The 72,089-nt window shown below is 34.5% G+C and overlaps 5 protein-coding genes, 1 long non-coding RNA gene and 1 pseudogene across 6 annotated transcripts; 1 reads left to right on the top strand and 6 right to left on the bottom strand.

Annotated features, from left to right (window-relative positions):
- Positions 1–12,278: 12,278 nt before the first annotated feature.
- LOC142615153 (putative glutathione S-transferase parC) lies at positions 12,279–16,601 on the bottom strand. Its single transcript, XM_075787857.1, has 2 exons — positions 16,138–16,601; positions 12,279–12,810 (listed from the first exon to the last, which is right to left on the bottom strand). Exons 1-2 carry the CDS (start codon positions 16,450–16,452, stop codon positions 12,466–12,468), a joined length of 660 nt encoding a protein of 219 aa, XP_075643972.1. The 5' UTR covers positions 16,453–16,601; the 3' UTR covers positions 12,279–12,465.
- A 143-nt stretch (positions 16,602–16,744) lies between these two features.
- LOC142615154 (uncharacterized) lies at positions 16,745–18,912 on the top strand. Its single transcript, XR_012840673.1, has 3 exons — positions 16,745–17,059; positions 17,229–17,286; positions 18,558–18,912. It is a non-coding gene; the product is annotated as an uncharacterized LOC142615154 (long non-coding RNA).
- A 7,928-nt stretch (positions 18,913–26,840) lies between these two features.
- On the bottom strand, positions 26,841–28,879 carry LOC142617086 (glutathione S-transferase U19-like). The gene is made up of 2 exons (XM_075789779.1): positions 28,434–28,879; positions 26,841–27,483 (listed from the first exon to the last, which is right to left on the bottom strand). Exons 1-2 carry the CDS (start codon positions 28,746–28,748, stop codon positions 27,139–27,141), a joined length of 660 nt encoding a protein of 219 aa, XP_075645894.1. The 5' UTR covers positions 28,749–28,879; the 3' UTR covers positions 26,841–27,138.
- A 3,996-nt stretch (positions 28,880–32,875) lies between these two features.
- On the bottom strand, positions 32,876–33,709 carry LOC142616173 (uncharacterized). The gene is made up of 2 exons (XM_075789039.1): positions 33,574–33,709; positions 32,876–33,438 (listed from the first exon to the last, which is right to left on the bottom strand). The coding sequence occupies exons 1-2, from the start codon at positions 33,707–33,709 to the stop codon at positions 32,876–32,878; spliced, it is 699 nt and encodes a 232-aa protein (XP_075645154.1).
- Positions 33,710–48,607: 14,898 nt separating this feature from the next.
- On the bottom strand, positions 48,608–50,805 carry LOC142616172 (putative glutathione S-transferase; annotated as a pseudogene).
- A 1,717-nt stretch (positions 50,806–52,522) lies between these two features.
- Positions 52,523–54,601, bottom strand: LOC142615379 (glutathione S-transferase U19-like). The gene is made up of 2 exons (XM_075788128.1): positions 54,125–54,601; positions 52,523–53,138 (listed from the first exon to the last, which is right to left on the bottom strand). Exons 1-2 carry the CDS (start codon positions 54,437–54,439, stop codon positions 52,788–52,790), a joined length of 666 nt encoding a protein of 221 aa, XP_075644243.1. The 5' UTR covers positions 54,440–54,601; the 3' UTR covers positions 52,523–52,787.
- Positions 54,602–67,126: 12,525 nt separating this feature from the next.
- On the bottom strand, positions 67,127–70,902 carry LOC142616170 (uncharacterized). Its single transcript, XM_075789038.1, has 6 exons — positions 70,831–70,902; positions 69,911–70,126; positions 69,718–69,865; positions 69,155–69,636; positions 68,120–69,046; positions 67,127–68,014 (listed from the first exon to the last, which is right to left on the bottom strand). The coding sequence occupies exons 1-6, from the start codon at positions 70,900–70,902 to the stop codon at positions 67,127–67,129; spliced, it is 2,733 nt and encodes a 910-aa protein (XP_075645153.1).
- Between the last annotated feature and the right edge of the window lie 1,187 nt (positions 70,903–72,089).

The following is a 72,089-nucleotide window of genomic DNA, read 5'->3' as shown; positions in this document are numbered from 1 at the left end:
GTGAGATTTATTATTCTCCTAACGACTGTCAAATGAATAATAAATCTCACGACTTCTATTTACATGAACTCTTAATCCTGAGAGAATAATGGACATAATCATGAGGTGTAGGTTGCTTTGATATATTAGGAGTGAGATCTAAAATCATGATCAAAATCTCAGTATGTTGGGCAGTCACATTTAGTGTTGATGGAACATATATTCTCAAGACGGAATTTATAATTTCTTAACAGAGATATAAAATATTCCCTTGAGATAAGTTTAATGGGTTTGGTTATTTAGAGTGTTAGGCCTAACCACTTTAATTGGATTTTATAAATATATGATGAATAACTTAAGGGATTAATCCGGGTACTCAAGGATTAAGATGTAGTAATCTTCAAAGTGGCAGTCTACATTCATGACTTTGTATTATTACGAATATTTTATGAAGGGATTGCATGTAAAATAAAATCTTGGGATATAATTTATTTATAAGGTTTAGAAAGCAATTATATTTTTATATAGCGGTATTAAATATAATTAATGGTAACTTTGGACTTGTCAAGAATTGACAGAAAAGCCTAAGGCCCATTGGAGTTAGAGTCTTATTTGTTCCCTTTTGATCCCATTCCAAGCCACACATTAAAGCCCAATTGGAAAGACCCAAAACTCCAGTCCAATTAGATAATCAGTTAGATACAAAGGGAGAAACATACATAATTTTGTGTAAGAGACATCATTATGAAATGGTGTGTATGTGAGTGAAAGCCACTCTCTTATTCTCCCTTGGAAACTAATTGACAGACCACACTTATTGGGCGTAAAGTGGAATTTGAGTGAAGATTAAAAGTGTTCCCAAGTAGTTTTGATCTTTGGTTTTGAATTTCACCGTAGCAAGGTACACTCTCTTGTTCTTGAATTCTAAAATTTTCATTGCGTATGTTTTGTATGCGATACAAATATGTATTTTTCCAACATCCACTGCTTTGACTCCCAAAGTTCCCATAATCTCTTCCTTCTTATTCCCCGGGGTATTACTACTGAAATACACTGAAGATTTCTCCAAATTTATACTTTGACCTGAAGCCTTTGCATAAACTTGAAGAACATCAGCAATCTCCTCAGCTTCATTATTAGTTGCCTTTCAAAATGGTAAGGAATCATCTGCAAACAACACATTAGAGATTTTTGGTGCTCTTCTACGAATGGATACACCATGGATTCACCCCTCCAATTCTGCCTTTGCCAACAGGGAAGTAAAACTTTCTGCACACAAAAGAAATAGATACGGTGAAAGAGAATCTCCTTGATGGATTCCTTTAGATGGTTGAATATTACCATATGGTTTGCCATTGTTAAGCACAGAGAATGATGGTGTGGTCACACATCCCATTACTCTTTTTATCCACCCTTTCGGAAATCCCATCCTCTGCATAATGCCCTGCAGAAAAGGCCACTCTACCCTATCATAGGCCTTGTTGATGTCAAGCTTTAGTGCTAGTGAACCCTTTTTGCCCTTTTTTCTGTTATGCATGGCATGTAGAGTCTCGTAAGCCACCAGAACATTATCTGTGATAAGACAACTAGGTACAAATGCACTTTGGGTAGGAGAGATTATATGGGGAAGGACCTGTTTTAGTCTATTAGCCAGAACCTTAGAAATAATTTTATAAATAACATTACAGAGGCTGATAGGTCTAAAATCACTCATTTTCTCCGGGTTTTTCATTTTAGGAACGAAGACAATATTAGTATGATTAATTTTAGGGACCATATATCCAGAATTGAGAAAATCCAAAACAGCAGTAATTACACTATCCCCCCACAATATGCCCAAATTTTTGGTAAAATAAAGCATTCATACCATCAGATCTAGGAGCCTTTGTTGGTCCCATTTGAAACAAAGCTATTCTGATCTCTTCTAAATTGAATTCACTAGACAAAGTATTTTGCATATTAGGAGTTACCTTGCAAGAAACTGCATCAAGGCATTCATCCATCTGGTCACACGGTCCTACACTGAATAGATTATCAAAATAATATGAAGCCACCTTCACTATATCCTCCATGTCCTTGACCCATTGGTTTTGTACATTTCTAATCCCTAAAATATGGTTTTGCCTCCTCCGCTGAGATGCTTTGGAGTGAAAATTTTTTGTGTTCTTATCACCATATTTTAACTAAGGTATGTTCTTATCACCATACCTTGCAAGAAACTGCATCAAGGCATTCATCCATCTGGTCACACGGTCCTGCACTGAATAGATTATCAAAATAATATGAAGCCACCTTTGCTATATCCTCCATGTCCTTGACCCATTGGTTCTGTACATTTCTAATCCCTTAAATATGGTTTCGCCTCCTTCGCTGAGATGCTTTGGAGTGAAATTTTTTTGTGTTCTTATCACCATATTTTAACTAAGGAATTCTGGATCTCTGTGCCCAATAATTCTCCTGCTTTAGTAGAAGCACATCTAGCCACTTACTCCCAAAAATTCTGGTCCATTTTCTGGTGTAACATTTTCTGCAATCAGCTTCTCAACCTGTTTCTGTAAGCTTTTAATCTCTTCAGTATCTGGATTAGTCTTGGCTGAACCCCAAGCTAGCAAATCTTCTCCACAAAGTCTTATTTTTTCCTTTATTGAACCCAATCTAGCATCTTCTACCTCAGCTCGATTCAAAGCCTACTTTATCACGGCTTCACAGTCATCCCACAAAAGCGAAGACTCCTCAAATTTGAATTTTCGTTCCCTCCTAATTCTATTTTGGCCGAAGCTTCTAGTTTGGAGAATAATTGGCAAATGGTTCGACACATGGGATGTGTGACTGAACTTAATTGAAATTTCTCCCTCCATTCCTTTGTTGCCACTGCTCTATCAAGCCTGATCCTTGTATTTGCCTCCCTAGATCGCTTATTATTCCATGTGAAAGGATAGCCTTTAAACCCCAAGTCCTCCAATTGAAATAAATCCAAAGCCTCTTGGAATGCTTCAACCTATCCATTAATTGGTGGACGTTTACTAAGCTTTTCTAATGAACTAAGGAATGCATTAAAATCACCTATGCAAAGCCACGACCCATCAACAAAAGCTTTCAAATGTGACAATAGTTTCCAAGACTTCTCTTTTTGACTTGCTTCTGGCCAGCCATAAAAACATGTCAAGAACTATTCAAAACCATCAATCTCCTTCACTTTAGCTAATATATGATTAGCTGTAAAATTTATTACCTCCATTTGTACATCATTCTTCCAAATCAGTGCCAATCCACCTCCTGAATCTAGGTACTTCACAATAATTTGATTTGGATAAGGCAAGTTGTCATATAGTTTCACAAAACCCTCCTTGTCCAATTGAGTTTCCATGAGAAAGCACACCCTGAATCCGGGTACCCCACTAACAATTGAAAGACATGTTTTAGTGGATATTTATTTTGTATACATGTCTCTATTTTATTGGACTTTGATACGAATGATGTTGTATCATTAAATACAAAATGCTTTTTCCTTGGAAAGCCACACCAGGGTAGGATTTCAGTCCACTTTGGTTCATCCTGTCAATTCGGTCCACCTTGTCAATTCGGTCTACTTCAGTTCGTTCGGTCCATTTCTATTATTTTGGTCCAATTTGGTCTATTCAGACCACTTTGTTCATTTAGTCCATTTCAATGAAAGTTGAAATGTTTTGCATATGGATTTTAGACTCTTGATCGCCCACAATTGGCTAATGTTTCCGCATTAAATCCAACTCATTGATAATTCAACCATTCTCCTATTCTATTTCTTTCTTTCTAGTCTCCTTTAAGAGAAAAGCTAATGCTAGTCAAAATGAATGCATGTTATTTAGAGTAGATAGACTCTACAATATATTTTTTCCTTTAATTATTGATTCAAATGCAACATTAGTACCTCAAAAATTATTTTCTTACCTTTGGTGGTACTCAAAGTTGGTAGAAATTAAGTTGGACAAACACTTTGATAAGGTGTCTTATTTGAAATATTTGGAGGCACCAATTAAATTATAAGACTTTTGAGATCAAGTTAGCCAAAAAATTGCACACTGGATAGATGTAAAATAAAAATTTTTCATAAAAGTACTAAAAAAATATTAACTTTGATCTGGTTTATTTAAACACTAGACCATCTGATCAAAGTAAATATGAATTTACCTTGCAAAGGGTGAAATTTCATTTATTTTGATTATTCATGCATCAAAATTAGCTTTAAATTGAGCAAGATATCTTAAAACAAGTGGATAATTTAGCCAATACTACATTTTAAAGTAGTGTTAGATAAGTTTGACCTTAGTTTGACCATGGTCAAATTAGGGTCAAACATTGTTGGATTTGGGCAAATGAGAAGATGTTGGGAAGAGTATTGTACAAGCTTTCATTTAAGGGGTCGGTTATGAAATTTCACAATATATGCTTGAACTCACAAAGAAGTGGAAAGTGGGATTTTTTTTTCTTGAAAAAGGTTTAAGGTACCACTTCCATGTGCTTGTAACTAATCAAATAGGAAGCCAAAAGAAACAAAATAGATAAGGTCAAAAAAATTGACATTGCAAGATTTCCTTAGACACCTAATTTGAGCAAAACCGGGATTGGGAAGGTCACGATCCAAATGGCTGAAAGTGGGAAGAGTACCTGCTTCTAAAAGTCATCTGCACAGAAGTTTAAATCATGCAAACTTGATTTCATTGGAAAGAAGTCTTCAGTATATTTCCAATAGTACCAACAATGCACAAAACGAAGATCTAAAAGAATGCGAAAAAGTTAATTGGAAGTTAACAGATTGACTGAAGATCAAAATGTACAAAACTAAGAATTGAGTCGCACGGTCGCATGGAGCAGGAAAGCTCTTGGACATTTTTCAAAACTAGGAAATATATCATACAAAACCATGGTCCTGCATCAAAAGAACACAAACCTGCCAACCCAACTTATGAATTCAGACAACTTTAATATGTACATGATACTCAAAATGCTAAAGAGAGAGACAAAGAAAACTAGGATCTTCTCCGTGAACTAGATTATAAGTGCTCTTATATGGCGGTGGTTTGTTGATATTGGAAACTTCAAGGAACTTGCTATTGGAACCACTAGTTTGCATCCTTTTGGATTTAGGAGCTTCTTTATTTTTAAGCATACCACTGTTGATGGAATCCTCCACTTGCATGCCCACTTCTATTATTATTATCATTATTTTTTGATTTTTGGACAATAATGGGAAAATAGATGATTGTGATAACTGGGCAGAAGTTTCTTTATAATCATCTGAATTTGTTCTTTTTCACTAGTTCTTACATTCATTTAGCTAGTCTGCCCTCCATCTATCAATGAAAGCTAAAAATGTCTCGTGTATCTTGTTCGGTAGTCTTTAGGTCCCTTTGAGTAATATTGTAACCATAGTATTGTACCAATATTGCTTAGCAAGCTCTATGTAGATGTATTCCTAATTTCTTGTCCTCATATCTTCCAAAGTTAATGTTAGGTTTTAGTCGTGGAAAATTCCATGATGTGAAAATACTGTTTGCGTTGTCATGTTGAATAACAAGTAGAAGATTAAGTGTTCAAGATTCAACTTAAGAGAAGGCAATTTTTGTAATCTCAACTAACCTTTGATTGAGGCTCGACACACTCTCGATTGATCACTAATAGCATCTCAAAATAACAAGATAGAAGAAGATTCTATAATCTTGATCGACTCTTGATCGATTGGGAAATTAGACTTTTCTTGAGTGTTTTATTTGAAGTTGGTTGTGTTATACTAAGCACTATTTGGGTCACATATAAAGGCTTGTTATGCTAGACTTCATACAAATGAGAGGCAGACTTTTTAGAGTTATCTATATATAACAAGTAAAAGTTGAAATGTGACATCTATTGTTGTTATGCTCTTGTAGAGCCATATCAAGGTAGCATTTCAGTTCATTTAGGTCCAATTTGGTCCATTATAGTCTGCTTTGATCCATTCGGTCCAAATCAACCCAATTATATCTCATTTTGTCCAGTCAATTCAGTCCACATTTTCAAGTCTTAATCCTTAAGTTTCTGAAAGACCTTTCTTTGAGGCATATAAAGCTCATGGAAATCCTCGGTGAACTAGATAAAATGATCTAGAATGGTTGTGGTAATTTGTTGATGTTGAATACTTCAGGAGACTTCTTGTTGGAACCTTTAGAGTTTAAGAGCTTCTTCATTATTTAGTATATCATTGCTAATGACATCCTCCACTTGTGTGCTAACTACGAGTAATGCTTTAGAGTGAGGCAAAGTAAAGGGCAAATATATGCTTGATAATTGGGTAGAAGATTATTTACAATCATCAGAATTTGTTCTTCTTCATTAAGTCTTATAGTCATTTGGCAGCCTTTGCTCTCCATCTACTAATGAAAGTTGAAAAGGTTTCCTTTGTATGTGGTTTAGTAGTCTCTAGGCCCTTCGAGTAATATTAACCTCAGTAGTGTGGTGATATTGCCTAGCAACTCTTCATTGGCCCCTAGTGGCTGAAGAGCTCTCACATACATCTTCAAATGGGTTGTTTGAAAATCCCTTCTGTCAAACTTATACGGAAAATGTATTTTGAACATTGGAGTTTGGAGCACATGAGCATTTGAGAATAGGGATAGACTTTGTTGGTCTAAATCCTTATTAAATCTTTGGGCCTTCTAACCATTTGTTCCATATTCTCCATTCTTTCTATTTGCTTCTTTTCAATGTCATATAGAGATTGGCATGGAATAGGGTTGACTTCCTCCTCATGCTTTTCAGAAATAGTATGGGAGCAATAACCATGATTTGTGGGTCTCTGTTGTTGGGAGGTTGGATTATGAAATGGATGTCTTCCTCAGTTGGATTTGGATGGTAACCATAGTTTCCATAAGGCAGTTCAATCCTGGGTTCATGCTTGGTAGACTTTAAGACTGGATATCTCCTGTATTTGGGTATGGATTATATGGTGGACTAGGAAATGGGTTTGGATCCAAACTGTTACGAGGATTAGGGAATAGGCTATGTGTTAAGTTAAATGGTGGGCTTGATAATGATCTAGCTAGGGATGTCTCTAGGTAAACAAATGGTTAGAATAATATTGGTTTGTTGACTCAATTGTTTGTGGAGGTAATTGAGATCTAACCGGATTGGGCTAAAGATGTTTAAGCTTGAAGTATTTGTGTTGGGGGTAGGGGTTGGAGCCTTGGATTAATCCTTCAACAGTTGGGCTTGACTCAAACTGACCTTAAAACAGTGATGTTGGAGCCCATTGAATTGAATTGAAAATTGTGAACCAATGTTCTTGAATTTGTGTAACAGCTAAAGGCAATTTTATTTTTCTTATATGTGTTTTGTTTTTTTTTAGAAAAATATTTTTATCATTTTATCATATTTTTTAGTTAAAAAGACCAAAAAAAAAAAGTTCACTATTGGCAATTATCCAACAGCAACCGATGGAAGACATAAATTGAATATATTTGAAACTTAGAGGACTTAATTGAATAAAAGTAAAGTTAGAACCCTAAAATGAATTCCAGTGAAACTTAGAGAGTGAATTTTGCATTTCTGCCTTATTATTATTATTAGATGGTTTAAATATTACAAATGCTAATATATATAGTAGACATAATCATAGAATGTTAGACAAATATTTATAGATTAATATTACTTGATATTTGCCATGCCTAAGGACTAAATATAGTGGCTCTAAGGTTTGAATGTGACGTAATAGTAGTTAGATCATTAGTAGTATTTAAATCAAATGCCAAATTTTTGGATTCAGATCCTCTAGAGTTCCTAGGGTACTCTACCAAGTAGAGTTCATTAAATCCTAACCACTTTTTAATGATTTAATGGTCTAGATTTTGCTATGTCAGCATTTCATTAACAATCATCTTAATTGTTTTGTTTACAACATTATTTTATTATTTCAAGAATATTATTAATGAAATGCTGACATGGCAGAATCTAAACCATTAAATCATTAAAGAGTGGTTAAGATTTAATGAACTCTACTGGTAGAGTACCCTAAGAACTCTAGAGGATCTGAATCCCAAATTTTTAGGATTTGACACACAAAACACCAAAAACCATACCTCGTAAAATGTGTCAAATGCCAAATAAATTTGACATTTGCTACAGTACAATTCTAACAATAGCACTGTAAGGCCAAATGTGCAATTTTTATTTCAGCAATTTTTTATTTACACATTTCTCTCTCTTTTGTGTTGCACTATTACATTACTCAAATACTCTCTCTCTCTCTCTCTCTCTCTCTCTCTCTGAACAAAAAAGAAAGAATTAAAAAGAATATTTAAATAAAGTGGTAAAAGAATAGAAGATCTAATGTACGGTGTATTGTAAAATAATGTGTTAAAATAAATAAAATAACTTTTTAATGTATCAAAATAAGTTTTTTTATTTATTTTTATATTTTTTATATAGAAAGTATTGATTGATGCTAGTTCTCTAAATAATGTTAAGTTCTCTTTTTAAAGTAAAATAAAATAAAATAATAAATAAATAAATAGATGAGTTTGAAATGAGTTTGGATTCAATAGATATGTGGAACAAATCTAAGATTAAATTGCTAAAATTTAGTAGAATTTGGAAAGAGTTTGAGATATATATATATATAAATTTTGATTTAAAATATTTAATTTCAAACCAAATATGTGAATTGAAGTGCATTGAAATGGACTGAATAGGACCCAAATGCTTGAAATCACAAAGAGAACTACTTTAAAAGAGAAATTCTGAAAAAAAAAAAAAAATTTAACTGAGGAATAATAGACTTCAATTTAAAAGCTCCATATCTTAATTTGATTAGGAAAACATTTAAAACACCTAAAATCAAGCAAATAATAACCAAAAATCTAAAATTCTGAAAATTGCGGGCAAATATTAAAAAATTAATAATTCTTAAAGTCAAGCCCATACTTTATTAAAAAAAGAGGGGAGTTAACCTAGTTAGAGGTGACAATCAATCTGCCCCTGAGGTGAACTCTGAGAATGAAGGTGCAAATGAGAAACGGACAAATTTGCCAAGCATGATAGAAGATGAATGTGGTGAAAGGCAGGAGGTTCTAATTAGAATTGAGGCTGGCAATGAGATTGAAGGGGAGAAGGTTAAGTAACTTGTGCAAATTACTCTAACAGGATTTCGTTGGGTTCTACTTTGAATTGTTTTGGGGAAATCGTGTTAGTGCAAATCTAAATGTTAAAGAATATGGAAATTAAATGATAAGATGAGCATCTTTGTAATATTATGCTAATATGTGTTATTATGATAGTTTCCATATATATATATAGGGTAATGATAATGAATACCTTTAGGGCAATGGTTAATAATCCATTTAAAGAAAGCTTTTATGGAAAAAGAAAAAAAAAAGCAATTAATATTTTAACAGCTTTTTTCATTTCCAGATTCCTATAAAAGTGGTTTTAGTTTGATTGGTTTTATTTTATATGAAAGATTGTATTTTTCTCTTTGTTTTGATTGTGTCTCCTTGAGTTTGGAAACTTTTTTGAGAGTGAGCAAAAAGAAATGAAGAAGAAAGAGAAAAAAAAAAAACTAATATAATAAGCAGTTCTAGAATTTTTTTAATGAGAAAAATTCTATTGCTAATGAACAATAACCCATTAGGTTTGGAGAGGTATTGATCATTAGCAAAAAACTTTTCAAGGTTTAGAGAGACTATTGGAGCATTGATTTTTGGTTTCACTCTCTATTGTAAAGAGTATTTTGGTTTTGGCTACATCGTTGGAAATGCTCTTAATATAATAAAATGGTCCCTCATATATTGTTTTGATCATTCTTATCCACTACGATAAATCAAAGAATTATACAGAACTAAACACTTTTCTAGATGAATAAATCAATCAAAAACATAATAGCATAAGCATTAAAACCAATAAATAATTGTTAAAGAACATATCAATAAACGGTTGGATTTCACCTCTTATCTTAGCAAGCCATAATACAAATAAAACTTTAATAAACTGCAAAGAAATTTTAAGAAAACCTAAATTACATTCTACGGTAGCTCCCCTCTGAATTTTGCTCTAAAGAGGCTTTAAATAGGTCAAGGAATCCTATTACAAGTTGAATTCTGGATAAAATTCCAAGTTTTCATGCTTCATTTAACTAACGTTTTTGGACTATTTAAAGTCAGAATTCGGAATTTTGGTAAACTATAGGGTTGTAACCCTTTAAGTTAAATTTGCAGCCCAACTTGAATCATTTCGATTGGACATTTGAGCTGAAAGTTATGCCTAAAATACTAATTGGTGCACAGGCTGGAATCCTAATCCGAATTGGACTTGGATTTGATGCAAATTTCATTTGATTCCTTACTCCAATTGGACTAAAATTTCATTGGGTTAGCCTACTTTGACTTTTATTATGGTCTTTATAAAAGTAAAGTCCATTAACCTTCTTTTTTGCACAAATCCAAATTCACGTATTAAAATTCAATTAAGTACAAAATTAATTATTCAACATTATTCCAAAACCAACAAAATAAGTATGATATGCTTTCTAATAATGATATAAATATGCAAAATTAAGCTATTATCAATCCATTCGTAGAAAAATTATTATTTATTCTAGTATAAAAACTCTTATTTTTTTTTACTTAATTACTTTTCAAAATACCCACATCATATTAAGATTATTTATTCTAAACTTTATTTCATTAAAACATCAATTTTTAAAAATATTTCTCTTTTTTCACAAACAACAACCACTATCCACTTGAAAAATACTATAAAAAAAAAAAATTGAAATACACATCAACAACACTAATACATATTTTCCCAAATAAGATTAAAAAAAATGCATTTTACATAATAGTTGCATAGCTTGTGTTTTTCGGAGTTAAGTGGGCAAAATTTGGTCATGTACCCCCTAAAAAATAGGACAAAAGTAAAGTCTTTTTTTTTTGATAAAGTGCAAGCACACCCCTAAAGTATGGGGGTATTTTGAAAAAGAACCTCCTCTTTTAGAATTTGGATGTTTTTACCTAATTAATGTGATATGCTATTGATCATTAGCCCTTTAGTCCAAATTTTGCTGATTGATTGTGAAAAAAAAATCTTAGTATTTTTTGTATTCTTTTTTTTTTTGCAAGAAGACTCGGTATATCATACATTACTCATCAAATAGGAATTTTTTTTAATCTCAACATTTTTATGGTTTTTTTAGAATTCGAAAATTCTATTAAAAGTTGGTCAAATATTTACTAGGGTTTGGGTTGTCTAGCAGATTAGGGACCTGACCAAATTGGTCGAATCTGACCGAATCGAAGCCCAACGGGCAGATCCAATTGGCCTAGTTGGTTGGATACGAATATTCTTTCTTTGAAAACTGAAACTAGGGTTTAGGTGGTGGTTTAAAGGATTAGGGATTAGTATAAATTGACCCGACCGAAGTATGTTGAAATGTGTTTTAAGTTTCTTTATCCCTTCACATGTCTTCCTCTCATTGGTAGAAAATCTACCACCTATCTTCAATATATATATCTCATTAGTTTCTAGGCAAGTTATATACAGTTGTCTTGAAATTAGTATGAGACTTGCACACCAAAAAAAAAAAAAAAAAATCAACTCAAACTAAATATAAAAAATCTGAATCTCTCTCTCTCTCTTTCTCTCTCTCTCTCTCTCTAGTTTTTACTTTTCACTTTTCAAGCTCTCTCCAGTCTCCAGACTCCTCTCCAACAGCCTCTGTCATCACCATATCGCTACCTCACTTTCTTTCCACTGTGGTCAAATTGAGTAGAGTTTTAGTATATTTTTTGCCTTTTTAATATATATTTTTTCTCTATTTTGAGATATGAGTTTATCATTTGTTCAAATCACTTAAAACTCAAAGATTTATAGTTATTGGTTTGATCATAGATTTGATTTATCACTCATCAATCTCGAACTTAAAAAATTAAAACCCAAACTTTAAAAAATGAAACCCTAACACATTTTTATTTTGTTTATCTGATTTGTGTTCTATTGATCATTTGGTTGATTTATTTTGTTGCCTAATCTGTAGCCTAGACTCACCAAACCGATGATTACGACCTGCCCAACCTACGACCTAAAAAGTTGAGTTTGACTCGTATTTTCAGTCGAGTACGGATCCAATTCTCAATCACCCATACTTAATTGGGTGATTGAGTATGGGCCAGCTCTAAACCCAATCTGACCCAATCTCTGATCATCTTGTTTAATTAATCCTATCAAATGTCATTTCTTTGACATGACCTATGACCTAGAAAATTCCAACATTTAGCAGACACATCAAAGTGTCTTGTCTTACTTTATTACCACAAATGTGATACAATCCATGTCATTTTAATCTGAAGTTCAGTAGTCACACCAAAGTGTCTCTAACAAGCTGTTCACGTACATTAATTGATGACACAAGCCCCAATTCAAATACTGGAAACTGTAAACCAACATTATTGCTACCACTATTACACTTTGGCCAAACCTATTCTAGTCCATGCCAAAATATTTCTTCATCCAAACAGTAAACTCATAAATCTTCTTTTGGTCAGGAAGAGAATTCGCAACACTCTCCTTCTGCATGCACCTCTTAGCCCATGCAATAATCTTGGGGCACTCAGCCTCTATGCTGAAATTGCCGAAGGTTTCATAGGTATAAAACCAGCTGTAGAAAGTGATTAGAGCAATGTCAACAAAGCCAAATGTTTCACTCCCAAAGAAAGGCTTTTCACCAAGCTCTCCCTCTAATATCTTGAAAGTTTCAATGAATTCCTTCTTCGCTGCCTCTTGCTCCTCTCCTTTGGTGGCCCATATCTTCTTTGCAGTGTCATACACCTGCATCTTGCACTCACATTGTATTAGAACTTTCGTAAACAGGGATGTAGAATATGAATGGTTTGTATTGTCATTACCTAGAGAGCTCATAGTAGAACAAGAATGCCGAATATGGAAAAAGTTAACCTCCAAATTAAACCAATTTGGAGGAATTTTCCTAAAATTCGCTACATATAAGTTGAAAAGATTGTTGACACGAATTTTTAGTTATCTAATTTTTTAATAAATTATGTGACTTGTTTAAATAATACATGATAATCATATAAATCGCCCCATAGTAAGTTAGATAGGATTCTTCTAAATTGGTTTGTTAGGAAAATATTATCCATAGAATATTAGTTAATCTCGGTTGTTAGAATAGGTTTCAACTTTGAAGTTTTTTTTATCTTCCCTTTATATATATATATATATATATATATATATATATATATATATATATATATATATATATTTTCTTGTTTCTAATGAAAGATGGACTCAAATCATTAAAAAAATTTAATATCAAAACTGTATTATAAAAATTATCTGATATATATTGTGGTTATATCAAGTGGACATCCTCTCCAATTTTTTTTTAAATTTTTTTCTTTTGCTTTTTCGGCTTATGTCATGAGGTGTAACATAAGTATAATAAAATAACAATATTAGTTGCTCTAAATTGAACAATGTTGCTATAGTTTAAAAAATATAACTCCAATTAAAATTGTTTTAAGGAATTCAAAGAAGTTTCACTATTTATTGTATATTGCTTAATAATTTATCCAAATATTTGTTTTTTAATAATAAATTTGGATCATACTCGTATTTTGCACTATATATTTGGCTCAATGTATTACAACTGTACAACATAATGTTGCCATTTGACTCAATAAAAATATATTAAAATCATTAGTATAGTCTATTTCAAGAATTTTTTTTAAAAAAAATTTTGTAGTGGAGGGAAATTGGAATTCAAATTCACATAAAAAGAACTAGCTAAGCAATACTGTATTATTGAGTTACAAGACTTTTACTAAATATAAGAGATTAAGAATTCGTTTGGATACTGCTTATCTTGCTAAAAACTGAAAATAATTAAAAGGTTACTGTTCACGCGCTTGGCGCTGTTCATAAGCCTAAAATCACTGTTCATGGACAATGAATAGTGTCAGAGGCGCTGTCTAGGAAAAAAAAAAACGCAAAAAATGCAAACGCTTAAAATGCAAAACCCAAAAGCCACCTAAGTGTCCGTTTGGCAAAGATTATTTTTGCGAACGTATTTTACTATTTATCTTATTTTTTGTACTATTCATGAATCCCACTGCAATTCTTGGTACTATTCACGGGTCCCATTGTACTATTTCAACTAACTTTTATCTTTATTTACAATACTTTTAGCAAAAAAATTTCAGTTTCAGTAAAATAAGCAGATTCCAAACGGACCCTAAATATCTTGATTAAAACTCAATTATTCAAAGTTTTAAAATAAAAAATTTAAAAAAGTTTTTATTATTTATTTTATAATATAATCTTGGATATTTTTAAATAAAAACTTTGTCTTACACAATGTCAATTAGTTATTGGTTATGTAACTTAAATTACTTTTTATTATTTAGTGTAAATTCTAGTTAATTACCGTAAGGTTTGGACTAATACCAACTAGGTCCAAAACTTCTTAGAACTAACCAACCTAGCCCCTAAAGGACAACTTTGTCCCTAAATAGCTAAACACCATTATCGCTTCTAACTCTCTTCTTTGACGTCCCTTTCTCTCAACAAACCTAGCCACTTGCAAAACCCATAAGTCTTCACCGACATCAGCAACTCCATTGAACAACCATCACTACTAAAGGTTAGTTTAGCATCAACTCTCATTCTCTCTTCCCTATTTTCTACCACCTAAAAACAGTAACATCAGCTACAATCCATGGCTGCCACGACCTCCAACCCATTACAGCAACAAAAGGAAAAAAAAAATTGTGTAGCAACCAACCACGGTTGTCACCACCTTTGACTTAGTGCAATAACAACCCATGACTGCCACCACCTCCGACCTAGTGTAGCAACAACCCACAGTTGCCACCACCTCCAACCTAAGCCACATGGCTACCACAAATCTAAAAGGTCACCCACCAAAATTTAAATCCAAACTACATCCACTAAATTTGAAGACATCCATTCAACCAAAGCCCAAAACCCAAATCAAAATAGCAAACCCATACATCTACAAATAGTATACCCAAAATCCAAGGGGCCATTTGGTATAAGAGTTTAAACACATGTTTTTAATTTTTAAACAACATTACATGCATTTCCACACACTTTTTCATTCAAACATATTTCGAAAAAAATACAAATAACATTATTAAAATAACGTTATCAAACAGCCCCTTAAAACCACACCCAAATCATTTGAACCTAACAACCAAAGGAAAATTAGAGGGAGAAAGGATTATGGGTTTCACTGATGACCAGAGTTCAGTGAGAGAGAAAGGGATGAGAGAGAAGAGATGGGAAACAGCTGGGTGAGAGAGAGAAAGAGGGAAAAGAGATGAGAGTCAAATAGAAGAGAGAGAACAAAAACTAATAGTGTTTAGGTACTTGGGACAAAATTATCTTTTAAGGATTAAATTGGTTAGTTTTGAGAGATTTTAGATCTAATTAGTATTAACTCAAAACTCAGGTAGTTTTCTAAAATTTATCTTATCATTTAACTTTACTGATATTATTAAAATATTTTAGTTTATATACTATCGTTGGCTAAATCTCATCAAAATAATACTTATAAAGATGATAAAGTTTGGTCAAAAAATATGTTGGACTCATCAATTCCAATGGAAACTTTCACGTCTTCTACATCACAAGACCCATAGACTATTCAATTCTAATAAATAAACTTATCACTAGAGCATTAACATGAATATTTTAGGTAAAGTAGGCAATATTCTAATAAATAAACTTATCATTAGAGCATTAACATGAATATTTTAGGTAATAGTAGGTAATATTCTAATAAATAAACTTATCATTAGACTTAACATGAATATTTTAGGTAATAGTAGGTAATAGTACATAATAGCATTAACGTGAATATTTTAAGTAATAGTAGGTAATATTCTAATAAATAAACTTATCATTAGAGCATTAACATGAATATTTTAGGTAATAGTAGGTAATGGTACGTAATTGTTATTATATATATATATATATATAACAATTTCATAAAAAAAAAAAAAACATTTGTGGGAAAATTTTTTCTCATTGAAAAAGAACAGAAATGAACAAAGAACAGAACAAAAAAAAGAAAGAAATTGCATATAGCCTACACTATAGGTAAGGTAAACGGACCTTCTGCTCAATAAAATCAGCCCAGAACCTAGCATGAGCTCTCTGGTCAGGATCAGAGGGCAGCAATGGAGACTTATCATTCCAGACCTCGTCTATGTATTGAACAATGATGAGAGACTCACACACAGGTTTGCCATTGTGGATGAGAACTGGGATCTTCTTGTGAATGGGGTTCATCTTCAGAAGCAGAGGGCTCTTGTTCCTCAAGTCCTCCTCCTTGTACTCATACTTGATACCCTTCTCAGCCAGCGCAACCCTCACCCTCATTCCAAACATGCTTGGCCAGAAATCCAGTAGAACTACCTCGTGCGCCATTGTCAGAAAGACAGAAGCAAAGCTAAGGGGCCGGGGGTAAAAGATAAGTGGAATAATGAATCAACTGGTGTGATTCGTGTGATTATGTGTGTGTGTGTGTGTATATAGACATTGAAGTGATGTTTCGTTGTGGGCAGTCAGAAGATCCTTCCCCAACACCTGCAATATATTAATTATTGAAAATCACGGTAATCACCTAAATAAAGTGAAAAAATATATTTTAAAAGGGAAAAAGAAAAAAAAAAAAGTAGAAGACTTTTCTTTTGTCCTATTCGAGACAAGCGTTGATAAGATCATAATTCATTGAGTTGTGCACTTAGTGCCCGTTTGGTTGGGCTTTTTGGGGGTAAAACGCAGCTTTTACATAAAGCTGAGTTTCTAAAGGCGTTTGGTGAAGGCAAAACGCAACTTTTATCCAAAAGTTGCTTTTTGAGCAAAAGGGAAAACGCTGGATTCGTTTATGGAGCTCTGGAGGTCCATAAGCAAAACGTCCCTCAATGTTTTCAGCTATCCGTTGGGCTGAGTCCTTAGATTACCGAATCACCCTCTAATCTCATCTCATCTCTTCTCTGCTCTGCCTCTCCGTGCTGCTACCAATCTCTCTGTGGTAAGTCATCCGTGACTTCTTCTTCTTCTTCCTCTTCTGCTTTCTTCTTCCTCTTCTTCTTCTTCTTCCTCTTCTTCTTCTTCCTCTTCTGCTCTTCGTTTTTTCGATCTGTAATTTTTTTTTAGTTTTTAGTTATGATACTTTCTGATTAGAGAAAGTGTTTTTGAAGGTACTCATTTGATAAAAAACGCACCAAGCAAGACTGATCTGCTACAAAAAACCACCAGGTACGCATTTGAAATTTTTTTTTTTTTAGATCGTTTTGAGTTTTTGAGGGTTTGGAGATTTAATGATGACCCATTTGGTTCTTTAGTTGATTGGGTTTTGAAATTTGTTTGTTGATTGGGTGTATTTGATCTAACTTTGTTTGTTTGTTTCGGTTCTTTAGTTGATAGTGTGTGTTTGTTTCGGTTCTTTATTTTGTGTTAGTTATAGATGAAACAATTAATTGGAAAGAAGGTTCTTTGGTGCTGTTCATTAGCATACAACACATAATTTTTCAGCTGCTGGTGTAAATTTGAAATTATAAATTAAAAGCATAAGTTGGAATCAATTAAAATAGAGTTCATAAATCTAACATCATTAGACCTCGTATAAACTTTTAATATGGGAAAGGTTAGGATTGATACCATGGTACTCCCTCAAAATCTAGTTCATTTATTGAGTTCAATGAGCAAATAATGAGGAGAATATCATGAACAGATATTGCCTATATGGTTTTTGAAGAACGACTTAGATGGAGATGTGCTTCTAGTGTCATATTTGATCTTCATATTCCAAACTAGCTAAGGCTAGATATGTTTTCCAAAGAAACAAGGGGATAAGAAAAGAAGATTTTGATGATGCTTTTAAAGAGCATATCGATGCCTCTAGAAGTTTGTTTACTAGTTCAAGTAAGATTTCTAGTTCTATTAGGAAAATGTAAGAATTGATAAGAGTTGATTAAAAATTAAGTGTTTAAGCATGAGAGACTGACAGTTAATACAAGGAACTGTCATCTAAAGTATTGGGATTCCTATGGTGGCAAATGTTTGGCAACCATCTTTCCCCACCCCCGCATTAGCAGCTGCTGCTGGGCATGACCCATCAGCAGCAGCAGCTGCTGCATCAGTTGCTGCTGATGGGGCATGCCCGGAGCTGCCGCATCGGTCTTGCCGCTTGGGGCATGCCCGGCCGCATCGGCCGCTCGCGCCGGGCATGCCCCATCGGCGGCAGGCATCAGCCGCAGTGGGCATGCCCAGCTGCCGTCCAGCAGCAGCAGCCGCATCACTTCTTCTTGGGCATACCCCATCGAGCTGCATCGGAGTAGCAGCTGCATAATATACTTCATATATTCTCTAGGAATGCACTGCATAATAAAAAATATGAACTAGTTACTTGAGCAAATTGACACATATTTAATTATTTTCACTCATTTAAGTGTAAACTTATTTTTTATGCTATTGATTGTGCGTTTTTTGCATTTTTTCCAATCTTCTATTTTTTGCATTTCTTATAGATGGGTAAAAAGATCACTTCCAACCCCGAGGTAAAAAAGGCTAGAGCAGATTGGGATATTAATCCAACGTGGACAACTACTTTTTGTAACCTTTGTGTGGAACAAATTCAAGTCGGGAATAGAACAAAAGGTGCTGGCTTTAGTACCATTTAGTACCAAAGGTTGGTTCAATTTGGTGACCAAATTTTGTGATGAGACCGGTCAAAACTATGATAAGGACCAATTAAAAAGTAGGTGGGATGTATTAAAAGGTGATTGGAGAGTGTGGGAACAATTGAGGAATCTTGACACAAGTTTAGGTTGGATTGTAGTGAAGGGAACGATTGCGGCTCCTGATTATTGGTGGGACCTAAAGTTGAAGGTGAGTTGAGTATTTTATTAATATGTAGTTAGTTGGAGATAGTTTTTTTTTTTTTTAATATTATTCTTATATGAGTGAAATTACAATTACATTTTGTAAGAATTACCCAAAGCTAAAAAATTTCCAGAGAAAGGTCCACAGAATCTAGAACAACTTGAGATAATGTTTAGGGATGTTGCAACAACTGGGGTAGCTGCATGGACCCCTTCTTCAGGTACATTACCTCCAACAATGCCAAAAGAGGGTGCTGGTGATTCAGATGGTAGCTCCGAATTTAAGGATAACCAATGTGACATGAGTTTAGACATTGATAGTTTGCAGCAAGGACATACTAGTCAATCACGTAGTTCAGGACAAAAGCGAGCTAGTGAATCAATACCCTCACAGAAGAAAAAGAAGAAGATAGGAGGAGCTGCAATGTTGGACAATCGTATTAGTCAATTAATAACTGTATGTCAGAATAGGTCTGAAGGTACTTCTCGAGAGTCACCAAGTTCAATTGATAATGTAATGGGAAGGTGCAGCACACGACACCCACATTTTTCTTGATACTATTCGTAAACAAAGTAACAACTTTCCGCACCCACCACCAGGTTTGTAATTGGTTAATCAATTGTTCATTATAATGACATATTGTGTGTGTGTTAATATAATTGAATTTTTTTGTCTAGGGAAATATTATGTAGTTGACTCTGGATACCCAATGATGAAAGGATATTTGGCACCATACAAAGGGATATCATACCATCTTCAGGACTTTCGAAGGAGAGGTGGAAGCCCTAGAACTAGACATGAAAAATTTAATCATGCTCACTCATCTCTTCGATGTGTGATTGAGCGCACTTTTAGTGTGTTGAAGAATAAATGGAGAATTATTAGATACATGCCATCTTTTCCATTCCATATCCAAATACTTATTGTATCTGCTACTATGGCTCTTCATAATTTTGTTAGACTAAATGATAGGGATGATAGGGAGTTCATAAATGCCAATCAAGATTCAATTTCTAGAAGAGAACGTAATAGTGAAGCAGATAGCAGTTATAAGCAGAACTCAGGATCTTTAACAGATCCTGCGATGGTGGTTCTTCGTGATTCCATTGCAAATTCCATTTGGGGGGGGGGTAATAATTAGTAGTTGTATTTTTTTTTATAATATTATGTAGTACAATTTATATTTGGGTTATTGGTATGTATTTTATATCTTTTTACATTTTTATATAGCACAATTTAAACTTGGATTATTGGTGTATATTTTATCATCTTTTTACATTTTCATTTTGTGCTTCATGATGATGAAAATTATTTAGATTTAATTAATATTAATAAGAAGTCATTAATGGTAATAACAAATAATTATGACACTAAAAAAGAATAATTTCCCAAACATTATTAAAATAATACCAATAATATAAATTTATTATTATTATTATTATTATTATTATTATTATTATTATTATTATTATTTACTAAGTATATGAAGTAGTTGATTTAAGTATGAAATAAACTCCCTTATATATACATTGTCATTTTTGGTAATTTATCCCTCAAACTGCAACTTTTATAGTTTTAGCCAAACACTTAGCTTTTTCAAAAAGCACTTTTTAACAGCTTTTACCAAACACTCAGCTTTTTGAAAAATCACTTTTTCATTATGCACTTTTTCAAAACTCAACTATTACGATACTCCCCTTAAAGACTTCTTATTAAAAATATGCCTCTTAAGATCACTTACTAAGAATATGTATTTTTAAAATCTTACAGAAGAAAAGTTTAGTGTGAAAAAATTATAGGTAAAGGATAAAAAAAAAATACAATATTTTAATGTACCTTTGAGTGCTTTAGGATTTGAAAGCTCGGATTTGTATTAAAAACACAAAAGCTATTTAGTTCCCAAATTAAAAAATTACGACTAGATTGTTTTTACTCTTACTTAACCAAAGTGCGGAAACAAGAGTAAATATGCGCAATGAGCCAATACTACTCTAATGCATAAACATAAACAACAAACAATAAAAATAAAGTACAAAAATAAGGAAAGAGAGATGCAAACACAAGATAACACCTCGATGTGTTATCGAAGAGGAAATCGAAGAACTCGGCGAAAACCTCTCCGCCGCCTTCCAAAACGGTAATCGATCTACTAGAGAATAAAGTTGGAGTACACGAATAACAAAAGACCCTCCAAGCTTAGTCTATCCAATGTACTTGAACCCTCCAAACTCCAGCTACCAACGGACTTCACGGAGTCATGGCTTCTCTAGCTTTCTAGATCTTGCAATACTCTCGATTGCATCCGCCAAGCCTCACCGGCTTCTTTTGGCAAATTCCTAAAACTTCTCAATCTCCAAAACACTCTCTACACTCTGAATAGGTGTGGATTGTGTTTGGGTACAAATCTCCACTCAAGGTATGATAATGGGAGAGGGAAGGAGAAGAGGCTACAATGATTTTTCATTAAAGATGGGTAGCTCTCTCTCTAAAAGATTGGTGTTTGTGTTGTTGAAAACCTATCTAGGGTTTTTCTTTCTGAGTAGCATACTTACACATTTGTGGGTAATGAGGGTCTACATAATATGGGTGAGGGGTAAGAAAGTCACACTTAAAAATCCTCCAGGCAGAGAGTTTCGTGGGTGTCTCGTGGGAAGGCTTTAACCGTGAGACAGTCGCAAAAACCTCCAGGCTGGCACGACGTTTCAGCTTCCAGCATCTGCTTCTCACGTGCCCTTTTCGCGGGATACTCTTCTAGTAAGATACTCGTGAGCTAGTCGCGAAAATGCACTGATTCTTCATTTCAAGATACTCTTCTAGCAACATATGTGCGACAGCTTTTGTAGCTCAAAATCTATTTTCGAGATTTGACATTTGATAAGCTCTTTTAAGCAAAAAAACATAAAAACGTGGGAAAAGATATAGGCACAAGTCTATACATGTATCAAGACCAACAAGACTATTGACTAATCATTCATGACAAGCTTGAAGATCGATTTACAACAATCACACATAGATTTCAAGATTTGTCCCACAAAGATAAATGTGCATACAAAACAAGCTAAGCTCATAAATGCACTACACTATTAGTACGAATGTACTAGGCCAAACTCACATGTGATATGTGCTGAAACATATACGATCAAACTTTTTGAATTTTTCACTTTTTATGTGTTTTTGGATTTTTACACACACAAAACAAGAGTAATAAAGTAAGATAAAAAACAAAAACACAACAATGCATATAAATAAATGCAAGATGCAGAAATGTATGACAATGAAGTATCTAATACATGAAGGGTCCTATAAAGATCGAAAGAATTAGATCAAGGACCAAAAGAGCAAAAACTCAACCATGGGAACCCTTCCTCATCCAAATGGAATGATTGTTTGGAATGAGTGTCTCATGAGAAGTGAGACGAGGGTTGGAAGAATGAGGACCGGAGATGCACATAGACAAGGAGGTAAGAACATCAAAAACTTTCTTTAACAACTTACCATTTTTCCCAAAATCCGGTTTTGCTTGCAAAGCACAACTTCCATGAAGCTCATGTTTCTCTTTTCTTTTGATTATCTTAAGAGCTTGAAACTTAGAGTAATGAGGTCTTAAATGACCAAAGGCACCACAAAGTGACAAATAATGTGTTTAGGTCCACTAGACTTTTTGGAAAGGGATCTAGCAACATGGTTTTGTTCTCTCAACTTTGGACATTGAGATCTTATATGGCCAATCACACCACATTGGTGACAAGTTGGAACAAATTTAAATCCATTCAAAACCTTAGATTGAGACCTAAATGGAGGCTTTGGCTTAGGAGGCTTTGGCTTAAGAGCCTTTCTCTCCACTTTTTGGTTTCTTTTGTGTGGAGGAATGTACACCGATTTGTCTTTAGAGGTAGAACTCACAATAGACACAAAATCGGGTACCACAACATGATTGCAACAAATATTTTTATCATTTTAACACACGGTTCAACAATCAAACACTTGGCATGCATCTTAAGAGATTCATTTTCACATTTTAGCTCATCAACAAGTTTGTTAGAAAAACAAGTTTAGCATCCAAGTCCATATTCAAACATTCAAACTCTTTCAGCTTTTCAAGAGAATTTTCAGCAAGTTTCTTATACTTTTCAACCAATTTATTGGATTCATTGAGCTTAGCAATGAAATCATCCATTTCACAATGAAACTTGCTCAAATTCTTATGAAACTTTTTAGCTTCTTTCTTCAAGAGTTTCATGTTTGGAATATCAACAACAACACCAAAAGATTCATGTAACATGTCATCACAATATTGAGGATTAACACTCATAGAGACATTTTCACAAACACATGGCATGTTACAATCAACAACATCCATAGAAGCATACAAAACACTATCCATGGCAAAACACATAAATGGGTCAAGGATCACACTTAGGTAATGAAGCCAATACAAGTGTACCCGCTCTGATACCAATTGAAAGCTTGAATTTGTGTTAAAAACACAAGGGCTATTTAGTCCCCAAATTAAAAAATTACGGCTAGATTGCTTTTTTTCTTACTTAAATAAAGTGCGAAAACAAGAGTAAATATGTGCAATGAGCCGATACTACTCTAGTGCATAAACATGGACAAAAAAAAAAAAAAATGAAAGTAAAGCACAAGAGTAAAGGAAGAGAGATGCAAATACAAGATAACACCGCGATATATTATCGAAGAGGAAACCTAAGATCTCGGTGAAAAACCTCTCTGTCACCCTCCAAGCGGTAATCAATCCACTAGAGAATAAAGATGGAGTACACGAATAAAAAAAGACCCTCCAAGCCTAGTCTACCCAATGTACTTGAGCCCTCCAAGCTCCAGCTACCAACGGACTTCACGGAGTAATGTATTCTCTAACTTTCCAGATCCCGCAATACGCCCGATTGCATCAGCCAAGCCTCACCGGCTTCTTTTGGCAAATCCCCAAAGTTTCCCAATCTCTAAAACACTCTCTACACTCTGAATAGGTGTGAGTTTTGTTTAGGTACAAATCTCATCTCAAGGTATGAAAATGGGAGAAGGAAGGAGAAGAGACTACAATGATTTCTCACTAAGGATGGGTAGCTCTCTCTCTAAAAGATGGGTGTGTGTGTTGTTGAAAACCTATCTAGGATTTTCTCTCTGAATGGCCTCTTTACACATTTGTGGGTAATGACGGTATATATAGTATGGGTGAAGGGTAAGAAAGTCACACCTAAAAACCCTCCAGGCAGAGAGTTTCGCGGGTGTCTTGCGGGAAGGCCTTAACTGCGAGACAGTCGCGAAAACCTCCAGGCTGGCATGGTGTTTCAGCTTCCAACGTGTGCTTCTCATGTGCCCTTTTCGCGGGATACTCTTCTAGTGAGATACTCGCGATCCAGTCGCGAAAATGCACTGATTCTTTATTTCAAGCTTGAAGCTTCACCAACTTAATACTAAACCAAATACAATAAAATCTCACAAAAATACAAGGAACAAATTAAAGAAAATACAACACTTTTTGTCATTAAATAAAGCCAACATAAAATATAGTTGTAAATCACAACTTTACAGAATTGTCTCATTAAAACCTTACAAATAAAAACTTAAAAAAAAAAAAAAACCTTAGCAAAAGAAAACGAGTAAAATTAGCACATATCGTTAAGAAACATTTACTCCCTTCGTGAGTATGTAAATCTCCTTTAAGTCAATGCATGCTAATGTTGTATACTATCCTTTAAAATATTGCAATTGATAATGATTTAGTGAATAGATAGACCAAATTATCACTCAATTGTATATGGTTGACATCAATATCACCACTTTCCTAAAGCTCATGTGCATATAAAAGAATTTTGATGAAATTAGATTGGTTTTGTTACCTTTGGGATTTGATATATATAGTCACCTCTAATATAAGTGATACAAGGAACATTGTCTTTGTATAATGTCGCCGAGCTATCTTTGATTAACAAAAATTCACATTGTTCTTGAATATGTTGAATTGTCGATCTCAACTAAACACATTTACAACTTGATTCATGGATTGCAACAATCTCTAAGCGAATTGAAGAAATAGCATACTGTTTACTTAATAGATCTCCATGAAATGGAAAGGTAGCCATAAGTGAACAAATATTATTTTATGATTGGTCTTTAGGTGGATTAGAAAGATAAACCTAGGTATCTACATATCTAACTGATTTTATAAAGCATTAACAGCTACGAAAAAAAGAAAAGAAAAGAGAACTAATCTTAAAATATTTAATTCACAACTATAATATTGTGAAAATCTTAAAATATTTAATTCACAACTATAAGATTGTGAAAATGTTTTATCTGCAGCAATCTTAAGTAGTTTTTTATTATTTTTTTTAATTATGGATCATACCAATCTCCATTCTTCAAAACAGTATTATAAACTCTATTTTATTATAATAGTTTGAATGGATTTGTGCCTTAATCATTCACTTGACTTTACATGCAAAGTTGTTCCACCGCCAAATATTGGAATGAAGATATGTTTTTCAGTTTTTGCCTATTGAAAGAAAAAAACAAAATATTTCACGAGAATTTGCAATTATTGCATGTTCTCTCGTTGCTTATTTGAGAGATTCTCATATGTGATTATTCACTTATTAAAATGATTACTTGGGTGACATGAGTTTATTAAATTTTTTTTTTTGAAACCGTGTTTATTAAATTTATAACTTCATACGTAATGCTTTTTATTTTTTATGACCAGATAATATACCATGGACAATTTTTTTTCACAATCTTTTTCAAAATTTGCTAAGGTAACAACTTGTTATTACAACACACATCGCTTCCACATAAAACATCACTTATGCCACTTTTGCAATTATTCCAATCACAAGATCCCAATGTACAAAGTATTTGGGGGTTTGGGAGGAAAGGGTTTGAACCAAGGAAGTCAATACCGTACCGGAGGCTGTACCGGTTTAGTCAGTGGTACGATATATTTCAGATACCGGTCAATACCGGTGTACCGTTTCGGATTTACCGCTATTTTATATATATTATATATATACACACGCACAATCTCTAAAACCATGTTTATAAACATATAATATTTCATTTATTGTTTATCTCTAGCTCACATATCAGCCTATTAATTAATAAAAATATAAAACTAGTAGGTGACGTTAGTTGAATATTCAGCAAAAAAATAAAAAGAAAACACAATAGTTGAAAATTTGAATTAAATGATATAATTGAAATTTCAAACTTTTTCAAATTTCAATGTCATACGTGTGGTGTTAGTACACACATTATAAGACCACAACAACCACACAAAACACACCACTAGATAAGACCACAGGAACCACACAAAACAAAAGGACTAAGAGGGATGCAGCTGTACTCTAAACATTAGATAAGAAGAAGTGGAAAAAGAAAAAAAGAAAAAAGAAAAAAAGAAGGGAAGTGAAAGGAATGAAACTGAAGGAGGAAGAGGAAGGGATAATCAGCTAAATGTTAACAACGACCAACAAAGTGGTGCTGGGCTTGAAGGCGACATGAGCCATTTGGTACTTTTATGTTTTGTTTTGTATTTTGTGTGTTTTTTTTTTTTTTTTAAGAAGCTTTTTGTACCGGCCGGTTTCTACTTTCCGCCCGAAATGGCCGATGTTCGCCGGTACGTCTGGCATAATCCGGTATAGACCGGTATTTTGAGCGGTACAATTTAAGGGTGTTTTGGTACCGTTTTATCCACCAGAACGAGAAAAACCGGCTGTACCGGCCGGTACGGTACGGTATTAACTTCACTGGTTTGAACGGCGGGATTAACAGCATGTTGTAATTATTTCTTAAAAAAAAAAAAAAATTCTATGTTAAGAGTTGTGAAAAATATAATAAAAACTAAAATTTTTTGTTTCCTGCTGTTGGTACCAAAACTTTTGAATAAACTAGATGGCAAGGTAGAGTTTGAACAAGTTTGATCTAAAATTTAGCTCACACAACAAAGTGTCTTTCTTAATCATGATTCAGTACAAGCCTTTTTAGCTCTGAGGCTCAGCAGACACATCAAAGTGTCTTACAAGTTAAACAGTACAATACATGCCCTTTAGAAAAGCACAGCAGACACATCAAAGTGTCTTACAAGCTAAACGGACACTAATGAAACAAATCAAAACTTAAACAGTACATATAACCAACACTACTACAAAAACCATCCAAAACCATAATATGCTAGCACTTCTAGAATGGGGCCTAATCATTACTCTACTCCGAAACAAACCTTTTCCTCATCTGAGCAGCAAACTCATAAACCTTCTTCTGGTCAGGAAGACTCTTGGCCACACTCTCCTTCTGCAGGCACCTCTTAGCCCATGCGATGATCTTGGGGCACTCCGCCCCTATGTTGATATTGCCTAAGACCTCATAGGCATGGAACCAGCTATAGAAAGTGATAAAAGAAAGGTCCACGTACCCAAATGTTTCACCCCCAAAGTAAGGCTTGTCACCAAGCTCCACCTCCAATGTCTTTAAGATTTCAAAGAATTCCTTCTTGCCTGCCTCTTGCTCTTCTCCTGTTGTGCTCCCTACCTTCCTTGAAGCTCCATAAACCTGAATTTTCCACACATTGTATTACTAGGATGAACAATGACAGTAGTGAATTTCAAATCAAGTCTACTGGGCAAACTGAATATTCCTCTAGACATTGGGAAGTGGGAGAGGGGCCCATTAAATATGTTCTTGATTGTATGATAGAGAGAGAGTACTCGAATGACTCCTAAATTTTATTTTAATTAGTGACTTTTTTTATGAAAATTTTACTTAGTGACTTAAAAAAAAACCAATGGGTCTTGAACATGACTAATGCTAAGAGAGGGCAGAGATAAGGTTTGAATTTGGTACCCAACAACTACATAAATTGAACATGGTCAACGAAAAGCAAATATTAACCATCGAATTTTCTTTCCTTTTTTTTTTTTTTTCTCCCTGCTCTTATTTCTTTCATTTTTTTTTTCCTTTTTCTGAAAGACATCTTAGTAATCACTTAGGCGTTTTACTTAATTCACTGCCTATACTTTGCTTTGATCTCTAGGATCTCCTAGGATTGGAAACAAAAACTTGAAATTGAGTGTGAACTGCAGGAGCAGATGTAAGAGACTGAATATTAGTTTTATGTTCAATTTTAATTTCTTAATACTTCTTGTTACACTTCAAAAACAAAACTCCCAAATTTATAAATGGTTCCTTGAATCCAGGAGGAGAACTACTCTAGTAATGAGACAGGGGCTACTTCAGTATCTTGAAGCAAATTTAATCTTCCTCAAATATATGAAATCCTTGGCAAACAACTTAAGGGATAGAAGAACAAGATTCAGTATCTTAGTCTACTCGTGAAATAAATACATAATATTTGGGGATTAAATGATTTATTCGAGAAATATAAAAAATTTAACTGCTTAAGAATAAAGCTAAAGCTAAGACATATTCTTAAACCCAAAATGGAAAGAAATTAAAATAGCAAAAAGAAAAGGACAATGAAAAAAAATTGCAGAAAAAGGTACCTTTTTATCAACAAAATCGGCCCAGAACCTGGCTTGAGCTCGCTGGTAAGGATCAGAGGGAAGCAATGGAGACTTATCATTCCAGACCTCGTCTATGTACTGAACAATGATGAGGGACTCACACACAGGCTTCCCGTTGTGGATGAGAACTGGGATCTGCTTGTTAATGGGGTTCATCTCTAAAAGCAGTGGGCTCTTGTTCTTCAAGTCTTCTTCCTTGTACTCATACTTGATACCCTTCTCAGCCAGAGCAATCCTGACTCTCATCCCAAACATGCTAGGCCAGAAATCCAACAGAACCACCTCTTTCGCCATTGTCACAGAACTCTGGGTATTGAAGCAAATGAGAGAGAAATGATAAGATAAGTGTGAAAGAGAATGCAAAGAGACTTGGAAGAGAGCGTCAGTTTATAGACAAGGGGCAGCTCAGGCTTTCAAATTTTTAATTTTTTTCTTCTAATTTAATCTACCTGTATATACTTGGGGAGATTCTTTTTAACTTTTCGAAACTTAAATTCCTACCCTTACTTTCACACAATTTTAAACACTTATTCCAGTTGAGGTTACACTTTATTACTCATGACGATAAGAATCCCATACCATACAAAAGAAAATAAGGGGTTTTTGGAGAGTAGTTTAAGCTATGTTATTTGAGTGTTTTTTATATAAATATAGATGAAAATATGTATAATGTTGTTTAAAATGTGTTAAAATAATGGTGCAAAACGACCTTAAATATCCAATGGACTCGAGATTTATTGCACGCCAAGCAATAGGGAATATTCCTCGACTCCTTCGCACTTGACGACGTCATTACTTTCTGACTTTTCATGGGGTGTTAGTCTATTTGTCTATGTCTCATTTCTAACTATTTCATTGGGTTCTCAGTACCGGTTTGTCTCTTTTACTCTACTTCAAAAAAAAAAAAAAAAAAGATGTGACATTTTTCTATTTCTAGAAATTTCGTGGTCCTCACTTTGGAGTCTTTAGTTTTTTTTTTTTTAAATATAAATATATTCATTGACAAAAATTAGTGGTTAATTTCTGTTCACATCAATTCATCTAATTTTTTTAATTTAGCATAAAAATTTACTTTTTATTTTCTTTTATTTTCACATTCTTTTTTCATAATACCCACATCAAACCATTTATTATACATATTATTTTATTGAAATAATATTTTTTATTTGTTATTGTTTTATTAATATTTTCTCCATTTAAATATTTCTCTCATCTCAGGTCTTTTTTTTTTGTTTTGATAAACACACGCTGAAATATTATTAAAACATCAAGAACCAAGTACATCATGGATAAGAGCTTGTTGAATACAACAATGAATCTCTTCAATCCAAATTACATCATTGACAAGACTTTGAGCTTGTTGTGCTAGAATATGAGCTGGTTTATTACCGGTTTGTTTGACACGAGAAAAACCAACAACCCCAACATTTGGATTCAAAACATGAATTCCTTCCACAATAGCTGCAATTGAAGTAGGGGGCTGTGAAACCTGCTTGAGAGCATTAGAAATTTTCAAGGAATCTCCTTCCAATACTCCATTCTTCAGCCCAAATGTCTTGCCAACAATACACCAGCTTCATATGCCTTTGCTTCAACTTCAAGGACTCCCAATTGAGCTCTAATTTTTCTACATAATGCAGCCAACAATCTGCCATGCTGATCTCTAATGACTACACCTACACCAGCCAACTTCTTTGTGGGGGAAAAGAGCACCATCAACATTTATTTTGCATAAACCGGTAGAAGGAGGAATCTAGCCCAAGTGTTGAACATTTTCCTGCCTGTCACCGAGGTGCTGAACCCGATCAGAGGCAGTGGGACCGTGCTTCTCTATTGCAGACTAAAACTCCTGAAGATAACAAGCTGCATATCGAGCTACTTCCAGACCAGATTTGGCTTCACCTCCATGATAAATTTCATTCCTATTACACCATAGTGCCTAAGCAATCATAACCAATTGTGAACATTTCACATCCCCTACATCATTAGTGATCAGTTCGTGCCATAACAGATCTCGGAAAGAAATAATATTAGCATCAGGAGGTAACATGTTTATCTTTGAAGTAGCCCAAGCTGCCTGCGCTATGGGACAACCCCAAAAAAGATGACCATTCGTTTCTGCACTATCCAGACAGCACACACATAGAGTTTCAGTAATAACATTGCGCCTCATCAATTTGACTTTTGTTAGTAAAGTGTCGCGACAAGCACACCAACAAAAGTGACGCACCTTATAAGGAATAGGCAAGGACCACTTCTTCTAAAATCTTCTTAGTAGACTACCATCAGAAGTAGTACCATGGCATTTTGATTTGAACATGGAAACTGCCAATCTATATGCACTCCCAACTGTGAATGTTCCATTGTTAGTTACAGCCCAAATTAGTTTGTCCGCTGGTAAAGTAGCACTTAAAGGAATACTTTTAATTAACTCTGCTTCATGAGGTAGAAAAAGAGTATCAATAACTTCATTCTTTCACTTGGCTATATTCGAATCAACTAAATCAGCAACCCTTGTATCAACACTCAAAAATAATCTAGGAGAAATGACACTATATATCGAAACCCGTGGCAGCCACTTATCTTGCCAAATGTTTATATTTGCTCCATTGCCAACCCTCCATTGTAAACCTTCAATAACTAGGCTTTGGGCAGATATCAAACTCCTCCAAGTATAAGAAGGGTTATTTCCAATCGAGGCATGAATGAAATCACAATTTGGGAAATATTTAGCCTTAAGGACCCTATAAACAAGAGAGTTGCCACCCATTTGAAGATGCCAACCTTGTTTTGCAAGCAAAGCCTTATTGAGCAATTTTAAATCTTTGAATCCCAACCCTCCACTACACTTAGGTTCACACATTTTCTCCTAACTAAGCCAAGCCATTTTCCTTTCCTCATTTTTTTGTCCCCACCAAAAATTCCTAATCATCCCCACTAAATCATCACAAAGTGAATCTGGAAGTTTAAAACAGCTCATACTATAAGTTAGTACTACTTGAGCCACAACTTTAATTAGAACCTCTTTCCGTGCCTTTAAGAGTAATTTCTCTTTCTAACCCGCCAACACTTTCCCCAATTTTTCCTTGATAGCATTGAAGGTAGTTCTTTTATTTCTTCCAACCAAAGAAGGTAGACCAAGATACTTCGCATGTTGCTTGATTATTTGGGCACCAAACCAATTCTTTATCTCCTCTTGGACATCTCTTGAGGTATTACCATTGAAGAACAAAGAAGTTTTTGCTCGGTTTAATTGTTGACCGGAAGCTTTTTCATACACCTCAAGCAATCTTTGCAGCTCATTGCATTCCTCTAGTGTTGCCTTGCAAAAAATCAAACTATCATTTGCAAAAAAGAAATGAGACAATCGTGGACCTCCACTACAAATTTTCACCCCCTCCATTTGGCCCCTATCCACTGCTGATTGAATCAAAGCAGACAAACCTTCTGCACACAAAAGAAAGAGATAAGGTGATAAAGGGTCTCCTTGACAGATTCCCCTAGATGGAATAATATGCCCTCTCGGTACCCCATTAATTTTAACTGAGTAAGTGACCGTAGAGACACATCTCATAATCAAATTCCTTATCCTATCAGCAAAACCCAATTTCTCCATAACCTTTTCCAACCAAACTCACTCTACCCTATCATAAGCTTTACTCATATCTAATTTAAGAGCCATTTCTCCTACCTTACCCCCCTTTTTCTGATTGATATGGTGCATTGTTTCAGAAGCCACCAATATATTATCTGTAATCAACCTTCCATGAACAAAAGCACTTTGTGTATCACTAATAAGTGAAGGTAAAAACCGTTTCAGCCTATTTGCAATAGCTTTTGATGCAATCTTGTACACAACTTTACATAAACTAATAGGCCTATAATCAGTTATCTGCTCTGGCTCTTTAACTTTTGGAACAAGAGATATGTGGGTGTCATTAAAATGTGGTGGAGAAATACCAAAGTTTAGAAAATCAAGTACCGTTTTGGTGACCACCATGCCACTAGTGCTCCAAAAATGTTGGAAGAAAAGAGGAGGCATCCCATTAGGTCCTGGTGCCTTCAATGGGTACATTTGTTTCAAAGCACCTTTGACTTCACTTACTACAAAAGGGCGAACCAGCCAATCATTCATTGCTTGAGTCACTTTTGGTTTCACGGCCAAGAGTAATTCAGAAAATTCCACTGGCTTACTTGTAGAAAAAAGATCCCCAAAGTACCCAATTGCTATCTTTGCCATTTTATCCTCTTCAACTTGCCAAACCCCATCATCATCTAATAGCCCATTCATGAAATTCTTCCTTTGTCTAGCGGATGCCTTGGCATGAAAAAAGCTTGTGTTTCTATCACCATTTTGGAACCAATTTATCCTTGATCGTTGCCTCCACATATCATCCTCCCTATCTAGCCAACAATTCAATTCAATACCAGTGTTGCAAAGCTTCCACTATCTTCGTAGAAACGGGTGGAAATTCTAACCACTCTAATTTTGATTGAAGCTCCATAATAGTCCTTCCCACATGACCAAATTCAGAAACATTCCAAGTGGATAAATCAGCCTTACACCGCTCCAAGCATTCTTGGAGAACCCAATCTGAACCCACCAATTGACCACACTCCCATGCATCCTTGACAACCTTTTCACACTTGGAATCCTTCAACCACATTGATTCAAACCTAAACATTTTCCTAGTCCTTCGTTTCTTTTGTCGTTGAATCAAGTGAAGGGATAATGGAGAGTGATCCAAAACCGAAGAAGAAAAATGATGAAGCTTTGCCATAGGATAAAGAGACCTCCACTCTAAGGTAGCCAAAGCTCTATCCAATCTCTCTCTTATTTGAACACCACTAGTGGTTTGATAGAGCCAAGTAAACTTAGACTCGATAAAACCCAAATCACACAATCCACAATAATCAATAGCAGACACAAAAACTTCCATCTGCTTTCTAGGACGAATACAACCACCCTCCTTTTTCGAAAAACCTATAATCTCATTAAAATCACCAATAACCAGCCATGGTAAAGAAGACGTACATTTCAATTGCTTCAATTTAGCCTAAGATTCATGCCTCTTAGCTGTATCCGGATGACCATAGAAACCCGTAAAATGCCACCAACCAAGTTCTCCACCATCCACCCAAGCATCAATATGATTTTGAGAAAAAGCTTTAACATCTACCCTTAAATCTTCTTTCCACAACAAAACAAGACCACCACTATTCCCAATGCTACGAACGACAAAACAATTTTTCATTTTGCATTTTTCCTTAATTAAAGCTAGCCAATCTTTTTTCAATTTTGTTTCCATAAGGAAAACAATAATGGGCTATTCTTTATTAACCACCTTTGCCAAGGCATTAACTGTTTGGAGGTTCCCAAGCCCCTAACAATTCCAACTTAAAAGATTCATTGTACTCGGCGGGGCTGCTGAGCAACCTCCGCCGTTTGAGTAGTTGAGCTTACCTCAATTTTCTGCTTCTTCTCCTCTGCAACAGAATGATCTTCTTCACTATTAGTTTCAGCCACTTTCCTCTTCTCCCCCAGTTCAGAACTCCCACCCTTCATTGCAGCAGAATATAAAGTTTTGTTGGCAACTCGTTTCCAGGTTCTTTTAGAGGAACAGAGGGAAGAGTTGTTAGGAGATGAAAGAGGTAAAGCAGCATCATTAAACAATGCTTCCTGAATAGGCTTCTGAGGCCTTCCACGAGAGCCTTTCTTCTCTTTATTAATAGAAGTTCAGCCCAGTTTAAATGCATCAGCCCGAATTGCCTCCAAAGAGTCCATCTCACGTTCAACTTCATTCCCATTGAAAACCGAATTTTGGTTTGACACATGCACAGATGGCTTTGACTTGTTAAAAGATGAAGTGGCATGAGAAAACATAGGAATTACAACTGAAGGAAGCCCAAGAAAATCGAAATTCAGATTTGAAGACGCTGGAGAGAAGTTAATCTCCTTATCTAATTCACATAACTGCTCCTCAAAAGTCGGGTTCTCCTCATCAGTGTTCGTCCCACCCTCTAACAACAGCGTTGATGTCCTCGCCACCGAAGAAACATTCTCCACAGCCACCATATTCCCCCCCACAGGTGGAGTCTTCATATCATGCTCAATATTAATCTGAGAAGCAGACGGCGTGGTGCTATGATTCAAACTGAAGTGAGGATCTGATGTACCTTGAACAACACGAGACCCTTCAATTGGCACCAATCCCTCTATACCACGGTTCAAAGTGTCATGGCCTTTAACTTCAACAAATGCCTTCTTTGCCGAATTAAAGAGAGGAGCCCGAATCCATGGACCAAATTGTTGATCTACTGATTTCAAAGTACCCTTACTACACAGCCAAAGAGAGCAATCTTTGTCATCGTGAGATACAGACCCACACCAATAACAAATATTAGGCAACCGCTCATACATAAAAGCAGCCTAACCTTCACAGTTAGCATCCCAAGAAATCTTTCTCCCCCTACACAAAGGCTTGGAAACATCAACAATCACCCTTACTCTCGTGAAATTTGCTCCCAACATTTCACCCAAATCTTTCAGTTTAATAACAGAACCAATAGTCTCACCAATACTGAGAGCAATCTCAATAGTTTGAAGAGGAAAAGGTAGATTATGAATTTGCACCCAGAAAGCAGTCTTCTTGAAACCTAACGATTGAATAGAAGTATAACCATCAAATCTTTCAAAGACAACATGATGTCTGTCAAAAGCCCAAGGTTCGCCTTGAATAACTCTTTTAGCATCAACTTCCAATCCAAAAGCAAACAACAAAATAACTTCACCACCAACAATGACATTGAAACCAACCTTTGTACGCCATAATGGTCTGAAAGTTTTTGCAACCGCCTTGACATAGAGAGTTCTCTGAGTAAAGAATTTTCCAACAAGAACAAACTCCCTCTTCTTTCCATCAGTTCTCAAGGCAACCAGATTTTCCTCAGATTCAAACAAAGTTAACTTCCTCCACTGAGTAGATAATTCCTCCATTGAACAGTGAAAAATGACAAAGAATAATGAGAAACATGACTAAACTGAACAAAATCCGAAACACACCAAGACTCTAAATAACTAAACTAAATTCTGTACGAAACACACCAAGTCTCTAAGTAAATAAGTATACTAGAGAACCCACCATCCTTCACGCAAAGAAGGGAAACCACATACTACAAGGAAGGGAGTAAACTACCCTTACTTGAGAATATAATATAAAGGAAAAAAAAAAAAATTCATCTCGAGTCTCTCTTTGTTTCACGTCTCTCCCTCTCCTTCCTCAACTCTTTGCCTCTCTCATATACCAAATCCACGCCACTCTCACACATGGAGGTGAGGAGATCTGACGACAATAGCGACAACGGCGGTAGATCCAACGACAATGACGGTAACTCTGAGGTCATATCGGTGACAGTTCCGATGATTTTTCCGTTGGGTTTTCGTTGGGTTTGTTTTTGAATCTTTTGATTTGATTTTGGTTTAGATTGGTTTTGAGTTGGATTTGGGATGAGTTTTTTGGTGGGTTTGGGTTAATTTTTAGTTGGGTTTGGCATGAGTTTTTGATGGGTTTGGGTTGATTTTGGGCTGTAGTGGTGGTGTTGGTGGGGGTTGGTGGTTGGGTCTACTTCTTCTTCTTCTTCTTCTTTACATTGAAGAGATTGGGGAAGAGAGAGAGAGAGATTGAAGAGAGCATAGGTGAGAGAAAAAAAAAATATAATTGTGCATGTTTACACAACAATAACATCATTAATGGGGACAGTTTTAGGAGGTATTGTGTAAATTTTGCATATTTTTCTATTTTGCACCCACTGATATTAGTAAACTCAATCCAACCCAGCCACTAAGATCAGTAATCTGGTAAATTGGTAGCTTTCTTTTTATTTTTTATTTTTACATTTTTTATGAACAGGTGAATCGGTATCTAAGTCAGTTCAATTTTTTAATTTGATTATTTATGCAATTAAATCGATAATATCCAACAGTTTTTTGATAACTCGTGCAACTCAAATTAGTTGTTTTAATTGAGCTAGTTTTGTAATTTTGAGCAAAATTATCTTTATATGTTTATTGCAATAACATTTAAAAAAAAAAAAAAATTGAAGCTTAACAAATACAAGAGATTTTATAATGAGGTTGATGCTAAAATTTTCAATAAAGATAAATCTACAAGTATTAGCTTAAATCATAACCCATGGAGTTAGAGCAACTAGAGAAATATGAAATATGCATAAAATGTGACGTTAGAGTTAGAGTTTTGAATTTATTTTTAAAATTTGAAGAAATGAAATGAATATGATTCTATTTAGTGAAGACTTGGTTGCAATTTTATGATATTCTTTTATTTTATGATTTAGGGTTTGTATGCCAATGCTTCCCAATGAATACAAAATAAGATTTATGGCTACAGATTGTTGAGAATGGTTCTAAATCTAGTCCAAGACAAATAATTGTAGGGGATTTATTGAAACCATTGAATTTGAAATGTGGTAAAGTTTCTCTAGGTTGGGGACTTACTCCTTTGATGGACATCACAATGGACCTATTTGTGATATTCATATTTATTATTTTGGAGATTTATAATTCTTCCATTTTACTGGATGAAATTTCAATGAATTAGATTTACAAAGGATCAAGATAAAATTAATTTCACTCTCTTTCAATTAGAGGAAGATCTATTTCTAGTCTGTTGGTAAATAGTGATCAAGTAAGAAAAAAAAATCTTTTCATTGGCATAACTCTAATAATTATATTGTTCTTTTTATAGAATAAAAAAAAGTTAAACAAAGACACCTTTCTATCAATCATTTTCAAAAATGTTGTCAAACTTGGTAGATAATTGAAGGATATCTTTTCTTTTCCATTAGTTTGACATTTATGAAAAAAAAAATTGTGACATTTCATTTTTTTTAAATTTAGACTTGTGATAAGCTATAGTCCTGAAAGAATCATTAATGAAATACTGACATCTAATAGCCCACCTACTTTGAAATTTAGACAACATTTGAATTGTGATGCTAGGGTCTTGGGTAAAAAGGGCAATATTTTAGTAGGTAAATTAATGCATTAGGTGGTGAATGAATTGTTGACCAGGAGGATAAATTATTACGAGTCATACTTGTTGGCATTTGCGGGGGAAGAACATAACCACAGTGTGGATTTTACACTAAAGAAGGAATATCATAGGGACACTCCCAAAATAGGAAATCGGCCACGTCTCAATATCGAAAAGCCCATGCCCGTGAAATAATAGGATGATCTGGACTGACTGCCTAGGTAATTCGAGAGACACCCAGCTGAGAAGAGATCCAATGGATTCACCGAGGAAGAAACCTTGACCCCTTTTTCCCAAGAAACATGAAGAAGATGACGTAGATCCCAAAAGTAATAATCACTTCCGCATTAATTAGGTGTTCCTACCTAATGTCGCCCCATTAAATGATGAACAATTGGCCTAAAAAGTAGAGACACTCCAAAAGTCTTATTTCATGATCAAGGAATGGTAGGAGAGTTGTCTGATGGGACAAGCATCTTCAATCATCTAGCCAAGAAATGCACAACTAGAAAGGTGGAAGGAGGGGGGGGGGGGGGGGAATAAAAGGAGGAGTTAGCCCCCTAGGGAGGGATGCAAAAAAATTGAGAAAGATGAGCAAGAATTTGCATTCACTTTTATTTCATACATTATACCTCGGGATGTAGATTTTCTTAATCAAAGTATCTTATTCAATCATCTTTGTTTGTCAATTACTTTAATCTTCCCATTGAAGATTTTTTTTTCTTTTTTATTTTTACCTTTTCTTAGAAATTAGTTGTGTTGATCAAGAACTTTTGTCAGTTTGAGTTTTTGACTACCACAACATTTTAGTATTCACTTCAAAAGAAACTTGTCTAAAACTACCTATAGGTGGTAGTAGGGGTTGAGTTATTGATGGAAGGTGGATCCAAAATAAGGAGTTTAGGCATGCCTTTTTTTGTTTTTTTATTTTTATTTTTAATTTACATATTTTTTTTATAATTTCTCAAACTTATTTTTATATTTATTTATGTTTTACTATGTGACTTGGTGGTGACCCATTGGTTGAACTAGTGACCCATTGATCCAACGTTTACATCGGGTTATCTTTTTTTGCATGAAAGTAATTGGATGTGTTGATATTCCGAAGAGAAAATCTGGGATGGTGCCATAACTTATTTAGTTACCACAACTCTAATGTGGTTGTGAATCTATGTGAAAGTGATAGATAGTCACTCTCAATTTAGCACGTTAGTGTTATGGCACAAAAAAATTGTGGTCTTGGAAAGATTCTATACATTCCAAAGGGTTGTGGTTAATTTATGCTATTCTTTGTTAAAATATTAGCTCATCTATCTGTGTCACAATATATATATATGCAATGAAAAAGGCGTCATCAGTCTGATGATTCATGACTTTCTTGCAATCCAAAAGAAGTGATAACAGACCTACAACAAAAAAATAGGAGTCACTGGTGTCATCCAATTGGACTATTGTTGAGATAGTTAATCAGAAAGAACTTGCAATATGCAGGCACAGAAAGTGATTCGAAGTTACGTATGGATGCATTAATAAAAATAACTTAAAGGCCAAGCTAGTAGAAAATATAATCAAGAATACAAAAGATTAGGTAAAACATAGCGTAAATTACAATATTGTTTGTTTTGTTAGAAAACATTTTCCTAGTTGTTTGTTACGATGGAAAATTTGGTCAGGTCAAAGTCATTTTCCCTTAAAAAAAAGAAACAAAAAAACCCTCTTAAAAAATCCCTCTTTGGGGCTGAAAATGTTTTGCGCCTCCCAATGAGTGTAAACCATTTTTCACCTCAAGAGAACCAAAGCCTCCCTTTTCTCTTTCTCTCTAATAACTAAAATATCACATAAGCTTCCAAATTGATACATATACCCTAAAATTCCCAAAATGAAAATGAGTTTACTAATAAATACCCGTAAGATATTCATTCTAGAAAATATTTTATAGAAATTTGAAAAAATTGTCAAAAAAGTTAATTACTTTTTCATTTTCCCATTAAAATATTCTTAAGGGCTGTGGGTTCTTATTGTGGACAGAAAGCAAGCCGAAGTGGAATCAAGGATCCTAGGCCCCCAAAGAGTTTTATATTTGTTGTTTGGTGGACTGAGCTTAGTTCACCATAACTATATTGGGCTGATTACGAATTAAGTTGTGCACAAAACATGGTTCCTACAATACATGCATATTCATACATACAAATATATATATATATATATATATATATATATATATATTGTAAAATAAATAGCTGAGAAATGGTAAAGAAATAAAGAAAAAGCAAATAAAGACGTCAGAGATCCTTAGAAAATAAAGTGATAAGTCATTATATTGAGTTTTAATATATTGGACCCTATTTCTTACTGGGATATGTCACAAGGTTCAAATAAGTTTAAAAGTCCCAGACTTAGATAACTCCTTATAGGCTTTTAAGACTTGTGAGATTTGATGGGACATGCCTAAGTCATCAGCTTTTTTTCTGAATCATAGGTGGCTGATGGGACATGCCTATCTTTGTTCCTTGTGTCCATAAGTATGCTTCCTTGAGCTGTCCAAATCCTAACTAATTCTTTCCTGCATTTCCCGAGGATTCCTTAGTTCTGGCAGTTCCAAGGTATCCTAGTCCAGTTCCTTTCTGAGCTCCCTAGGAGTTTTTCTCACAAAGGCTGGGCCGAGTTTCTTTTTCTTTCTTCTTCCTTCTCTAAGGCCTAGGGCTTGCCCAGTCATGGGTTTGGGCTTCCTTTTACTCATTTTAATTGGGCCTTGATTGGTAGATCGGGCCTTCCTTACCTTTGAGGTTCCTTTAGTTCTTAGATTTTAATACTTGTGATATTTTGTACCTCAACAAGGGTATACATTAACTAGATCCAATGAAAATATACCCTCATAACTATTTAAATGTTTAAAATGTTCTTAAAATGTTTAAAATGACTGAAATATAGAACAAAACTTAGCAAATGACAAAAATACCCCTAAAACTTCTAATATGACCAAAATAGTGTCAAAATTCTCCCTAAATCCTTCAAAATTACTAGAATACAATTAAATTTTTAGAATAATGCCGTTAAAATATTCAAAATGACCAAAAGCCCTATACGTCAAAAGGATTGAAATATCATTAGAAACTCTAAAAAGATAAAATTATCCCTGAAAACCTATAAATGAACAAAATACCATTGAAACCTCCAAAATAGTGAAAATATCCCTAAAATATCCAAAATGAATAAAATGCCCACATAACTTGACCAAAATAACTTTGAAATTAAAAGCAAATAATAACAAAAATAACGCTGATATGTCCTAAATCACAAAATTTCCTTCAAAGTCACCAATATATCCAAATAACTCCCAAAACCACAAAAATGACAAACTTACACCCACAACCATTGAAATGGTGAATATGCCCCACGAAACATAGAAAATAACAATGATATATTCCTCAAAACTTCAAGAATTGTCATCGAACTTTCAAGTGTTGTTTTGGAGGTCCTAAATAAAATAAATACCTTCAAAGCCACCAATATAATCAAATAACTCATAAAATCACTAAAATAACAAAATTACACTTCAAAACCATCAAAATTATGGAAATACACCTGAAGCATCCAAAATAACAATGATATGCTTCAAAGCTTCAAGAATCACCCTCAAACTTTTAAAGTCATATAAAAAATAATATTCAAGTGTCCATTTGGAGGTTTTAGGTATTTGTAATTGAGAATGTAAGTGTGCAATAAGGCAAATTGACGAGTTAGGTCCTACGTACCAAGAATTAATAGGTTGGGTAGTGAATGTAAGCACACAATTGCACCTGGACCCAAAGATAGACGCGGGCTCAGGCCCAATGAGCCTTAAACAATAAGATTTGTAGAGTGTGGGCTTGAAACCTAGTTCTTATGGTTATTGGATTACAAATGGAGGGCTAGATTGCCACTTCACACACAATCAAAGGGTAAAAACAGTGAGAAATCCTCCTCGGACGTAAGCCGAGGGAGTCTTATATTGCTCTTCTTTCTTTGTATAGTAGCTTAAAATTGAAGATGAAGTCTACAATACTTTTTCTTTTCTTTTCTTTCTTCTACCCCCCTTTACAATGCCCTTTCCTTTTCTTTTATATCACTCTTCTTCTTCCCTTCATCCTCCACGTGTAGCACAAATTACCCTATTAGACACCTATCCCATCCACCACCCTCTAGAAGTCTTCAAACAATAGCAAGAAGGCTGAATTCTACTGTTCAAGGGTCATTTTCTCATTAATGCGGCCAGGGAGGTAGATGCAGGGTCTTTAATGTGGGGTAGCAGTCTTTTCTCCAGATATTTCTATTACATCCTTGCATCTAGAGGGTGCTTGGGTCACCCTCTTACCCTTCAGTTTTCCCAGAGTTCTGCCTTTAATTTTCTTAGCCAGTCCTAGGGTCATTGCTGGGCTTGTCTGAGAAGACAGTCCTCCTCGGACAATTCTTCGGACCTTTACAGCGTAGACTAACTTGTGGGCCTGGAGGCCTTAATCAAAAACAAACTGGTACTCGTCAATAAAGCCCCGAGTCCAAATGTTTATTCGGGAACTTTTACCCCCCACAGTTAATATGTATTATGTTTAACTAATAATTTTTATTTTATTAAGTTTAGTTGGTAGTTTGATTTTATTTCTTCTTGTTGCACTCTTATTTTGATTGTGCTTATAAGTGTAATTTTCTCTAACTTTATTTTCTTATTTTTGGTTTGGTATTAATTATGCTATATTAATATTTTAAAGTGATGAATTAAATTTGTTTTTTAATATCTGAATAAAAAATATAGGAAATTTGTAATCATTCGTATGAGCCAAACACTAAAAAAAAAAATTTCTAAAGTATTTTCATTAACGCACATTGAAAAACAAGGTATTTATTTTGAAAATATTTTTGTTCGAAACAATTTACGCCAAAACAAAACAAATATTACATACTTTACTGATAAATTGAATTCCATTTACATTAAATCCTTTTTTTTTATATATATAAAAAACTCTCACTAGAATCCTCAATTAATTATATTATTTCAAATTAACTTCTTAAAGAGCTATTAGAAATAAAAGTAACGAAAAATAAATTTATTTGCACATAAATACTTATCTAGGCGTGCGCACACACTCAAAAAAAAAAAAAAAACTCCTCATTTAAACATCATGTGGTTTATTTATTTATTTTTTATTTTTTTATCTAAGAGAAAAATTACAAAATTATCATAGCTTTATTAAAAGTATTTATCTTTTAGGATATTTTAAATTATTTGCACTTTAATTTTTGTCCCAAACATATATATATTGAGTTATAGATTGATCCTAGTTGATTAACTCAATTACTCAAGTTGATTAATTAGTCAATATTACATGCAAATCAGATTAAGGCATAATCAAATCACTAAACTAAATAGAATCTAGTGAAAAATAAGTCATGAGGATTTTATCACGATGGAGAAAAGTTTTGCAATAAAAAACCCCACTGGGTGAATTTCAAGTCACTACTTTTGAAGGATCCACTAATCAAGAATTAAGAAGTTACAAGTACAAGGAATCTAACCCCAACCGACCTATTCCAAAGTACCTACCTACAATAGAATATATTGACCTATACTAGTATCAACTCCAATACTTAATTATACTTGTTATTGTAGAGACTTCTCTTTTACACGGATCCTAGTATGTGACTAATACCACAACAACTGTTGATTGCTGTTGCTTTAGTAGAGTTCTTCATTCCACGCTTGAAAGATCCAGAAGTAGCTAGGCAAAAAACCCTAAGGCGCACAAAAAATTAGAGCAACTCATATTAAGCATCTATCTCTCGGTGTCTCTCTATACATTAGATGACAGTTGTTAAGTATATCTTTTATATGTTCTTGAACCCTAATACACGAATCCCTAGAAAGCCTTGTCATCATGGGTTGAAAATTGATTTTGGAATTCAAAATACCAGAAGCTTGATAGATTGAATGGTGTCGATGAGGTATTGAGGTTCATTAAATTTTGATAGATTGATAGGTATCAAATAGGTATCGACATTTGTAGTTTCAACCTTTTTCCTGAGTAGTTTCTTGAGTATTCTTGTGTCTTCAATAATACCACTTGTATAATTGTTTAAAGGTCTTTTTGAGCACACTAAAAACTAAGACTCAATTACATATAAAATGTCTTTTGTCTCGGGATATGCCAATTTACAAATATTACTCCCCCCTCCCCCCCCCCCCCCCACACACACACAAAGCATGATTTAGATTTTAATTCTGAGCAATACTATCAACATAAACTATTTGAGTCCAAATCTTCTGTCCCACTTTTCCTGTTCTATTCTATACTCCACAAATAAAAACTTGCCACGCGTTCACCTAATTAATTAAATACTATCATTATTGACTTTTTAATGCTACGGTTATTAATTAATAGTAGTATTTAATTAATTAGGTGAACGCGTGACAAGTTTTTATTGGTGGAGTATAGAGTGGAGCAGGAAAAGTGGGACAAAATATTTGGACTCAAACTATTTTACAACATTTTTATAAGCAGTTGATTGATGTGGTAAGTTCTTATTGGTTCTCATCTAAACCCACTACTAATAATATATTTTTATTTACCAATAATGAACTACTACATTAGCAATTTGTAAAAAGTAAAAAAATTGGTTTTGTCATTTTCTTTTAATTTTTATTTTAAATGACTTGAGTAAAGAATGAGATAGAAAATTTTTCATTAATTAAATTTAAGCATTGATTTGAGCTTTATTAATATATTGAATTCAAAATAATTAAATATAAAATATTATTTTAAATCCATAATATCACAAATATTTTTTCAAAAAAACAAAATATCTACAACAATTAAATTACAAAGTCACATACACCAAAATTTTTATATTCTTTCTTATATTAAAAATATATTTCTTACTTTTAATAAAATAAAAAAATTGTATATCCAAAATGGCACAAAATATTTTAATCTAAAATTTAGCTGACACAACAAGGTGTCTTTCTTATTTTATGATACATTACATGCCCTATAGATTTAAAACTCAATAGACACACTAAACTTAAACATTACAAGATGAAACAAACCCAAACTTTTTTGTTGGGAAGAGAAACAAACCCTAACTTAAACATTACAGCATATGATCGTGTGGAGTGGGCTTTTCTGCAAGGCATCATGATTAAATTGGGGTTTCCAGAGAGATGGATTCAGTGGGTGATGGGGTGTGTGACTACTCCCACATTTTCCATTCTTATTAATGGAAAAGCATATGGCAATATTCGTCCATCTAGAGGAATCCGGCAAGGGGATCCTCTCTCTCCATATTTGTTTTTATTATGTGCAAAAGGATTCACTTCATTATTACAGAAGGTAGAATTGGATGGTCGTATCAAGAGAGCTTTAGTGTGTAGAAGGGCGCCTAGAATCTCAAACCTCATGTTTGCAAATGATTCTATAATATTTTGTAGAGGCACTGGTGGAGAGGTTGAGGTTATTAATGAAGTCTTGCAGACCTATGCAATGCTTCTAGACAATGCATTAATATGAAGAAATCTTCGGTCTACTTTAGTAGCAATACGCAACAAGGACAAAAAGCAGAGATTGTGTCAATGTTGGGGGTGAAGGTGGTAGAGAGATTTGAATCATATTTGAGGCTGCCTACTTTGGTGGAGAGGGAAAAGTATCCAACTTTTCCTATCTTAAGGATAGAGTTTGAAAAAAATTACAAGGGTGGAAGGGCATGATGTTATGAAGAGCAGGGAAGGAAGTATTAATATAGGCAGTATTAATAAAGACAGTTATACAAGAAATTTCTACATACACTATGGGGGTATTCCTGTTGTCGGTAAAATTGTGTGAAGAACTAAATGCTTTATGTGCTAAATTTTGGTGGGGACAAGTGGGCAATAAAAGAAAGATACATTGGAAGAGTTGGGGGATTTAACTCAACCCAAGGATGTTGGAGGGATGAGATTTCGGGATTTGAGGATGTTTAATTATGCGATGTTAGCAAAACAAGGCTGGAGAGTAATGCATGATCAAAATTCCTTTTTCTTCAAATGTTTCAAAGCTCGATACTTTTTGAGATGCCACTTATTGGATGCTATTGTGTCTCCAAATTGTTCCTTTGTATGGAGGAGTATTATGGCTCCCATGCCCATTTTGAGAAGTGGATCTTGCTGGCAAGTGGGAAGTGGGGAATCCATTAAAGTTTTGATGGATAAATGGATTCCAAATTATCCATCAAATAGGGTATTGCATCCGGTACATGAGGGTGAGGAGGATTGGAGAGTTTCAGATCTTATTGATTTGGAATTGCATGAATGGAGACGAGATATCATTATGGAGAAGTTTAATAGGGAGGATGTAGAGGCAATTTGCAAAATTTTTCTAAGTCATAGGTGGGTATTTGATGTAATGGCGCAGCTGCATAATAGGAAAGGGATTTATATAGTCAGGTTTGGGTACCATGTGGCCAAAAAGGTGCTTAGGGAGTGGGTTGAAAGTTTGACAGGTGCAGGGCAGCAAGCATGAAGCAACTGTGGAAGATTCGAGTGGCAAACAAAATGAAGGTCTTTACTTGGAGAACTTGTCATGAGAAATTTCCAACCCAAGTTCATTTGGTGAAAAGAAAGATTATTAGAGATAACACATGCCGCTGCTGTCAACAAGCTCTAGAAACAGCGATTCATGCTATTTGGGACTATCTAGTGGCCTAAGATGTGTGGGCTAGTAGTTCAACCGTGTTGCAGAAATGTTCCACTAATTTTAATGATTTTATGCAGCTATTTAAGGTGCTTATGAACAGGTTGGATGTGGCTGGGATGGAGCTCTTCTTGATTCAGGCTTGGACTATGTGGAACCAAAGAAACATGTTGGAGCATGGCGAACAGATGAAGGACCCACGGTGGCTGAACAGAAGGGCAGCAGAATATCTTGAAGACTACAAAAAGGCACAAGAACATTTGGCTATTTTAGTGGCAGCACCAAGCAGACAACAATGGAAGCCTCCTCCACAGAATCTATTTAAGCTTAATTTTGACGTAGTTGTTTTCTCGGATTAGATATGTTTAGGATTTGGAGCAATAATCCGGAACGCACAGGGAGAAGTGATGGTCGGGATGTTGGTGAAGGGACCTTTTGTGCGAAACAGCGAAGAGGCAGAAGCATTGGCATGTCGAAAAGCACTGATTTTTGCCATGGAAGTTGGGTTCTTAGAGATTGTAGTTGAAGGTGACAATGTTACTGTGATGAACACCATTTCAGATTTGTCTTCTCATAATTCATTACTTGGACATATTACTAAGGATATTTGGTTTTATCTTAGGGGAATGTAGCATGCATCAGTTAGTTGTATTAAGAGGAGGGAGGGGAGGGGGGGGGGGAGGGAATATGGTGACCCATTCTTTAGCTAGGTACACAAAGAATCTTAGTGATGAAATGTATTGGATAGAGGATTCACCACCAGCAGCGGTGGAGGCTTTGTACCATGACTCTTTGCTTATTAATCAAAGATTGACTACTTTACCTTTTAAAAAAAAAAAGGATCAACGATAAGGAAGGTGTGGACAATTTTGAATAATAATAAAAAAAAAATGAAGGAAAAATTCTGGTTTTGTATCTCATATAAAACACATAGCGGAAGCAACAAACAAAGATCTATTTCATTCATGATTGATAACGTGCACTATGTAAATTCAGAATTTAAGAACAAGATGGCATACCTTGGTGTGGAGAAATTCAAAACAAAAATTAGAAGCACTTGAGAATACTTTTAATTTTCACTACAATTTCACTTTATGCCCAAGATGTGTGGTCTCTCAATCAGATTTCAAGGGAGAATGAAAGTGTGTCTCACACTCTCTCACACACCGTTTCTTATTTTACTAATAAAAATTCTGTATGTTTCTCCCTTTATAACTAACTGATTATCTAATTGGGTTGGCCTATTGGGCCTTTCCATTTGAGCTTTAGTGTGTAGCTTGGAGTGGGACCAATAAGATACTAGCTCCAATGGGCCTTAGTCTTTTCCATCAACTCTTGACAAATCCAAAGTTACCATTAATTATATTTAATACCACTATATAAATATAATTGCACTCTAGGCCTTATTAATAAATTATATCCCAAGACTTTATTATACATGCAACCCTTTCATAAAATTTTCGTAGTAATACAAAGTCATAAATGTAGACTGCCACTTTGTAAATTACTACATCTTATCCTTGAGTACCCGGTTTAATCTTTTAAAGTTATTCATTATATATTTATGAAATCCAATTTCATAAATATATACTTTAGTAATTTCTTATTATAGTGGTTAGGCCTAACTCTCTGAATAACTGAACCCATTAAACTTATCTCAAAGGAATATTTTATATCTCCATTAAGAGACTATGAATTTCATCTTGAGAATATATGTTCCATCAACACTAAATGTGACTACCTAACATACTGAGGTTTTGACCGTCACTTTAGATCTCACTCCTAATATATCAAAGCAACTTACACCTCATGATCAGGTCCATTATTCTCTTAGGATTAAGAGTTCATGCAAATAGAAGTCGTGAGATTTATTATTCATTTGACAGTCATTAGGAGAATAATAAATCTCACAGCGGTCCTGTTCAATATGTCTTAACTCTTAAAATATATCAACATATCAAGTAGAAGTCTCCACTTCCATGATAAAGACAAATCATCTTAGTTGATACGTTATAGTCTTCGCAGATGAAATGTCTAATTTCATCACCGACTACGAACAATAAATTCTGAGTTTACAAAGAACTTGTGATTTACATCTTCTGTAACTTTTCACATAAATTATGTACAATGCATCTCATGGACTATATGATAATGTCTCATATTCATGTTACCATTATTTTAGATAATAATAAAATAACTTTATCAATCACAATATTAAGTCATACATCATGTTATACATTATGTCATACATAATGTCTTACATAATATCATACATAGCATTATACAATAGGATTTAAGGGCACTAATCCTAACAAAAAAACATTACAACATGAAACCAACAAAATTAACCATAAAAAACCACACAAATATGATAGCACTTCTAGATTTGGGACTAACCATTAGTCTACTCCAAACCAAGCATTTTCCTGAACCGCCCAAGAAGCTCATAAACCTTCTTCTAGTCAAGAAGGGTCTTGGCGATAGTCTCTTTCTATGTACACCTCTTAGCCCATGCAACAATCTTGGAGCATTGTGCCTCAACTTTGAAACCCCCTAAGGTCTCAATAGAATAGAACCAGGTGTAGAAGGGGATAAGAGTAAGGTCTACATACCCAAATCTTTCACCCCCAAAGTAAGGTTTGTCACCAAGTTCCCCCTCCAATATCTTATAGGTTTCAAGGAATTCCTTCTTTGCTACCTCTAGCTCCTCTCCTTTTATGGTCCATACCTTCCTTGATACTTGATAAGCCTACGTACATATTCCACTCACATTCTATTAACACTTTCCATAGATTATAAAACAAGATGAACAATAAGAGTAAATTCAATAATGAATTTCAAATTACGTATACCAGGCTAGACGAATATTTCTTTAAATCTTTGCAAGGAAGAAGACCCATATAAGATGTTCTTGATTGCATGTGACATTGAGAGGGAGTACTTGCTTCTTCTTAATGGTAACATGACTATTGGACTCTATTTAGAAAGAAACATAACAACCTACTAGACTCCAATGAGACGATCTATGGATACAAAACAATTTAACACCTATTAATGTGGTAGATTGTTGTGTTAAGTACACAAGTGATCAATGAGCCATATAAGAACCTTTAAAAACTTGTCAACCTAACAAACACTTACTCAATGTTACTCTTCAAAATATAACATGAATATTGGACTCTCCTTGGTCAATCAAGGTTGGCTGATACCTTTTGCTGGGCCAAAAAAGTGCTACCCACATTTGTCCTATGCTCTCCCACAATTTTTTTTTTCTCTAATTGAATCGAACCAACCTCTACTAATCCCAAATTATAAAATTTTAAATATGTAGCACCAACAAAAGAAATAAAAAAGTGACCACAAATATATGAGACACTGCGTAAGAAAACCTTCCAATGTTACACATATATTCTACTTCTTTATTCTATTCTATTTGAAATCATGCTTTTTACCATTTTATTTATTGCTTTTAATAAATTTATTTTAGGTTCTACTTTGTCAAATTTTTTCTTCTTCTACTTTAATCAACTCACTTTCTTACTGGTAATCATTCAGAGAAGTTAAGAAAAATAAATTTTTGGATAATAACATATAATGAAAAGAAAATGCACAAAATGTACCTTTGTATCAACAAAATCAGCCCAGAACCTGGCTTGACCTCTCTGGTAAGGGTCAGAGGGCAACAATGGAGACTTGTCATTCTAGACCTCATCTATGTACTGAACAATGACAACAGACTCACACATTGGTTTCCCGTTGTGGATAACAACTGGGATCTTCTTGTGAATGGGATTCATCTCTAAAAGCATAGGGCTCCTGTTGTCATTCATCAAGTCCTCTTCCTTGTGATAATATATTTGAATCGCTTTTACATTTCTAAAGAGTTTTGATTGTTTTTTTCAGTAAAATATTTTCTTTTTGACTAAATTATACATCACATAATTTTAGTTTGGACAAAGTTTAGCAACAAAATTGGTTGTAGCCTAAGGCTATAATCTTATTCATCAATATCTTTTTATTGGAAATGAATTTTGACAAATCCACTGTTAGATTACATTTTCTTCTTATATCTTCCATATTTGCAAAATTTCTATTAAATTAAAGATCAATAACTATGTTATAAATAAATTTTTTAAATCGTAAGTTTTTGTAGTTTAAAATTATGCATAAAATTTAAGCTTATAAATTATATAGTAAATAATATCCAATTGGCACAAAATTTGATGTGTATTAAGAACATAAAGAATATGCAATTTAACGGTTAAATTTTTAAAATATGTAGTAATGTGAATGATATTGAGTAAAATTGTAACCTTAGATTACAACCAATTTTGTAACTAAACTTTGTCCTTTAAGTTTAATGTCGTTTTTATTTCATCTCATAGTAAAAATTTATTTTTTCCTATATTACAAGCTTTTCTATCCAAGTTGGTTGTTAAGGTAGCAGTTAAAATTCACATAAACCTGTCATACAATAGGTCCAATCATATCATACTATATTATTATTTTAATTTATTTATGTCACATAAATTTAATAGCCTAAAAAAATCAATAATCTCAATCTACAAACATATCAACCACCACTGACAACACAAACCTCATTGCATTTCTTACAATCACATCTAGCTCAACACTAATAAGAATCCTCAAAACTATGCCCCTATCAAAAGTAAACCATTAAATAGTGAAAAAAGTTAACGAATGTCTTAATTAAGGTATTGATTGACAAAACATATATAGGAACTTTTTATTAGAAATGAATGTCTAATATAAGTGATACAAACTACATTGTCTTTGTATAATATTGCCAAGCTATCTTTGATAAATGAAAATTCACATCGTTCTTAAATATGTTGAATTGTTAATCTCAACTAAACACATTTTCAACTTGCTTCATGTATTGCAACAATCCCTATGCGAATTGTAGAAATAGCATATTGTTTACTTCTTCTTAAAAATAAAAGCATATTGTTTACTTAATAGATCTCCATGAAATGCAAGGTGGCCATAAGTGAACAAATAATATTTTGTGATTGGCCTCTACATGGATTAGAAATATGTAAAGCATTAACAACAAGGGGGGGGGGGGGGGAAATTTAATTCACAACTATAAGATTGTGAAAATGTTTTATGTGCAGTAATATAAGTAGTTTCTTCTATATGTTTGAATTTTTAGACTCCTTAAACCACAATTGGATTAACCTAGTTAACAAGCCAAGTTATTACTTAGTCCACATTCCAGATCTAGGTTAATACAATCATATAATTATATCAATGTAAAGTGCCGAATATTAAGAACACAATGATATGATGACCCAAGAAAACCAAATCGGTAAAAAACTTAGAGAGGATTTAACCTAGCTATCCTTGAGGTAAACCTGAATCCACTATGAAAGAATCGAAATTTGTACAATAGCGACTTAGACCACTAACATCCTATTGCTACCCACCAGTAGAAAACTTACTGACACAATCACGTGCAAACTCTGAGACCATAGACTGCTTCTTTCTTGGATTCTCCAGCAAGTACAAACACTCTCGCTTGTGTATCTTTAAGCTCTTATGGCAGCAACTGAATGATCATCAAGTTCTTTACATAATCTTGATTCTTGATAACCCTAAGTATATGTGAAGGTAAACACCTCTAGATCTCACAAGAGATTCACACATACAACATAAACAAAAAGACTCTAGAGAGTTTTTGGCTACAAACCCTAAATACAAAAAAGGAACTCTCTTCTCTCTCTTAGAAGCCTTTAAAAACGTGTTTAGGGTTTCCTTTATATAGTGGGAGAAGTAGATTTGAAAACCTAATCCTTAATGGGCTAGAATTGCTGTTTGGGCCGACTTCAAATTCTGCAAAAAATTCCTGATCCACGATTCTCGATCGATCAGTCTGTTCTTCGATCGATCGAGCCGTGCAGAAATAGAACAGTATTTTCCTGCAACTACTCAATTCCAAACTTACAGTATCTTACATGGGTGACATGAGTGTATCATTTTTTTTATCTTTGTTCACTACATACGGTAATGCTTTCTATTTTTTATTTTTTATGACCATATAATATACCATAGACAATTTTTTATTTTTTCACAATATTTTTCAAAACTTGCTAAGGTAACAACTTGTTATTGGAACAGATACATGAAACAATCACTTATGCCACTTTTGCAATTGTCCCAATCACAACATTCTATGTTAAGAGTGTAAAAAATATTGTAAAAAGTTGAAAGTTTGGTTTCCTCGGATTGTTGGTACCGATACTTTTGTATACACTTGATGGCAAAATGGTAGAGTTTGAATAAGTCTGATCTAAAATTTAGCTCACACAACAAAGTGTCTTTCTTATTTATGATTCGGTGCGAGCCCTTTAGATCTAAGGTTCAGCAGAGACACATCATAGTATCTTACAAGTTAAACAGTACAATACATTCCCTCTAGAAATGCTCAGCAGACACGTCAAAGCGTCACGCAAGCTAAACGGACACTAATGAAACAAAACCAAACTTAAACATTACAAAAAACACAACGCTATTACATAGCCATCCAAAACCATCATATGCTCGCACTTCCAGATTGAGGCCTAATGGTTCCTCGAAACATACTTTTTCCTTGTCTGAGCAACAAACTCAAGAACCTTCTTCGGGTCATGAAAAGTCTTGGCCACAGCCTCCTTCTGCATGCACCTCTTAGCCCACGCGATAATCTTGGGGCACTCCGCCTCTATATTGATATTGTCTAAGACCTTGTAGGCATAAAACCAGCTGTAGAAGGGGATAAGAGAAAGGTCCACATACCCAAATGTTTCACCCCCAAAGTAAGGCTTGTCACCAAGCTCCCCCTCCATTGTCTTTAAGGTTTCAAGGAATTCCTTCTTGCCTGCCTCTTGCTCTTTTCCTTTTGGGCGCCATATCTTCCTTGAAGCTACATAAACCTGATTTTTCCACACATTGTATTACTAGGATGAACAATGACAGTAATGAATTTCAAATCAAGTCTACTGGGCAAACTGAATGTTTCTCTAGAATTTAGCAAGTGGGAAAGGCCCATAAAATATGTTCTTGATTGTATGATAGAGAGAAACTACAGAACTCTCCTAACTTTTATTTTAATTAGTGACTTACACACAAACGAATGGGAGCAGATGTAAGAGACTCTTGAATCCACAAGGAGAACTACTCTAGTAATAAAAGAAATTCTTAAAAAACTTTAACCGAGGAATAATAGATTTCAATTTGAATTGAAGGCCAATATAAAAGCTCCATATCTCAAAAAAGTACCTTAATTTCAGGAAATCATATTTGAGATTTTTTTTTTTCCGGTGAATTCTCAAGATGATGCAGGACAGAGTATGGGGTTGCCTTTTATCCACTGTTAATTTAATTTAATTTTTAAAAAAAATTTCAAGTAATTTTCTGAATTTTATATTTTAGGTTGTTATTTAATCTTCCTCAAATATATGAAATCCTTGGTGAACAACTTAATGGATAAAGAACAAGATCCAGTATCTTAGACTACTTATCAAATGATAAAACTCTAGGAGTTTTAAGATTAAGTCCAAATTCACAATTTTTTTTAATCCCAATATTTTATATAGTTTGATAGAATTATCAAGTTCTTTGGTTAAATATTTTATACAGTCATCTAGCATGTCTAATTGAATCACTGCCTTGACATGACCTACAAATTAGTAAATTATAATAGAATCTATAAACATTCCAACATAACATTTTTAAAAGAAATCTAGCGAATCCAACCTCAGAAACATAAACATAAAATATTTCACGCAGTATTAAGTATTAACTGAACATTAAAAAACTATAAAAAAAAAAAAAAAAAAGGTCAAATGTATGAGACTCAGATACAAATGAAAACCGAGAAAAAGAAAAACACAAGGAAAATAAATTGTACAAAAGGTACCTTCTTATCAACAAAATCAGCCCAGAACCTGGCTTGAGCTCTCTGGTAAGGATCAGAGGGCAACAATGGAGGCTTATCATTCCAGACCTCGTCTATGTACTGAACAATGATGAGGGACTCGCACACAGGCTTCCCGTTGTGGATGAGAACTGGGATCTGCTTGATAATGGGGTTCATCTCTAAAAGCAGAGGGCTCTTGTTGCTCAAGTCCTCTTCCTTGGACTCATACTTGATACCCTTCTCAGCCAGAGCAATCCTGACCCTCATTCCAAACAGGCTAGGCCAGAAATCCAACAGAACCACCTTGCCCGCCATTGTCACAGAACTCTAGGTGTTGAAGCAAATGAGAGAAATACAAAAATAAGTGTGAGATAGTGCAAAGAGACTTGGAAGAGAGCGTCAATTTATGGTAAGGGGTTGGTCAGGCGTAGACTTACTGCCGGGACGAAGTAGGACTTGGAGGCAGGGCACAAGTACAAACCATTCTTTTTTTTGGAAACTCCAAATAAGGATCAGTATTTATTAGTTGTTATGGAGGAGTAAAAAAATAATTTAAGTTATGGATTTAAATTAAAATTAATAATAATTTACTACATATAATTTATTGTAAAAATGTTCTCGACGTAGCACTATTTAATTAATTTTTCTTTTGAGTGTCTTGTATGTTGTTAGATGTGTGTGGGTGTTTACTTAGACTAATTAGAACTGCTTAGGAATTTATTTTATTTTCAGTTTGTGTCTTGCGTGGGTTTGTTTTGGAGTGTTGTTTGGGCTTAAGTTCGTTATTGGTAAATTTTATTGTTGAGCTTGTTAAATCTAATTCAAGTTTTAGATCAATAAAATTTTTATAGCCTTTAAAAAGATCGATAATATTGTTAAGGGTGAAAAATTGTAAATTTATTGAAATAAATTACTAAAATTAATACATATATATATATACACTAAAAAAATTGAAAAAGGGGGAGGAGGGCAATTGGCCCCTAGTATTAGTATAGTTCCGTCACTGCTTACTGCTAGTGCTTTTTTTTTTTTTTTTTTTTTTTTAACGACTGAGAATAAGAATGCCATAAAATTTACTTAATATAAATATACTTATTATAATAGACTAGAATATCTTTAGTCATAAGGTAAATATTTTAGTTATTATTATATTTAGTACCAAAATCAATTTTTTTAAAATACTAAGTATTTCAATTTTTTGAACTTATGAAATGATGGTTACTTGTATCAGTCTATGTAAAATAGTATAAATACAAATCTTTTATTAACTAATTCAAAAAATTATATATATATATATATATATATATTAGTTTGTCTAAAATTATATATATATATATATATATATTGTTTAAATTTACATAGTCATAAAAATTCATTTTTAATTCATTTTTTAATTATTATTTTGGTTGATGTGTGTGAAGGTGGTTGGGTGAATGTTTTAAAAATAATGGTTATGTGAATGAAAAAATTGTTATGTAAAATAAAAAAGATTTAGATTCTTATATTAAATTAAAGTAGATATAAAATTTTCAATAAACTAATGCAAATGTTGTTTATTTTTTTATTTTATATTGAAGGAGTAATTATTATTATATATTTTTTATAACATTTCTAATACTTGGATCCTTCCGCAATATTCAGTGACGGCTTCAAGAATTTTTTTCAGAGTATTCCTTAAAAAATATAAATTATACAACGTAATAAAAAGATAAATTCATATCTTAATAACAACAACAATAAAAAAAACACACAAATACATAAAGTTTACAATTACTTTTTACGTGTTTTCATATTTTGAAACAAACCTCGTTACAAGATCCTTAACTATACCCAGCTCAACCTTAGTCAGAATCCTCCAAACTATGCCTTTAGTCTAACAAAAGTAAAGAATTAATATGGGACACGTGCATGGTTACATATAATTGCCACAGGCCTTTCAGGCAATTCAGGCTTCTCTTTGTACTCTCATTTTGTCCATTAGTGACAGACAAACAACAAAAATTGGAAAGAAGTAAAAAAAGAAACAAATATTAATGAGAAGAATACCTGGAATAAAAAAGATTAAAATAATGCTAGTGTTTTTACGAGAAATTTCTAGCCACTCTTCTTATAAAAGATATTTTCTTAACATCAAGTACTTTATAAAAATGATAACTCTAATAATTTTTTTGTCCTTAACACTCCTCAATTTCTAGGAATTAGTCTCTTCAACAGTCTTCCATAGTTATACGGGTATCTAAACTACGGTCTACGAACGAGATACAACACAAATCCTAGTGAATCCAATCAACCCAATTTTAATTAAGCATTATTACATTAACGTAATTATGGCGTCAAAATTTTAAAAAAAGTTCGAGAGAAAGGATAAAATTTGGAAGGTGATCATGTACGTATGAATTTTGTCCTCTCTTTCATTTAAATATCCAATCATAGTCCTCAACCAAAAATAAGGCTACATTTATGGTAACTTATTTAAGCGAGTAGTTCTATGATCACAAATTGTTCCTCGATTTTTTTATTACAATTTTAATGTTACAGCTTATGAGTGATTAACCATCATTTACTCATGTTTCACTATTGTATTTTCATCAATCACAGTTTATCACATTACAGTTATAGCACATGTTGCGAGTTGTGGTTGGTGGAGTTGGTAGAGGAGTATTCCACATGGACCCACTACACTCTTCCACCAGCCACAACTCACCACATAGACAAATTATGGTCAATATTATGCCACTTTATGTGTGACAAGAATTTTCCTAAGAATTGCATACCATACAAAAGAGTACAGCCTATATTCCTACAATCTTTCGCACTCTAGACGATGTCATTGCTTTCGTCAAATAATTTATCACTTTTGCATTTCTCACTTTGTCATTGGGTGTTGAGTCCCTCAGCCTATGTCACTTTTCTGACCTTTCATTGGGTGTTTAGTCTGTCGCTCTACATCTCTTTTACTTAAAAAAAAAAAGAAAAGACGTGACCTTTTTCTATTTGTAGAAATTTTATTGTCTTTGTAAGCGAGGACCTTTTGATAAATGTGTTTTAATATATATTATTTATACATACTTTTTCGCTCACATATATTTTTTTAAAAATTTAAAACTGTTGTTTAAACACACATATCAAATAGGTCCTGAGTCTTTAGTTATTGTTTTTTTGAGAAATCGAAATTTATATTAATTAATAAAAACTTAGTGGTCAAGTTCTATTCACATTCATTTAAAATTTTCTAATAAAAATTTACTTTTCTTTTTTCACAATCATTTTTCAAAATACCTACATTAGAGCAACCACATCAGCTTGTGGGAAGTTTTACAAAATAGAAAAAGTTACACTTTTTACACATTTTGGTAAAGAAAACACCCACATCAGTGGATGTAAAATTATGCATTTATGTACAATTGCTACGGTAACCGTGCATACATGCATGGTTACTATAGCATGTGTATTTAATATTTTATTATTCTTTTTCTCTCTCCTACCTCTAACTCTCATCTCATCTCATCTCAACTCTCTCTTTCTCATTTTATCATAGCTCTCTCTTTCTCTCATCTCTACTCTGCTCTTAGCTCTCTCTTTCTCTCATCTCAACTCTGCTCAGCCTCTCCAATTCAACAATCTGATGAGACTCGTATAGATTTATAGATAAAGCTTCAAAATCAGAGAATTTTGACAGGGATAGAGTTTTCGTTGATTTCTGTGATTCACGCTTCGTCGGAAATCGTGGTTCTCGGCGAACCGTGATTCAACGATCCAAGGCCTTGACTCAATAATCAAATCTAGCGATCCAAGGCCTTGACTTAGGATTTGGCGAGTTCTAGTCGGAGCTCTGTTACCTTCTTTCTGTTCGGATCTGTGGCTTTTGGGTTTTGGTCGGATCTATGGCTTTTGGGTTTTGATCCATTTTTTATTATTTGTTTTGGGATTTCATATGGCTGGGTTAAATGGGTTGATGATGATGGTTGCTTGATGATGGTGGCTGTGTGGTTGTGTTGGGTCTGTGAGAGTGATGATAGTGTTAAAAAAATGAATATTTTATTTGAATAAATGTGTATAATAGACAAACTGATGTGGTTGTTTTGTAAAAATGAGTGTAAAATAGAAAAAGTAGGTTTTATATGTGTAATATGATTTTTTTTTTTTTTTTTTTGCATCAACTTATCCAGTTTCTCTTACACCATTTATTATACACCTTATTTTATTTAAATAATAATTTTTATTCTTTTATTTATTATTATTATTTTATTAATATTCTCCATTAAAATATATCTCTCATCTAAAGTCTCTCTCTTTTCACGTCTCTTCATCTCCTTCATCAACTCTTTGTCTCTCTCATATGCCAAATCCATGCCACTCTCACACATGGAGGCGAGGAGATCCGACGACGATAGCGACCATGGCGGTAGATCCGACGACAATGACGACAATTCTAAGGCCATATTGGCGGCTGTAAGGTTGAAATTTATCAACCACTTTATTGGTTTTATTCCATGCCAATTTGCTTGTAATTCAGCACTTAGAAATCTTGTTTTTAGGTGGGATTCATGTAAGGGTAGTGTGTGAGAAAGTGTGAAGAAATGCTCAAAACTGTGCAGTGAAGCAAGGACTCGCGGCTGGATCTTGAGGGTGGCTCACGACTTTCAAGCCGCTAGATGATACACACGAGTGAAGCATGTAGAGAAGACGAACAGTCACGCCAACTAGAGCACTACAGGATAAAAAGTCCAATCTGGCCATTCTTTTTGTTCGCGGCTTGAACTCACAACTTAGTCAAGTCGTGAGGCCAAGTCGCCAGTCAACTCTGTTTTGAAAAACCTGACTCTTCACATTCCATTCTCACTTCAGTATAAATAGCCCTTATACCCACGAAATGTAGAGAGTTTCCAAAGAGAATTTTAAGAGAGAAACCCTAGATAAAAACAAGATTGAATGATCCACAATCTTCACTTAGAGACTTTTAAAATTCCTCTACTCTCTTCCTCTCCATTGTTACATCCTTAAGAGGTCCATTACCAAAACCTTTTCTCACCATACCCATATCTATGAGAAGGTTGTTTGGTGCTTTGGGAAGCAGTTAAGAGGAGACCAATTTCATATTGGTTGATGCTATGGGCTATAGTGGAATTCGGTAAGCTAAAGAAGAAATAGGTTCAGCTCAACCTCATTGGAGTAGGAGCTTAGAGGGCTTAGGTACACTGGGTAGATTAGGCTTGGAGGGTCTTTTGTTATCCATGTATCCTAATTACATTCTTTAGTGGATTATTGACCGCATGGAGGGCGGCGAAGAGGTTTTACGCCGAGGGCTTCGGTTTTCTCTTTGATAACACATTGTTGTGTTGTCCTTGTGTTTACATCTCTCTTCCCTTAATCTTTGCCATTTAATTTCTGCTATGGATGTGATTTTACTTGGTTTAGATTTTGTTATCAATTCTGTTTTAGCTTATTTACATTTTTCGCACGTACATTGTTTGTTAATAAGCTTGAATTAGTATTTTGTAATTTGGGGGTCTTAACGTTCAAAGGTGTTTTATACACATTTTGAACTTTCAGTGGCATTCCCAACGATTTTTCTATTGGGTTTGGTTTTGAATCTTTTGATTTCATTTTGGTTTGGATTGGTTTTGAGTTGGGTTTGAAATAAGTTTTTTGGTGGGTTTAGGTTGATTTTGAGTTGGGTTTAGGACAAATTTCTGATGGGTTGGGGTTGATTTTGGGTTGTAGTGGTGGTGTTGGTGGTGCTTGGTTGTGGTGGTGCTGGTGGTTATTGGTGGTTAGGTCTTCTTCTTCTTCTTCACATTGAAGAGATTGGGGAAGAGAGAGATTGAAGAGAGCAGAGTTGAGAGAAAAAATAAAATAAAATAGTAGTATACACGGTTATAGTAAAGGTGTAAATATACAATTACTATAGCAATTGTGTATATTTACACAACAATAACTTGACTGATGTGGGACAATTTTAAGAGATATTGTGTAAATTTTGTATATTTTTCTATTTTACACCCACTGATGTTAGTAAAGTCGATCTGACCCAGCCTTTTGGATCAATAATCTGGTGAACTGATATCTTGTTTTTGATGAATAGGTGAATTGGTATCTAAGTCAGTTCAATTTTTTAATTTGATTATTCATGTAATTAAATCGGTAAAATCGAACAGTTTTTTGGTAACTCGTGCAAGTCGGACTAGATGTTTTAATTGAGCTAGTTTTGTAATTTTGAGTAAAATTATCTTTATATGTTTATTGTAGTAACACTTATTTTATTTTTATTTTTTGAATTTGAAGCGTAACGAAAATAAGAGATTTTATAATGAGGTTGATGCTAAAATTTTCAATAAAAGATAAATCTACAAGTATTAGCTTAAATCATAACCCATGGAATTAGAGCAACAAGAGAAATATGAAATATGCATAAAATGTGACGTTAGTGTTAGAGTTTTGATTTTATTTTTAAAATTTGAAGAAACGAAATGAATATGATTCTATTTAGTGAAGACTTGGTTGCAATTTTATGGTATTCTTTTATTTTATTTTATGATTTAGGGTTTGTATACCAATGCTTCTCAATGAATACAAAATAAGATTTTATGGCTAAAAATTGTTGAGAACAGTTCTAAATCTAGTCCAAGACAAATCATTGTAGGGGATTTATTGAGACCATTGAATTTGAAATGTAGTAAAGTTTCTCCAGGTTGGGGAGTTACTCCTTTGACGGACATCACAATGACCCTATATGTGATATTCATATCTATTACTTTGGAGATTTATAATTCTTCCATTTTACTCGTGGAAGTTTCAATGAATTAGATTTACAAAAGGATCAAGATAAAATTAATTTCACTCTCTTTCAATTAGAGGAAGATCTATTTCTAGTCTATTTGTAAATAATGATCAAGTAAGAAAAAAAAAATCTTTTCATTGGCATAACTCCAATGATTATATTTGTGGGGGGACAAGGATCTAAGAATACAAACAAAGGGATTAAGGACAATGCCGAGGAAACAAACCTTGGAAGGCACCAGCAGAATGTCCTCGGAAAAATACAAATGACCTCATACAAGAGAAAAAAGACTACAATGGACAAGAACTCCGAGGATGCCAACATGCCCTCGAGGAACCGAGAACCAAGGTTAGCATTAGTCGAGTGCAAACTGAGGGCGAAGAGAAAGATTTGTCGCCAAGCAGGGAAGAAAGGAAAGAGGATGGATAAAGCATCCATCACCTCTGCATTTAATGCACTACAACCACTTAGCTGGGCACATTAATGAGGAAATGACCTATGAACAGTGTCCACCCAACTTATACCTCAGTGTAAAAGCCTTCTAGTAAGGCCCTGATGGGACAAGTATCAAAGAAATTCGATCTTGGCCTTCCAAATGTAGGGCTCAAATACATCTTGGCTGACTATATAAAGCCAAGAAGCCCCTGGAGTGGGGGATGGACTGCTTGAAACTTAAAAAAAAAATACTACTTGTAATCTCTATCTCGGTCTAAACTTGAGGACCGCAATATAAGCATTTTTTAGACTGTTTCTAATCCTATATCATCTATCTACATTTGGAATTAATTCAATGATTCCCCACTTTAATCTTTTCATCTCATTAAGGACATTTAAGGTTGATTGAGCATTCCACCTCTTAAAAATTAATTGTGTGATCAAAAGTAGCAAGTTTGTATCAGACATGTTCCTTACTTACTTTTCGCCTGCCACAATATTGTTCTTTTTATAAAAATAAAAAAGTAAACAAAGACATAGGATTGTGACATTTTCAAAAATGTTTTCAAACTTGGTAGATAATTGAAGGATATCTTTTCTTTTTAATCACTTTGACATTTATGAAAAAAAAAAAAAAAAACAATTGTGACATTTCATATTTTGAAATTTAGACTCATGTGATAAGCTATAGTCCTAAAAGAATCGCTAATGAAATACCGCATCTAAAAGCCCACCTACTTTGAAATTTAGACAACATTTGAATTGTGATGCTAGGGTCTTGGGTAAAAGGGGCAATATTTTAGTAGGTAAATTAATGCATCAGGTGGTGAGTGAATTGTTGTATCTCTCAGAGGACAAATTATTATGACTCATACTTGTTGGCATTTGTGGGTGGAGGAATATAACCACCCCATGGATGTTGGACTGAAGAAGGAATGTCGTAGAGACACTCCCAAAATAAGAAATCGGTCCAAGTCTCAACATCGAAAAGTCCAAGGTCGTGATATAGTAGGATGGTCTAGACCGACTGCCGAGGTAATCTGAGGAACACCCAATCGAGAAAAGATCCAACGGATTCACTGAGGAAGAGACCTTGGCCCCTTTTTCCCAAGAAACACGAAGAAGATGATGCAGAGCCTAAAAGTAACATTAAATGATGAACGACTTGCCTAAATAGTAGAGACACTCCAAAAGTCTCATTTCATGATCAAGGAATGGCAAGAGAGGTATCTAATGGGACAAGCATCTTCAATCATCCAGCCAAGAATTGCACAATTGGAAAGGTGGAAGGAGAGGGGAATAAAAGGAGGAGTTAGCCCATAAGGGAGGGGATGTAGAAAAATTGAGAAAGAAGAGCAAGAGAGAGTTAGAATTTGCATTCACTTTTATTTCATACATTGTACCTCAGGAAGTAGATTTTCTCAATGAAAGTGTCTTATTCAACCATCTTTGTCCTTCAATTACTTGTCTAATCTTCCCATTGTGGATTTTTTTTAACCTTTTCTTAGAAATTAGTTGTGTTGATCAAGAACTTTTTGTTAGTTTGAGTTTTTAAACCCCACATCATTCAAGTATCCACCTCAAAAGAAACTTGTCTAAAACTACCTATAGGTGGTGGTAGGGCTTAAGTTACTGATATAAGGTAAATCTAAAAAAAGGAGTTTAGGAATGCCTTTTTTTTTTTTTTTTTTTTTCCAATTTACATATTTGTTTTATAATTTCTCAAACTTATTTTTATATTTATCTATATTTAACCGTGCGATTCGGTGGTGACCTAGTAGTTGAACTAGTGACCCAATGATCCAACTTTTACACTGGGTTATCTTTTTTTGCATGAAAGTTGGAAATGTTGATATTCCAAAGAGAAAATTTAGGATGGTGCCATAACTTTACCAGTTACCACAACTCTAGTATGACAGATTGTGAATCTATGTTAAAGTGATAGATAGTCACTATCAATTTGCCACATTAGTGTAATGGCACAAAAAAATTGTGGTCCTAGAATGATTCTATATATTCCAAATGGCTTGTGGTTTTTGTTTTTATTTATTTATTTGTAAAGAAAAGTTTAGGTAAGGAGAGGCTAACCCATAATAGGGTCAGAGCAAGCCACGGGCGTCAGAGAGGACTTATATTAGACTTATTGATCGCCCACCAAGGAGGATTGCTGACAATAGTACTTAAATCTAGGCCTTTTGGGCAAAGCTCTGTTGGCTGCTTGTGGTTAATTTATGCTATTCTTTGTTAAAATATCAGCTCATATATCTGTGTCACCATATATATATATACGATGAAAAAGGCGTCAGTCTTTGATGATTCATGACTTTCTTGCAATCCAAAAGAAGTCATAATAGACCTACTACAACAAAATAGGAGTCACTGGTGTCATCCAATTGGACTGTTGTTGAGATAGCAAATCAAAAAGAACTTGCAATATGCGGGGATAGAAAAGTGATTCGAAGTTACATATGGATTCATTAATGAAAATAACTTAGGCTAAGCTAGTAGAAAATATAATCAAGAATACAAAAGATTAGGTAAAACATAGCTCAAATTACAATATTGTCTTTTTTGTTAGAAAACATTTCCCTGGTTGTTTGTTACAATGGAAAATTTGGTCATGTCAAAGTCATTTTCCCTCAAAAAGGAAAAAAAAAATCCCTCTTTGAGCCTAAAAATGTTTTACGACTCTCAACGAGTGTAAACCATTTTTCACATCAAAAGAACCAAAGCCTTGCTTTTCTCTTTTTCTCTAATGACTAAAATACCATAGAAGCTTCCAAATTGATAAAAAGGTACCCTAAAATTCCCGAAATGAAAATGAGTTTTACTAACAAATGCCCTTGAGATATTCATTAATAATTCATTTTAGGAAACTTTTTATGAAAATTTGAATTAATTGTCAAAAAAGTTAGTTATTTTTTCATTTTCCCATCAAAAGATTTCTAAAGGAATACGTTAACTAGATCCAATGAAATATACCCTCATAACTATTAAAATTACCAAAATGTTCCTAAAATGTTTAAAATGACTGAAATACAGAACAAAACTTAATAAATGACAGAAATACCCCTAAAACTTCTAATATGACCAAAATAACCTTAAAATTCTCCCTAAGTCCTTTAAAATTACTAGAATACAATTGAAATTTTTAGAATGATACCCTTAAAATATTCAAAATGAACAAAAGCCCTAAATGTCAAAAGGATTGAAATACTATTAGAACCTCTTAAAAGATAAAATTATCCCTAAAAACATATAAAATGAACAAAATACCATTGAAACCTCCATAATGGTGAAAATATTCCTAAAATATCCAAAATGATAAAAATGCCCACATAACTTGCAAAATGACCAATAACATTGATAGGTTCTAGATCACAAAATTTCCTTCAAAGCCACCAATATATCCAAATAACTTGTAAAACCACCAAAATGACAACATCACACCCAAACTGTTGACATGGCGAATATGCCCCCATGAAACATAGAAAATAATAATGATATATGCCTCAAAAATTTAAGAATTGTCATTGAACTTTCAAGTATTGTTTTGGAGGTCCTAAATAAAATATATACCTTCAAAGCCACCAATATAATCGAATAACTTATGAAACTACTAAAATGACAAAATTACACTCCAAAACCATCAAAATTATGAAAATGTACCCAAAACATCCAAAATGACAATGATATGCTTCAAAACTTCAAGAATGACCCTTAAACTTTTAAAATCATATAAAAAAAAACATTCAAGTGTCCATTTGGAGGTTTTAGGTATTTGTAATTGAGAATGTAAGTGTGCAATAAGGCAAATTGACGAGGTAGGTCCTACCAAGAATTAATAGGTTGGGTAGTTAATATGTAGGGTAAATTCCATTAACCTCCCTTAAAGTTTGGGAAAATACCACTCAAGTCCAAAATATTTCAAAATTAACCAATTAAGTCCCTAAAAGACAACTTAATCCCTAATACCTTTAACACCGTAACCCCTCCATCATTTTTCTTTCCCTCACTCAGACTTGTCTCTTCTCTCTCTTGTCCCACTCATTCTCTCTTAGATCTCCCTTTGTTAAGAATCAGAATGTGGATTGGATGATAGAGCACTTCGAGGGGATCCAGGCCTCCAAGAACATAGCATAGGAAGAATGTAAAGAATTAGAGAGAGAGAGAGAGAGAGAGAGAGAGAGAGAGAGAGAGAGAGAGAGATCTAATCAGAGAGTATTATTCAATGAATTCCCTTGTAACTATTTGTGTACAACTTATACCTCTAATCTATAACTAACTAACCAGCTAATCCCAACTGCATCAACTAACTAACTACCTCTAGGTAAGCAGTGCACCCACACACGCACACCTCATCATCAGTACATGCACCCCCCTGCATCAGTACATGCATTCCCCTGCACTGGTACACACACACACATACACACTTGTACCTAATTACAACTATACAAGATAGATGCCTAACATTACCCCTCTCCTATTTAAAGCACCTTGCCCATAAGGTGAGGGAAAGACAAGTGAGGCTGATGTAGAGACTCCCACGTGGCATCTTTTGATGAACAGCCAGACCCTTGAACTAGGACTTCAGTGATCTCCCTAGACCTCAGTGATCTATACTTGGTTTGCAACACCTTGATTGGTTCAATACATACTTGACCATCAACATCTACTGGAGGCAAAGTAGGAATGGGATGAACCTTCTGGCCAAGCTTCAACTTCAAACATGATACATGAAAAACAGGATGGATCTTGGCTTCAGGAGGTAAATCCAGCTTGTAAGAGACTGCCCCTACCTTCTGTAGCACCTGGAAAGGACTAAAGAACCTAGGTGACAACTTCCACTTACCCTTATAAGCCAAAGTTCTTTGTCTATAGGGCTGCAACCTCAAATAAACCCAATCCCAACCTCAAAGGATCTGTCCTGTCTATGCTTATCAGCTTGGATCTTCATTCTCTCCTGGGTAGCCACTAAATTAGCTCTAAGGGTAACTATGACAGCTTCCATTTGACAAAATAGATCATCCAAAACAGCCACTCTAGTAGTTCTTGGCACATAGGACTGTAATGTAGGAGTTGGGAAACCATATAGAGCTTCAAAGGGAGAGAGTTTCAAGTTGGTATGAAGATTGGAATTAAACCAAAATTCAGCTAAAGGCAACCATCCAGCCCATTTGTATGGACTATCACTGGTGAAGGCTCTTAGGTATTGCTCCAAACTCCTATTCACAATTTCTGTTTGACAATCACTTTGAGGATGGTAAGCAGTGGACATGGCCAAATTAGTCCCTTGCAGCCTAAAAAGTTCTGACCAAAACAGTGAAGTGAATGTGGCATCCCTGTCACTCACAATGGATGCTAGTAGACCATGCAACTTGAAAATATAATGCATGTATAGGGAAGCTACCTTGGCTACAGAGTAGGGATGAGAGGGGGGCATAAAATGGTAATATTTAGTCAGCCTATCAACCACAACCAAAATTACCTTATACCCTTAAGACTTAGGTAGACCCTCAACAAAATCTAAGCTTACATCTGTCCAAGGAGTGGTAGGAATCTCTAAGGGTTGAAGCAAACTTGCTAGAACAAAAGTCTTAGACTTGATTCTTTGGCACACATTATACTCCCTCACAAAAGCCTTGATGTCTGCCTTCATCCCATGCTAAAAAACTCCCTTTTAGCCCTCTGATAAGACTTAAGGAATCTTGAGTGACCAGCCATAGGGCTGATATGAACCACCTACAACACTTGAGATTTCAAGGGCATTAAGGACCTAAGAAAAATCAGCCCCTGTAGAAAACAAGATTATTCTGCCAAGTGAATCCCTTAGGAGCTGAACCAGCTTGAATGGATGTAATGAGTTGCTGTATAACCTGATCTTGAGAATAACTATCTCTAAGAATATGCAAACAAGTAGGATCAGGAATTGAAAGTAGCAGTAGGCAGCTAGCTTTAGGAAAATCCTCATGCTGACCAGACATAGGAATGCAGTCAGACCTCTTTAAGAGGGCATCTGCCACCTTGTTTTCAACCCCTTTCTTGTATTCAACTATGAAAGCATACCCCAGCAATTTAGCCAACCACTTCTGCTGAGCTGGTGTGGCAACTTTCTGCTCCAATAAGAACTTCAAACTCTGATGATTAGTTTTCACAATGAAGGGCCTACCCAACAAATATGGCCTCCCTTTCTTGACTGTAGTGGCCAAGGCAAGCAATTTAGTCTCGTAAGTAGATAGATGCAAATGCTTTCCTTTCAAGGGTTGGCTGTGATAAGCAATGGGCCTATGTTCTTGCATCAAGACAACCCCTAACCCATACCTTGAGGCATCACACTCAATGATGAAGGGCTTTGAAAAATCTGGAAGAGCTAACACTAGAGGCTGAGCTACTGCAGCCTTGAGCTCATTGAAAGCAAGAAGGGCTTTTTTTGTCCAATGGAAGCCATCCTTCTTGATCAGATCAGTTAAGGGTTGGGCAATAGCCCCATAAATTTTGATAAATTTTCTGTAATAACCTGTAAGACCTAGGAACCCTCTTAAAGCCTTAGCATTTTGAGGAATTGGCCACTGTTGCATGGCTAAAGTCTTCATGGGATCAGCTTTCACCCCATTGCCAGAGATGATACGGCCTAAGTATTCAACCTCAGCACACCCAAACACACATTTAGATTGCTTAGCATATAATTGATGAGATTACAAGACTTTTAACACTATCTTCAAATGAGAAAGGTGATAAGAAAAAGTGGAATTAAAAGCCAAAATATCATCAAAGAAAACCAGTACAAATTTCCTCAAATAATACCTAAAAATAGCATTCATAAGAGCCTGAAATGTTGAAGGAGCATTTGTCAGTCCAAATGGAATTACAATGAACTCATAGTGACTCTCATGAGTCCTAAAAGTTGTTTTAGGAAGATCCTCAGGTGTCATACGAATTTGGTGATACCTTGACCTCAAATCCAACTTAGAAAAGATGGTAGAACCTACAAGTTCATCTAGCAATTCATCCACCACAGGAATTGGAAATTTATCCTTAATGATGGCCTTATTGAGTGCCCTATAATCAATGCACATCCTCCAACTACCATAAGCATTTCTAACAAGTAAAACTGGTGATGAAAAAGGACTTTGGCTAGGTTGTATTGATCCAAGTTCTAGCAATTCATTTGCAATTTTCTCAATTTCAGACTTTTGGAAATAAAGGTACTTGTAGGGTCCTTCACATACTGGTGGAGTGCCATCTTTTAACACAATTTGATGCTCATGCCCACAGATTGGAGGTAAGCCTATTGGAACTTCAAACACCTTGGAGAACTGAGCCAAAAGATCTGACAAAGCAGCAGGCAGCAAGGGCTTATCCTCATAACCAAAATTGGTGACAGCAGCAATGTGGAGAACCAAGCCGTTCTTTTCTCCATGAGAAAACAAGTTGTCTGCCTCTGAAAAGCTTGATGGTGACAGATGTAGACCTTGCAAGAACACCTTATTACCCAAATAGCAAAACCTCATGGTCAAAAGCTTAAAATCCCATACAATAGCACCCAATGTGCTCAGCCACTGAGTACTAAGGACCACTGCATAGTCCCGTAAGTGCAACACATTGAAATCCACTACAAATGTAAACCCTTGGATAATGATAGGCACCCCATGACAAACCCCTAGAGTCTTGATAATATTGCCATTAGCCACCTTAACTTCTAAAATCTAGGAAGTATCTAATGGTAAATTCAGAGTAAGCAACTCAACAACATCCAAAAAATTGTGTGTTCCCTGAATCAATGAGAGACACAACCTCATAATTCTTAATTCTACCTTCACCCTCATGGTTTGAGTAGAGGGATTACCCACCAAAGCATACAAAGTAATCTCAGCAGGTACATTGTCAGTTACTTGCATCTGCTTTTGATGTCCCGACACCACCCCATCTCCTTCCAACTCTACTAATTGTGCACCAGAACAATGCTCAACATCCACATCCCATCCCTCCAACAAAAACAGTCTTGCCCCTTTACACTTGTGACCTAAATGCCACTTCTCATCACAATTATAACACAAGCCATGTTTCCTTCTCTCCTCCATTTGGGCATTAGTTAACTTTTGCAATGGAAGCTTAACCTTAGAATCATTCCTGCTCTCCAACCTAGGCAACCCCAAGATAGAAGGTTTACTAACATCTGTTACAGGTTTGAAAGACTTCCTACTGCTAATTAAGAATTCTTCTTGAATCTTAGCTAACCCAAATGCATCATTAAGGGACTTAGGGACTAACATCCTTACAGGCAGTCTAATCTCATCTTTTAAACCACTCAAAAAACAAATAAGTTTATGAGATTTAGACAGCCCTTTAATTCTATTAGAAAGAATTTCAAAGTTACCTTTATAGGAAACCACAGTGGTAATCTGCTTCAGCCTGGTGAGAGCTTCCATTGGATCATCATAAGCTGAGGTACCAAAACGGGTTTGCAAGGCTCTAATAAAGACCTCCCAACTAGCAAAGCCAACTACTTGTTCAGCATCTTGGAACTAGATGAGAGCTTCCCCATCTAGATGATAAGAAGCCATGAGTACTTTTGGATGCTCTGGAGTACCATGGAATGAAAAGAACTGGTTGGTTTTATAAATCCAACAAGTTGGATCTTCACCATGGAACTGAGGGAAGTCTAGCTTTAAGTTCTTGATGATACCCACTGAAGAAGATTCTAGGTTGGTGGCATTCCCAATCTGAAGAGCTCGTGACCCATTGATGGGAGAATTAAGGCTCTTTTCTTCATTCTCAGTTATTCTCTGCATAAACAAATTAAGGGTTTGCAATTGCTTCTAGATTTCTTGTAAGGTTTGTTCATGGCAGTCCAAAACCTTAGACATCATGGTAATTTTCTCAGTGTTTTGAGAATTGGAACGTGTTTCTATCATGGTGGTGAATTGAGATCAATAAAGCTCTGATACCAATGTTAAGAATCAGAATGTGGATTGGATGATAGATCACTTAGAGGGGATCCAGGCCTCCAAGAACATAGCATAGGAAGAATGTAAAGAATTAGAGACAGAGAGATATAGAGAGAGAGAGATATCTAATCAAAGAGTATTATTCAATGAATTCCCTTGTAACTATCTGTGTACAACTTATACCTCTAATCTCTAACTAACTAACCAGCTAATCCCAATTGTATCAATTAACTAACTACCTCTAGGTAAGCAGTGCAGCCACAGACGCACACCAGTGCAGCCACACATGCACACCAGTGCAGCCACACACGCACACCTCATCATCAGTACACGCACCCCCCTGCATCAGTACAGGCATTCCCTTGCACTAGCACACACACACACACACACACACTTGTACCCAATTACAACTATACAAGATAGATGCCTAACACCCTTCTCTATCTCTCTTTCTTGTCGCTTTGTTTCTCTCTCTCTCTCTCTCTCTCTCCAACCTGACCCACTCTCTCTCAGGGGTGTTCATTAATCGAATCATTGGGTACCATTGAATCATTGTGGGCGATTTCCCTTTGACTGGCATCGATCAAGATCGCCTGAGGTCGATTTTTCAGCATATACGATAGTGGTTTTCATCTAAATGTTTGTTAGTGCTCCGATCTTTCATAGGAAAAAGAGAATACCAGCCACACATGTAACACCCCGACCCAACTTTATAGTTAAACTATGTGTTTGATGATTAATTACTATTTTAAGCCACTTTCTTTCTAAAATTAATATAAGAGTATTTAATAAACATATTATTTTATAATGCCTTTGAATAAAAATTGTAAAGTTTATAAATAATTGAAATAGATATTTGTTTTATAAATATATACTAAGTATGTACAAAACTATACTAAGTGGTTAAGTTATTAGATATATAATTATTGTTGTTTAATTAAGTGTTTAAGGTAAGGGGTTTATGTGCCAAGTTATTTTATAGTTGGGTCTTTATAGAATATAAGCTTATAAGGGGGTGGGGAGGTAAGTAATTTTTAAAAGTTACGAGGATGAGTCATTAGCCTTTTTCCTTCATGCATACACGTGCCCCACATAACTTTCTCCCTTGTTTTTCTTGGCTGCACTAGAAGATTCAGCCCTCATTCTTCTTTCTTTATTCCTTTTCTTTGTTCTCATTTCTTTCTACTTTCCCTTGTTCACACCTCATCCATTCTTTGACTTTCTCAAGCAACTAGTACACTCAAGAAACTCTCTCCCTCTTTCGTACCCACGGTTCAACACCGAAAGAAAAAAAAGCTCTCAACTCTTCTCTCCCTCTCACACCTACGGGTCTAGTAGCAAGGAAAAGGGTTTCTTTCAAGTCTTCTCAAGCTCTTGTTCCCAACTTGAAGCTAGAGTGATTCTAGCTCTTATCACTCCAAGAATCCATGTCTAGGGTAAGGGGAAAATCTAATTCTTTTAGTCTATTGTCCATTTTAAACTTAAGTGATGGTTATATGAATTTGTATATGGGTGTGTTGGATTTTAGAGTGGGTTGATTGACTAAATATGAATTGAATCATTGTTATGCTTGCATGTGCTCCTAGATGATAGACTAATATAAAATTTGTTATGGGTAAGTGTTAAAATGAGTAAAATAGCTAGATAAACCTTATGGAAGTGCTATTTGAGGTGCTGCACGTGTAGCTAATTCAGTAATTGAAGCTTGTTGAGAGTTAGTTCATGAACTTGTTAAGTATTGCACTCACTGGTTAACCTGTTTGGTCATTATAAATTTTGTATTTTTCTAAGAAAAATATGG

Source organism: Castanea sativa, chromosome 11, assembly GCF_040712315.1.
Source record: "Castanea sativa cultivar Marrone di Chiusa Pesio chromosome 11, ASM4071231v1".
NCBI classification, from domain to species: Eukaryota; Viridiplantae; Streptophyta; class Magnoliopsida; order Fagales; family Fagaceae; genus Castanea; species Castanea sativa.
This window is presented reverse-complemented; position numbering and strand designations above follow the sequence as displayed.

Bases quoted from the DNA above. Each gene is read 5' to 3' on its own strand.
- LOC142616173 (XM_075789039.1), bottom strand. From the start codon at position 33,709: ATGAAAAATTGTTTTGTCGTTCGTAGCATTGGGAATAGTGGTGGTCTT. The intron at 33,439-33,573 runs GTTGGTGGCATT...ATGAGATTATAG, and splicing joins GGTGGATGGTGGAGAACTTG to GTTTTTCGAAAAAGGAGGGT.
- LOC142617086 (XM_075789779.1), bottom strand. From the start codon at position 28,748: ATGGCGAAAGAGGTGGTTCTGTTGGATTTCTGGCCTAGCATGTTTGGG. The intron at 27,484-28,433 runs GTACCTTTTTCT...TGGAAAATTCAG, and splicing joins CCGATTTTGTTGATAAAAAG to GTTTATGGAGCTTCAAGGAA.
- LOC142616170 (XM_075789038.1), bottom strand. From the start codon at position 70,902: ATGCTGAAAAATCGACCTCAGGCGATCTTGATCGATGCCAGTCAAAGG. The intron at 69,866-69,910 runs GTACTCATGGCT...GCTCTCATCTAG, and splicing joins GTACTCCAGAGCATCCAAAA to TTCCAAGATGCTGAACAAGT. The intron at 69,047-69,154 runs GTAGAATTAAGA...GATACTTCCTAG, and splicing joins CTCAAACCATGAGGGTGAAG to ATTTTAGAAGTTAAGGTGGC.
- LOC142615379 (XM_075788128.1), bottom strand. From the start codon at position 54,439: ATGGCGGGCAAGGTGGTTCTGTTGGATTTCTGGCCTAGCCTGTTTGGA. The intron at 53,139-54,124 runs GTACCTTTTGTA...TGGAAAAATCAG, and splicing joins CTGATTTTGTTGATAAGAAG to GTTTATGTAGCTTCAAGGAA.
- LOC142615153 (XM_075787857.1), bottom strand. From the start codon at position 16,452: ATGGCGCACGAGGTAGTTCTACTGGATTTCTGGCCAAGCATGTTTGGA. The intron at 12,811-16,137 runs GTCCGTTTACCT...TGCAAGATGCAG, and splicing joins CTGATTTTATTGAGCAGAAG to GTGTATGACACTGCAAAGAA.